Source organism: Mustela erminea, chromosome 3, assembly GCF_009829155.1.
Source record: "Mustela erminea isolate mMusErm1 chromosome 3, mMusErm1.Pri, whole genome shotgun sequence".
NCBI classification, from domain to species: Eukaryota; Metazoa; Chordata; class Mammalia; order Carnivora; family Mustelidae; genus Mustela; species Mustela erminea.
In genome coordinates, this window is record NC_045616.1 from 42580903 (window position 1) to 42652991 (window position 72089).

At 35.6% G+C, this 72089-nt stretch overlaps 1 long non-coding RNA gene across 2 annotated transcripts; it reads left to right on the forward strand.

Annotated features, from left to right (window-relative positions):
- The first annotated feature begins 30320 nt into the window (after positions 1-30320).
- LOC116586094 lies at positions 30321-56138 on the forward strand. 2 transcript variants are annotated; one of them, XR_004283889.1, is made up of 4 exons: positions 30321-30481; positions 45488-45578; positions 53945-54098; positions 55741-56138. It is a non-coding gene; the product is annotated as an uncharacterized LOC116586094 (long non-coding RNA). The 2 variants fall into 2 exon arrangements; XR_004283890.1 differs by having other exon boundaries at positions 30321-30439.
- Positions 56139-72089: the final 15951 nt, after the last annotated feature.

Consider the following 72089-nt stretch of genomic DNA (forward strand, 5'->3'; position numbering starts at 1 on the left):
TTCTCATAAAGATTAACAGGCAAGACTTAATTTAAATATTTGTGCTCAGAGAGGATACAACCTGCCTCCATAGGAATCTGAAGTTTAGGCAGTGAGGGACTCCTTGTGAATTACTTTTTTACTCCCATTACATTTTGTAAAACAAAGACGTTCACTTGGAACCAGAATATCTGAAGTTTAAGTTGGGCTTTCCTATTTACTAACTAATGGGATATTAAGTTCATGTCACTAATTTCTATAAGCTTTACTTTCTTGATCTGCAAAATAGGTATAATAATACCCTAAAGGAATGAATTAATTTAATTACATGAAAATGCTTTAAAGTGATGCAAAGTGCTTTATAATGTAAAATGTTGCTCTCTGATGAATTCAAGCTATTACACTAATGCTTACTCAATGTCTTACCATTTCCAGAAAATACATGCATATCATAGGAGGCTTCAATGCTTTAACACAAAATACAGACAGACACTGATAATTTTAGACCCTCTGAGACAGTGGGATAGGAACATAGAGCGTTTCAGGATAAGGAGGATCTTTTTGGCATTTCTGACAGAGAAATGTAATTTTCAAAACAACAGAGAAGAAATGGTGAGATGAGACTCTAAAAATTTTAAAATCAAATTATTAAAGCAATGTTTTTGAAAAATAATTAACATAATGATTTAAAAGAAACCCAGTGTCATAATAACAAGCACTGTAAATTCAGAGACATTCATTGCAAATTAGCCCAATATCCTTTTCCTTTCCTTTTTTTAGAGCAAGAACAGAATGAATAAGACCTGCTTTAGTGTCATCTTATATGATAGATGTTTACTTCAGTTTAAGCTAATTAAAAACCAACAATGAATATGCGATATGTATTTATGTACAAATCTATTCCTGAGTAAAATAATACAAATATAAGGTCCAGATTTCATCTCATTCTACTCTTTTCTTAATTAATTCTGGTCTGCCCAGAGTGGTTTTATTGTCCAATGGCCATGACTAGAGTACTCCCACTTCCTGGTCTTTGCATTGCTTCTTCCTTCTGTTTGGAATGATATTCCTTAAATACCCATGTGACATACTTCCTCATCTCTACCAAGTCTTCATTCAAGCACTATCTTATTAGAGAGATTCACAAGGGCTAGCCCATTTAAACTGCCACTCCCTCCCACCATATTCTCAGTTTCCCTAATACTGCTCATTTTTCCCCATCACACTAAACGCTTTGAAATATTTTATATAACTTACTTCTTAAATTTTGTCCTGTCCAATTGGAATGTAGATTCTATGACAAAAGAAATGTTTTGTCTCTTTTGTGCATTGATCTAGCCTCAGAATCAGTGCCTTGCCTGTAACATACTAGGTGCTCAATATTTTTCGCTGAATGAATCAATCATGGAAACTTTTGTATGTTATGATTTAAGATGATACTTCCTGTTCTTATTCTCTTGTCATTAACACTCCAGCTAGTGAAGATAGCTTCTTTTTCTCTGACTACAAAATATCTTTAATTAGGTTATAATAATAAAAGTCTATGAGATACAAAATGTTCACAATTAGTAAAGGCACAGAAGAATTCAATTCTATTTAACCTGGAGTCCTGATAGCCTTCTCCCTCTGACTGCTCTAGATTAAGTGTTATTATATATTAATAATTATCTCATTCCCCACTATATTGAATTCTATAAATTAACTAAAATGTTCTATGGGCTATATGGATATTGTTCTCTAATTAATTTCCAAATCCACTACCACCTACTGTGGCATCATTTAAGAAAAAATTAAGTTTTTTGAAGTTTTTCTGAAGTATTTTTCCTTACTACACATCATACATAATAATGAGACACTGATGGAAGAATGAAAGGCAGGACTCATCTCTCTGAACAGAGGAGGGAAAATACTATGAACTGAGATAGGAAAAAAACTTCAGTAAATGATTTTTTAAGAGTCTGATTATCTTAAAGACCAAAGCAAAAACTCCAGCCAATAAAGATAGTTTCCTCGAGCAGAAATACCTCCCAGACTACTGTAGAGCTTTATAAAAAGTCACTAGAGGTAATGCAGTTTTTTAAGGCATTTCTTTTGTCATCCTTTTTTCTTTACCTGACGAATAATTATTCTTTATTACAGAACGATGTTTCAGATTACAGAAAATTTTGGAAATATATTTACTTTTACTTTCGTTTGGGAATAAGTTTTATCTTTTTTATCAACAGAGTAATCACTCTTGAGTAAATCTGAAACATTTATTGATGGTTGGTGTAAGTTATACATCTTTGCTAATGAAGGCAATTAATCTATTACCACAGATGGGTTCACACTATCTTTCCTGCACAGACAGCACCTTCTTCTTTCTTGCCATATTGAAATCTTCATGACCTCATTTTTCATCCAGGATGATAATTTGTTAGCTAGTGACTGCTTTAAGAACCAATCTACCATCCACCCTCTCTATTAGGATTTATGTGTAAGTCTCCTCACTGCACAGAGAACTGGCACACACACTATAGAGTGGTTGGAGCTACCCGTCGGACGAGTGACAGCCTTGACTCCGTATCAACATTTAAGAGGAGCTGAATTAACAACCTGATACTTTACCCTTCTGAGCATCATCAGGCTGAAGGAAAATGATTTTCCCTGCTTTGTTCATTGAACTTTCTAATTAAAGAAACTTCTCTAATCCTTGTCCTCAAACTGACAGAGCTTGACTTTTCCAAGGAAAATTGCCGCTGATTTCTCAAGAGATGGCCACTTTATACATTCTTTTCTCTGCTTGGTTTTATCTGTCTCTGGCAATTGCAATTCTGATCTATCAGTTCCTGTGCCCAAGCTATTAGCTGACTGAGTCCAACTCTCAGTGAAGTATATGGGGCTAAGTGAAGTCACGGTCATTTCTTGAATGAAAAATAAAATGTGTTGAAGCACACTGAATATGTATGCCCCATGTGTACAACTTGCCAAAATCGTTCCTAGTTAATACTTCAATACATGTGAGGTTTGCCATTTCATTATCAAGCCTAAAAATGTTTAGCATTTCAATGAATGCTACCCACTAATAAGTCTTGAAAATAATTAAAATGAAAGCGTTCTTAAGAAAAATTTGAGGTTTAATAAAAAAAAAGAGTAATGAATGAAGACTTACTATTTCAATTACATAGAACACATGTGATCTTGCTTATATATTACAGAATTAAAGTAGAGATTCATGCCTAAGAGCATGGGCTCTCAAAAGAGTATTTGGAATCACACTCTGACTTTGTGACTCACTAGTTAGATGGCCATGAACAAGCCTATTAATCATCCTGTGCCTTGTTTTTCTCAAATGTCAGATGGGTATGGTGGAGGACAGCTGAAAACTGTCCATGTTCAGAGGCAGACAGGTACCCTGGAAACCACATGATTGTTCGCCCTGAGCCATAGCATTAACCTCCAACCCCTGCATGAGTCATACATTGAGGTAGATAAAGAATGCTTAGTGCATGTCCTTTGAGGGTGGGTCATAAAACTGAGTTGGAAATAAGAGGCTGTGAGTTTCTGCTTACGTACACAAGCAGGGCATAATTCCTTGCATCCAGAAATGAGAGAAAGATATTTGGCTGGTTATAGAGAAATTTTAAAAATATATTGTCAATAAAGCCTATTGCCCAACTTACTAAGGGAATAAAGATGCCTACTTGTTATCAACTAAAGGCAAAGACAGATGGAACAGGTTTTTAGAAATCGAGCATTTATCAGTGATAGTAAGTACCAGACTAGTTTACCACAAAATCACGCAGGATCCCAACAACTGATCCAGGCTGTCTGACACACGGAAAACCTGGCCTTCCAGGTTATGAATCATATTCCTTTTCTTCTATTTTCTACCAGTGTGAGGCACTGTTAGTGCTGTGAGTGTAGCAACCAACCTCCGTATTGCTCAGGCTTATTTCTCCCAGTTTTTTTGTAGTAACATCTCTTCCAGTCATCTGAAATGGACTGGGAGCTAATGCAGGTATCGTTTATATAACGGAATCTGATTCTAAAGTCATGGGATTAACACTTGTACTTGACTCTAGCCATCATCATGTGAGTTACATAGGATCATAAGGACAACATGTTTAGGCCTGGTTTTTTGTGAGTAATCAACAAGTTACCCATCATCACCATGTTCCAGACACAGTTCATACACCAGGGGACATAAAATGAGAAAGACTGGGCATTGCCCTTAGGGAGTCTGCATCTAATTGCAGAAGACAAACAGCAAACATGTTAAAAACAAATACAGGTTGAAACTATACAGATCAAAAAACTCAGAAGGTGATAAATACAGTAAAGAAAATGAACAGAACAGGGAGCTACAGCAGAGTTAGAGGTCACTAATTCATGGAAGATGCTTAGCTAAGACCTGTGAGGCAGTGTTACTAAAACCTGGACTGTGAATGTTCAAAAGCAAGCCAGACATTCAAAAACACCAGGACAAGGGCATTGGGCAAATTTGAAGACACAAAGGGAAAAGAACTGAGGCTGGAAAGAGCATGGCTTACATAAAATTATCCCAGCATATACGGAGTACGGCAAATGAAGAAGGAGAGTCTAACAGGAGGCTGCCCAGGGAGGCCGAGCCAAGAGTTAAGATGAAACACCAGTAAGGAAAAGAGTTAGCATGTCATCTGGTACAAATGGAAAGCAACTTAGTAATTTTAAATAAAGATAATGTTATCCTTTATTTTTTTAAGTGACCAAGACCACTCTGGGCAGTAGGGGTCAAAGGCGAGAAACAAAACAATGCAGACCCCTGAGAGGGCTATAGCTGAGATCATTTGCAATTCTGAAATGAATTACTGTTTGAGAACGCAAGACGCTGTGCTAGAGGCCTGGCAAGAAAACGGGAGGCAGGACTACCTACTGAGTGTGCTTTAGCCGGCTTCAGTCGGTGAGAGGTAACAGCCACCAAAGCAAAAGCAGCAGAGACAAAGAGAAATGGATGAGTTTGGGAGCTCCTAGAGTAGAGAAACAAGGAATATTTTACTATTAAAAGTCAGAGGTTTTAATTTGAATCTCCCTGATGGCTAGTGATGATGAACATTTTTTCATGTGTCTGATAGCCATTTGTATGTCTTTATTAGAGAAGTGTCTGTCCATATCTCCTGCCCATTTTTTGATATGATTGTCTGCTTTGTGTGTGTTGAGTTTGAGGAGTTCATTATAGATCCTGGATATCAACCTTTTGTCTGTACTGCCATTTGCAAATATCTTCTCCCATTCCGTGGGATGCCTCTTTGTTTTCTTAACTGTTTCCTTTGCTGTGCAGAAGCTTTTGATTTTGATGAAGTCCCAAAAGTTCATCTTCGCTTTTGTTTCCTTTGCCTTTGGAGACATATCTTGAAAGAAGTTACTGTGGCTGATATCGAAGAGATTACTGCCTATGGTCTCCTCTAGGATTCTGATGGATTCCTGTCTCACATTGAGGTCTTTTATCCATTTTGAGTTTATCTTTGTGTACGGTGTAAGAAAATGGTTGAGTTTCATTCTTCTACATATAGCTGCCCAGTTTTCCCAGCACCATTTATTGAAGAGACTGTCTTTTTTCCACTGTATATTTTTTCCTGCTTTCTCGAAGATTATTTGACCATAGAGTTGAGAGTCCATATCTGGGCTCTCTACTCTGTTCCACTGGTCTATGTGTCTGTTTTTATGACAGTACCATGCTGTCTTGGTGATCACAGCTTTGTAATAAAGCTTGAAATCAGGTAACGTGATGCCCCCAGTTTTATTTTTGTTTTTTAACATTTCCTTAGCGATTCGGGATCTCTTCTGATTCCATACAAATTTTAGGATTATTTGCTCCAGCTCTTTGAAGAATACCAGTAGAATTTTGATCGGAATAGCATTAAAAGTATAGATTGCTCTAGGCAGTATAGACATTTTAACAATGTTTATTCTTCTGATCCTAGAGCATGGAATGGTCTTCCATCTTTTTGTGTCTTCTTCAATTCCTTTCATGAGTGTTCTGTAGTTCCTCGAGTACAGATCCTTTACCTCTTTGGTTAGGTTTATTCCCAGGTATCTTATGGTTCTTGGTGCTATAGTAAATGGAATCGATTCTCTCATTTCCCTTTCTGTATTTTCATTGTTAGTTTATAAGAAAGCCACTGATTTCTGTACATTGACTTTGTATCCTGCCACGTTGCTGAATTGCTGTATGAGTTCTAGTAGTTTGGTGGTGGAGTCTTTTGGGTTTTCCATATAAAGAATCATGTCATCTGCAAAGAGAGAGAGTTTGACTTCTTCATTATCAATTTGGATACCTTTTATTTCCCTTTGTTGTCTGATTGCTGTTGCTAGGACTTCTAATACTATGTTGAACAAGAGCAGTGAGAGTGAGCATCCTTGTCATGTTCCTGATCTCAACGGGAAGAATGCAAGCTTTTTCCCATTGAGGATGATATTTGCTGTGGGTCTTTCATAGACAGATTTGATGAAGTTCAGGAATGTTCCCTCTATCCCTATACTTTGAAGCATTTTAATCAGGAATGGATGCAGGATTTTGTCAAATACTTTTTCTGCATCAATTGAGAGGATGATGTGGTTCTTCTCTCTTCTCTTATTAATTTGTTCTATCACATTGATTGATTTGCGAATGTTGAACCATCCTTGTAGCCCACAGATGAATCCCACCTGGTCATGGTGGATAATCTTTTTAATGTGCTGTTGGATCCTGTTTGCTAGGATCTTGTTGAGAATTTTAGCCTTACACCAGTTAGAATGGCCAAAATTAGCAAGACAGGAAACAACATGTGTTGGAGAGGATGTGGAGAAAGAGGAACCCTTTTCCACTGTTGGTGGGAATGCAAGTTGGTGCAGCCACTTTGGAGAACAGTGTGGAGATTCCTCAAGAAATTAAAAATAGAACTTCCCTATGACCCTGCCATTGCACTCCTGGGTATTTACCCCAAAGATACAGATGTAGTGAAAAGAAGGGCCATCTGTACCCCAATGTTTATAGCAGCAATGGCCACGGTCACCAAACTGTGGAAAGAACCAAGATGCCCTTCAACGGATGAATGGATCAGGAAGATGTGGTCCATATACACTATGGAGTATTATGCCTCCATCAGAAATGACAAATACCCAACTTTTGTAGCAACATGGACGGGACTGGAATAGATTATGCTGAGTGAAATAAGTCAAGCAGAGAGAGTCAATTATCATATGATTTCACTTAGTTGTGGAGCATAACAAATAGCATGGAGGACATGGGGAGTTAGAGAGAAGGGGGTTGGGGTAAATTGGAAGGGGAGGTGAATCACGAGAGACTATGGACTCTGAAAAACAATCTGAGGGGTTTGAAGTGGCGGGGGGGTGGGAGGTCGGGGTACCAGGTGGTGGGTATTATAGAGGGCACGGATTGCATGGAGCACTAGGGGTGGTGAAAAAATAATGATACTGTTATGCTGAAAATAAATAAATTTTTAAAAAAGTCAGAGGTGAAGAAGAAAGAGTCAAAGGTGGTTTTCAAGTTCTAGCTTAGGCAACAAACTATATTTCAAGGCCATCCATTGGTACCTTGTACCTTATATACGATATGACAAACTGGCTTTATTGAAAGATTGTGTATGTTTGTAACACACTGAATAATCAAATGGATATATCCAGTAGGCAGCTGGATAAATGGACCCGAACCTGCAGAGACAAGTTTATATATATAGATAGAAAACTATATATTTATCTCAAACTACATATATAAATATTATATATAAATATATAAATATAAATAAAGTTCAAACTATATATGTATATAGCATATATATAGTATAGTATAGATATATATTTATTGTACCATATAGTTTCACTTATAGGAGGAATTTAGGAAACAAAACAGATGAACATGTGGGAGTGGAAAAAAAGAAAAGCAGGAGAAACAAACCATAAGTGACTCTTTTTTTTTTTTTTTTAAGATTTTATTTATTTATGACAGACAGAGATCACAAGGAGGCAGAGAGGCAAGTAGAGAGAGAGAGGGGAAAGCAGGCTCCCTGCTGCGCAGAGAGCCCGATGTGGGGCTCAATCCCAGGATGCTGGGATATGACATGAGCCAAAGGCAGAGGCTTTAACCCACTGAGCCACCCAGGCACCCCCATAAGTGACTCTTAATGACAGAGAACAAACTGAGGGTTGATGGAGGGAGCTGGGTGGGTGGAATGAGCTAGATGGGTGATGGATATAAAGGAGGGCACTTGTTATGATGAGCACTGGATGTTGTACGTAAGGATGAATTCCTGAATTCTACTCCTGAAACTAATATTGCACTGCATGCTAATTAATAAGAATTTAAATAAAAATTTGAAGGAAAAAAAATGAAAATAAATGCCATACACTCACTTTCTTCAACATTACCATTATGAATACAGAATTATTTATATTAAAATTTATATGGAATGTATAAGTATATATAAATATATTTATATTGCGTGTGTGTGTGTGTGTGTGTGTGTGTGTATCCCACTACCCAATCAGAGCATATCCTGATCACACACTTTAACAGGGTCCCAGAGGTTACCCTCTGTTTTAAAATCACCCTTTAAAAAATTCATAGTGCGAGTTCCATGAGGGTCCTTGAGATAGGTCAAGGCAGCAAACACAGTGGTGGACAGTTGAGTGAGAACAGACCTTAGGGACTATTTAGCAACCAATAAAAGAAAATTTTGATAATTTCCTAACTTGTTCATTCTTATTGGAACACATCACCTGAATGTTATTCCCATTAATTATGTTAAGAACATTAGCATAAAAATGGCAAGCTAAGCCACAGATGTGTTTGGGACCTATTGGCATAAAAAAAGAGATTTCTCTTATGCTTTAGCACCAGTCTTCCATGGCATAGGGGAGAATTTCTGTACCTACTGTTTTCATTAGCTGCTGATGAGCAGAGGACATAGAAAGTCTCAGACCCAAGCTATTACAATCAGAATGAAAAGTTGCCCTATATCAGAGCTTCAAAAGACACCATACAAGGGACAGGAATAAATTGATGTTATAAAAATTTAGTTTATCTTCAGTACAATCAAAAACACCTTAGAGATATTAATGGACACAAATGGTTAAAAAAAAAAAAAAAAAGCCCCAAGAAAAGTTGGGTCTATGGAACCAAAGAACCAGGAAACAGGCAGCCTGGGCTGAAAACTTTGAGATAATAACTGCTCTACTCTAGCCAAATACCACGGAGAAAAAACGAAGCCCCACCTCCAACCCCATCAACAAAAACTGAGTAGAGAACCGGAACCTCCACCCCTGCCGCTCTCTAACTAGACACCCCAGTGTCCCTGCTGCTGTGGTACTGGAGAAGACTTTTCCCTTCCAACATACCTATTTCCTCCACACAGACCCACCCTGGTCACTGGAAACCACAGACTGAACACAGACTTTCAAGCCCACCCAGAACACAACGCTATGCCACCCTTCACAGTAGTGGTCTCAGAACAACCCTATCAGGGCTTTCTCCAGTGCTCAGCAGTAAGGAAGCCATGCCTCCCATACAGGCATCCACATTGTGAGCACTTTTCCTCCACCTCCCAACCCCCAGCCTGGGCATATCAGCAGAGGCATGGCAGAAATCCCCACCATCATCCTTGCCTAAGTTGGTAAAGAGCTCTGCCCACCCCCCACTTGTCAGGATCTGGACCTTCATCCCTACCTGGCAATAACAAGGCAACACCTTCTTCCTACCAGAGCAGCGTCAGATTTAATTTAAATAAGGTCCAAATTCTCATCATATAATTCCCCAAATGTTCCAGGTTTCAGCTGAAAATCACTCATCACACCAAGAACCACAAATATCTCAAGTTAAATGAGAAAAGACAACCAACAAATGCCTCTAAGTTGACACCAATGTTACAATTACTTGACAAACACTTTAAATCAACCATAAGAAAAATTAAAATGCTTCAATAAGCAACTGCAAAAAGATTTGATTAAAACAAATGAATAAAAAAAAATAAAACTCAGTAGAAGCTAGAAGACATAAAGAAGAACCAAATGGAATTTTTAGAACTGAAAAACGTAATCTTCAAAATAAAAATCTCAGCACATGGGCGGGACAGCAAAATGGATAACAGAAGGGGAGAATAATCAGGAAGTTTGAATAACAGTACCACAGAAACAGCCAACGTGAACAATGAAGAAACTATAAGCAAAAAATTTAAAAGAAACTCAAAAACCAATATATTCATAGATATAAATATGAAGAGGTAACTTAAGAGATATTTTTAGCTCAACACCCAAAGAACAAATAATCCAATCAAGAAATGGGCAGAGGACATGAACAGACATTTCTGCAAAGAAGATATCCAGATGGCCAACAGACACATGAAAAAGTGCTCCATATCACTCGGCATCAGGGAAATACAAATCAAAACCACAATGAGATATCACCTCACACCAGTCAGAATGGCTAAAATCAACAAGTCAGGAAATGACAGATGCTGGCGAGGATGCGGAGAAAGGGGAACTCTCCTACACTGTTGGTGGGAATGCAAGCTGGTGCAGCCACTCTGGAAAACAGCATGGAGGTTCCTCAAAATGTTGAAAATAGAACTGCCCTATGACCCAGCAATTGCACTATTGGGTATTTACCCTAAAGATACAAACGTAGTGATCCAAAGGGGCACGTGTACCCAAATGTTTATAGCAGCAATGTCCACAATAGCCAAACTATGGAAAGAACCTAGATGTCCATCAACAGATGAATGGATCAAGAAGATGTGGTATATATACACAATGGAATACTATGCAGCCATCAAAAGAAATGAAATCTTGCCATTTGCGACAACATGGATGGAACTAGAGCGTATCATGCTTAGCGAAATAAGTCAAGCAGAGAAAGACAACTATCATATGATCTCCCTGATATGAGGAAGTGGTGATGCAACATGGGGGCTTAAGTGGGTAGGAAAAGAATAAATGAAACAAGATGGGATTGGGAGGGAGACAAACCATAAGTGACTCTTAATCTCACAAAACAAACTGAGGATTGCTGGGGGGAGGGGGTTTGGGAGAAGGGGGTGGGATTATGGACATTGGGGAGAGTATGTGCTTTGGTGAGTGCTGTGAAGTGTGTAAACCTGGTGATTCACAGACCTGTACCCCTGGGGATAAAAACATATGTTTATAAAAAGATAAAAAATTTAAAAAAAAGAGATATTTTTGTGGTTACAGAATAGTCTTTTATTTCAATTGAACCTATGAGTCTGAATGTAAATCTATAATTATTTCTAAATAAAAGTTTGTAAAGAGAGAGAAAAATACTAGTCAGACATTTTCTAGCTTTTTTAAAGGAAAAATTGAAGTGATTATTGATATAATTTATTTCTAAAACTGTAGTTTCAGCTGTCTCCTTGTCCTTTTTTTCTGTTTCTCTCCCTCCTGTCTTTAAGCTTTTCACTCATTTCTTATTATTTCTCTATTATTTCCAAATTATAATATTTAAACATTCTGCTAACAGTTATATTTTCTATTTACATAAGCCTGTTTAACTGAACAAAGTTATAAACTTATTAAGACTTACATAATTTCCCCAAAATATTAAAGAGCCTCTGAGTAATTTCTTCCTGATGCATAAGGCTACTTTGTCCAATGGTTTAATTCTAGCCCTTTTTATTTCACAAATTAGTTATTATTTTTTTCCCAGGAAATGTTGATCTACACTATTTATTCCTATTTATCAAGAGCTCACTTCACCCTTTCTTCCATTATGGGCCATCTACTTGATGTGATATTTTTTTTCCGGGTATGTTTTTCTTTAGAAATCTCTTTTAGTCAGTGTTTGTTGATAATAAACTCTAGGTTTCTGTTTTCCTGAAAATATTTTTATTTCCACTCTAGGAAAACATTCTACGTATTGAATTCTAGGTAGACAGTTACATTATCTCAGCACATAGAAGTAATTATTCCAGTATCTTCTGTCTCCTATTACTGTTGTTGAATATAAACTGGTTTTCAATTACTGCTGTTTTATAATTGATCTGTTTGTCTTCCTTGGCAGCTTTAAAAATGTTTCTCATTGTATTCGGTATTCTGAAGTTCAACTATGATATACCGAGTTAGAGATTTATTTTTATGTATCCTATTTAGATTTCCCTGGATTTCTAGAATAGCAAGGTTATTATTGATCAAAAGTTTTGGAAAATTCTAAGCAACTTTGTTTTTTTTTTTTTTTTTTTCCATCCTGTTTCCTTCTACTCAAAACCAAGATCAAAGAAGCCAAGTTTCCTGTTCTTTTTCCACTCATGCCTTTAGGGCCAAAATCCAGCCGTGATACTCATTTACCTTGGATGGTTTGCTTCATTAGGAATTCTGAAAAGTCCTTACAGTTATAGGAGTTGGTAATATGTTTAGACTTTTTTTCTGTATTTTAACTAATATTTTTTAATTCAATGAAATATACTGAATTGTCATACGGCCAGAATTCAAATCTATTTAAAGTGTTTTTTCCACCTGTTTTATGCAATAAGTTAAGTACTATAATTGAGACATTGAATAAGGATTTAGTAAGGGATTCAGAGACAGTGTGACAGCCTTCTGCCGGAAGAAGATGGTATGTACTTAGTTTATGAAAGGAAAATTTTAAAATGTTGAGCAGGAAAATATTGATAGGCAAAATTTCTTTCTTAAATTTCAAATAATTTTTTAAAGATATTTATTTATTTTACAGAAAGACAGAGAGAGAAAGAGTGGAAGGAAGAGGCAGACGAAGGTGAAGATAGAGTCTTAAGTGGACTTCTTGCTGAGCGCAGAGCCTAAGGCAGGCTAGATCCCAGGACCCTGAGACCACAATCTGAGCCAAAACAAAGATTAGGATGCTCAACCAACTTTGCCACCCAGGCATCCCAAATTCCAAATAATTTTATCAAATAATTTGATTCAACAGTTAATTCAATTCTGACTTGAAGTATTTTTACTTAACTTTTAACCTGTTTTACAAACTGGTTATAAAGGGAAATGTTTTAAACATTATTTGTCCTTCTTCATCCCTAGTTATAATTTTTCTTTAAAGCTTATGTGATTCTAACGATTCTGTTACAAGTAAAGGATTTACATAGCCCACCCTTGAGGGGATTTCACAGAGGCATGATCATGGGGCCACCTTCCAGTCTGTCTGCCACAACGATAATTGTACATTAATTATTATTATTATTTAAATCTCTGAAAGAAATAGACAGAGGCTATACTGATTTTTTTTAATAGAATTTTTTAAAAAATTTTATTGATTTTATTGACAGACAGAGATCACAAGCCGGCAGAATCAGGCAGAGAGAGAGAGAGGGAAGCAGGCTCCCCGCTGAGCAGAGAGCCCGATGCAGGGCTCGATCTCAGGACCCTGGGATCACGACCCAAGCTGAAGACAGAGGCTTTAACCCACTGAGCCACCCAGGCGCCCCGACAGAGGCTATACCTTTATGTAAAAAATCCACACAGGTAGATCAAGTCAAATCTGTGGTTTCCAGGATAATACCATCTACCATATAGGAACTATATAATACCATATATATACATACATATATATACATATATATATATATAAAATACATATATATATAACTATATAATACCATATATAGGAACTATATAATACCATCTACCTTATAGGAACTATAGGAATCCATCTGAATTCTCTTTTTATGCCAATAGTATGGCTTGATTGAAAGTTAGTTATGAGTAAGAATCATGACAGAGGGAACAATTCTATAATAATTTATTTTTAATATAAAAATAAATTGAAAAATGAAAATTCATTGGCAAATCAGCTTTTCATACTGTAAAACAGCTGGCATTAAAATATTTCTGTCTGTGGGGTTCAAATTGCTCCCTGTTGATTTGAGTAACGAGTGCTATTAAGTGATTAATGCCCCTAGTACCCTATAGGTGGTATTCCTGTATATATCAGAGGTGGATAGTAACTCACCAGGACTTTCTTACTATAAGTATGTTGAAAAAAAGAACAACAAATAGAGTTAAGGAACCCTATAGTGAAAAAATATCCAATATATTAACAAAAACAAAGTGCCTTCTGAAAACCCATTTTAACTGAATAAATCTAAAAATTTTTCATTCATGCAAATGGATGTGTGAAGATTATAATTACCCTATTACTCCAAATAGAAAGGCAAGAAATGTACAAATTAGAAAATTTGTCTTTGAATCATTAACTAATTATTGATTTAACCTGAGCAAATAGGATCCTCATGTAACCATTCTTTTTCTAATGAATATAAACATAGAAATATGGCTAAACATACAATTTATTTCATGTCTTTTAATTTTTCTCTTTACATAGTATGGCCTACTATTTTACTTAATTTTCCCCAAATATTTTTGTAATTTTTCTAAATTTAAACTTTAATAGGAAATTATACTCTCAAAAACATTTAACAATTCCCACTTGATCCACACCCTCAACACAGGGTTGACTAGAGTTAGTACTTGGTTTTGTCAGACTTCTTAATTTTTGTCAATTATGAAAACTGAGACTTAATTTTCATTACAGAAAACAATTCCCAGTCAAAACCATTGATATATTTGAAACTGTAGTTCATGTTAGTAATGATTCAAAGATGAAATATTTGTTTGAGGCATTATATCTTGTCAGATTCTCCCATATCCTTTATTAAAAAAAATATTATGTCTTTCTGTGTCAAAATAAAAAAGAGTATAAAGAGGAAAGTCAATATGTTCAACTAATTAGCACAAGTGACAGAAAATAGAGTGCCTAAATATGACATGACATAAGACTGTGCTGAAAACAAGACTAATTAGAAATGACTTTAAATCAAGTGAGTTAGGTCTGCATAAAAGGAAAATATGACAAGCAAATGTGGAAAAGAACATAGAACCAGAGACTCATACTCCATAGGTTCTTTTCCCACTTTTCTTATGCTTGTGTTTCATCAGTGTCTTTTGCTGGTTTTTTTTTTTTTTTTTTTTTTTTTTTTTTTTAATTTATACTCTAAATGTGAATCTTTGCAATTCTGCTTGTAGCACTTTTTTCTTTCACAATCCACCTACATTTCACCTTGCCATTTTACTCATGCCCATTGTTTCCTGCATATATTTACCTCAGAAATAATTTTCAATGTTAATTTATCTTCTCCCTCACTGCTACCAGCTAAATATATACCCTCCTCATCATATGCATGGACTATTGCTTCCTGACTCCAAGCTTTCTCTCCCTCATCCACCCCACATTGCTATTAAAGTAATTTTGCCACAATGTAAATGTTAAGACATCATCATCCTGCTTCAAAACAATTAGTGGTTTGCCATTAATTATAGGACAAAGCCTAACTTCCTTAGCAAGGCATAAGCACCCTTTATAAACTGGTAACTTCCTGCATCTCTGGCCTCAAGTCCGACCATTTTTTTTTTTTCTTCATAGGTTCCCAATCCAACCCTGCTGAATGACTTTTAGTTGCCCATAACTGTGGTGCCCCTACAGGAATGGAGTGCAGGGGCAATATGCAGTGGTAGAAATGTTTCCTTTCCTTCCATTTCAACTCCAATTTTTGAAATTTTGTTCACATGCTTCCTCCTCTACAACGCCTTCCATTCCCTCCTACGAATACAGAACATAACAAGCTCTTCATTAATTCTACAACTTGTACATCTCTCACTCTCGGTATATATTAAACAATTATAACTGTTCACACATTTGGTTTTTTCTGTAACACTATTAAGGAAAACCTACATATGTCATCTTAATATCTTCAACCCATAGCAGAGTGCTTTAAAGAGAATAACGCATAATGGCCAGTTTATATATGGAATAGAGGAACTGATGTATGCATTTCCAAAAATGGATTTAAAATGAACAGCAATTTTCCAATGTGAGAACCATTCTTGAGAAGAGGTTCAAAGCCTATTTTTTTTTCCCCTTGGGGAAAAACTTACAAAGTCTGATGGAGAAAATATATTAGCAGCCAAACCATTCATTTTAAAAGAGTGTCAAGTTTTCATGGAGTATAAAAATACCCCTAAGAAAGACAAACCTCCTCTACTGTGGAATATAGTCAGTTAGTTTCTCCCTGCTAATCAGCATCAATACAGTTAAGGATATGTCAGCATTTCTGTAATGAGGCAGCTGTTCGTAAATAGTTACAACACGATTATATTAGCTCACATCGGAGAAATGTTCAAAACAACTATGCTGTGAGAATCAGCTATTATTAACTTAAAACACAGCATTAAATTAAGCATATATGTGCACAGTTAACACCATCACACACGGTCTGGATATCCATACCTGAGTTAACTTTTGCGAGATATAAGATGTGGTTATATTAAAGCATTCCTGCTCCAAGTAATAGCTCTTACATTTTTGCAACCCACAGACTCGTGCAGTTATACAGCAACAGCTTAAGTATGCAAAAGGAAAGTAAGGGACTCCCAACTTCTCCGCAGCACACACCCAGATGAAGACTTAGAGATGGTTTGTATTTGGAATGACTGCTATAATCCATAGCCTGGCCCCTTTTATGGTCTGGCATTTCAGTTTGCTATCTATATCCATTTCTAGTAAGTTCTCAAGATTACCAAAGAACAGGGGCACCTGGGTGGCTTAGTTAGGTCTCTGCCTTTGTCTCAGGTCATCATCTCGGGGTGCTGTGAGCTAGCCCCCGCATGGAGCTCCCTGCTCAGGGGGGAATCTGCTTCTCCCGCTGCCTCTGCTTCTCACCCACCATCGTCCCTGCTCATTATTTCTCTCAAATAAATAAATAATATCTTTAAAATAATTGGACATGATAAAAAAAATTTTTAAAACAAATAGAAAATGGAAAGAAAAAGATTACCAAAGAACAGTATATAACCAAGAATGCAAATTTACTGTGTCTGTAGCTTTCTAGTGGTTTGAATTCTCATTTCTTCTCAATACAGAGCCTTCCTGAGCCATGCGTCTGGTATGTTCAGTTAGAAACCCTAAATTTACTTGGTAAATTCCTTCTCCATCCAGAGAGCAAAGAGAAGATTCCAAAACAAAACTCTTGAGCCACATTCTCCCACATCTAAAAGTTAAATTGTAATTCTATCTCCCACTCTGTATTTCAAACTTCCGCTTTCTTTTCTCATACCGTCTTTTCACCTCCATCCTAGATCCACCCTCTCTACTTGACTCCTCCAACACAGTCATTCTGTGTCCTTCCAAAACTCCAATAGTTCCAGACACAGCAGCTTGCCTGAAATTAACCATCACCACCTTCTTCCCCACACCTCTCCCTAACATTAAATACTCTTCTGCCAGCAACTATGAATCTGCCTTCCTTGTCTAGGAGTGCTAATGTGGTACAAAGTTTAGACTAAGGACTAAGAATGGTGCAAATTATGTAAAAAAATTTTATGACACTTTCTATTGAAAGTATTAATAACTCTTTAACTATTAATGTAAATATGTCCTGAGATCCAATGTCTTTTTCTTCCAAATTTCATCAAATTTCTAATTCTAAGCCCTTTTGGTCATTTATTTGAGATTGAATAGACTATCTCCCCTCTCTTGATAAGCCTTTTACTTTGCTAGGTTACAATACAATTTGGGTTTTTCACTGATCAGAAACAATGAGTTATGATTCCCCAAGATTTAGATTTTACTCTCCTTTTTTAATTTATATGGAACATTTTCTATGTTTTTTCAACCTCACATTTAAAATAATTATTTCTCCATCTCAGGGATTAATCTCATCCATGTTGTATTCCTGATAAATGTCTCCTATAAGACAAAGGAAAGACTGGGACCCTGGGCCCAGTCTGGGAGAGAGTTCCGGGCAATTTGGCACAACCCTGAACCTGTCCAGGAGCAGCTGTTAATATAGAATGTGAGTGAAGAGGCATCTGGTGGAGAAAGTGAAATAATAAATCTAGCAGACTGTCCAACTATAGCATCATTTCAAAGACTTGAGAAAGATGAAAGCAGTTGTGCTTTGTTTTGTCTTAAATGATATAAAAGTTGATTTTCCAGCAGGTCATATTATCTAGCCAGAGAAATGTTTTGAGTTCTCTTTCTAAAAAAAGAGCTCATCATTCCCTAAAACATGCCAGTGTCTTATTAGGAGATAAATATTTTTATTTGTTATTATTGTATACCTCTGTATACCATGATGGGAAAGATGGTAACAAATAAAACCAAGCCATGATTCAGAGCCAGATTACAGTCAGAAACATTATTCCATAAGGAATTGTGTCCTGAATTATCATGATCTTCCAGGACCTAAAGCAGAGAACTAATCAGAATATCACTTCTGGTCTTTTTTTTTTTTTAATTAAATGCTGCAACTGAATAGTTGAATTTTTTTTTGTTTTTAAGGACACGTTAATAAAGAATACTGAATTTACTGAAATGTGCATGTGGATTAGGAATTATTGCAACAGGCAGTCAGTCTATAAATAATTGCCAGGATTTATCCTTTAAACTTCCTATATTAGATCTAACATATTTTGGCTTAACTATATACTAAATTTGATAAAGGTACTTATACTCTTGTATTACCAGTGTTCAAACCACACTACTACTTTCCTTAACTCCTAAATTTTCTCCTTTTCTAGATAACTGAGTTAACTTATTCACTTTGTTTTAGTAGCTTCCATAGCATAGAATGAGTGTATAAACAATATAAATACATGTTTTATAACATGTTTATAGATGTTATATAGAACACGTTTATAGGCTATATATGTTACAATATAAACACAAATAATATAAATATAGAGGTTATTTGGTTTATATAAATTGAATTTTTATACTCTGACTAGCATTGTACAGAGTACTAGTTTTGAAAGACAAATACAAATCAACAGTGACCAGTTTTTTAAATGACTAATTTTTCTATTGTGTGGTTTGTCTTTCACATATACAAGGTATACAAGCATCTATACTATAAATTTTAGTATATATAAAATATATTCATAATTTAACGGCTTAAAGGTAAATCTTAAAATGCTACTATCAATTCTCCATTTAAAATGCTAGTCCAAAAAATAAAATAAAATCCTAGTCCAAAGAAACTGGTTTAAGCACATTTTGCAGAAATCTGAAATATTTGAAAGTATTTTCCCTACTCTTATGATTATTGATCTTCTATTTTCTTTGTACAAACATACTGCTCACCTTTGAAAGAAAAAGAAATGAAAAAAAATTATTTTCAAATGAATACTAGTGAAACATATCATAACTCAACTCCCAGACAAGATCCATAATACGTAACATTTTAAAAGACAAAAGCAAACACTAGAGACAGACTAAAAATAAACTACAAATAATAGCTGACTTTCAAGGACCAGTTTTAAAAAAATGCATAAAGAAGACAAGAAAAAGGCAGAAAAGTCAATCCAAAAAATGGGCAAAAGAGTTCAACAGATAATTCTAAAGGGATATCATAATGGCCAATGAGCAAATAGAAATGTGCACAGTTTCATTAGTTATCAAGGAAATACCAATTATAACTTCAGGGCAAACCATTACACATCCGTCAGAATGGGTCAATGAAAAGATGAAAAATTATCAAGAGTTGCTGAGAATATGAATCAATTTATGCCCTGCTATTGGATTCTAACTTGGTAAGCCCGTTTTTGGAAAATGGTTTAGCAACATTTACTACAACTAAATATATGTAAAGCTAAGTAAATGGCCTAGATCATCTATTCTAAATTGTACTCAAGTGAAATGTGTACTTTTGTTCATCAAAAGATATCTACTAGAATACCCATTATAAATATGTTTTCAGTAACAAAAAACAGAAAACAATAGAATGGAGAGCTTGTTTTATATTCACTCAATGGTATACTATATAGAGATAAGAATAAACAATCTACAACTACACAGAACAACATGCATGAAATCCAACAAACAAATGTTACATGAAAACATAATAAAGAGGCATATTATGTTAATTGTACAACAGCAGGCAAAACTGTTATTTTTTCCCATTTTTTGCTTTAAGTTTTTATTGAAATTCTAGTTAGCTAAAATATAGGTCATAAATTATGTTGTCGTAAGTGAAGTTAGGGTTTATCTTTGGCCAGATGTGGTGAGGAAGGAACAACAGATCTAGAAGATGATACAAGATGGACATCTGGGATGTGGGTCATGATCAGTTATTTGGTCTGTGGGCTTGGTTATAGGATTGTTCTCAGTGTGAGAAAACTCATCAAGGATTAATTGAGGATCAGTGACTTTTGTAATAAGCATTAATTAACAAGTTTTTAAAATGTGCATCAATTTTTTAGGGCTTCTATAACAAAATACTGTAAGCTGGGTGTCTTAAACTTAATTATTTCACAATTTTGGAGGTTAGAAGTCCAAGATGATGGTGCCGGGAGGCTAATTTTTTCTGAGGCCTCCCTCCATGTCTTGTAGATCGCCACTTTCTCCCTGTGTCCTCACACGGTATTTCTTCTATGTATGTCAGAAACCAAATTTTCTCCTTTCTTTCCCCTCTTCCCACCCCATGTCTTTTCTTGTCTAATGATCTAAGTCAAATCGGTGTGGACCTAGGACCTCATGACCTCATTTGGCCTTAATTACCTCGTTAGAGAGTCTATTTCCAAATACAGGAACATGAGGTACTAGGCGGTTAGGACTAGGGGGTTAAGACTTAAACATGAATTTGGGGGTGACACAATTCAGCTCACAATAATGTACAATAAGAAAAGCTCAAGAAAGAAAATAAAAAAGATGAGAGAAATGTTTAAAATGCATTAGACAACAGAAATTGTGGGTTTTTTTATGATTAAAAACAAAAGCTGATTCTTTCAGAAAACTTAAAAAGAAAACTGGTCAAACCAGTGAAAGAAAATAGAGAAAATAAGTAAAATACAGAAGAGAAAAAGGGACACATAAATAAGGATATAACAGATTTTAAAGATACTACCAGCAATATTTTTCCAATGTCTTTGCTAATTTAGAGAGTGAACAGTTTTTTTTGGAATATATATTTCAATGGTAAAACATATAGAATGTTGCATTAATTAATTAACATGCTAATTAGTGTTGCATGGGTATTCATTACATTTTTTTCTTACTTTTCTGTATGTCTAAGACAACTTCTAGAAAACCTTAGGTATTTCAAATTATAGCAATATTTGCTATGGAACCAAAGAAAATTCCTAAGAATGAGTTACAGCAGCCATGATTAGTATCCTTACTTGTAGTACACCAACAGAGAATAAAGAATAAGAGTCCTATGCTTTTTGTTTTCTTTTTTTTTTTTTAAGATTTTATTTATTTATTTGACAGAGATCACAAGACGTAGAGGCGGGCAAAGAGAGAGAGAGAGAGAAAGAGGTAGAGAGAAGCAGGCAGAAAGCCCGATGTGGGACAGAATCCCAGGATCCTGAGATCATGACCTGAGCCGAAGGCAGCGACTTAACCCACTGAGCCACCCAGGCGCCCTGCTTTTTGTTTTCTATTGTAGTAAAGCAAAAAGGACTCCAAAATGATGTTAGCTTTAGGTCTCAAACCAAAGTAGAAAAACAAAGGAAAGTTTATGCTTTTTGCATCCTTTCTTCTAGTTACCAAGGAAATTTTTGCTCCCTCAGCAGTGCAACGCTTCTAAGGACTTCAGATTTGCCTCAAGAAATTCTCTAGGGTCCTTTCATTCTTAACTAGCAATACATTTCGGTATTTTGTTTATTTAAGCATATATTTATCAATTACCATATTTTAAATGTTTAACTAGGCTCTACTTTTTATTTCTAGTGATCCCTAATTTGATGCCTTTATTTATTTATTAACTCATTTAGCAAGCTTTTACTGAATCTTTGCTATACATCATGCACCAAGCTGGACACTATGCCCCTGGTAAGCAAAATCCACCTGCCACTGAGCCGTAGGTCATTCAGTGATTCTCACACATTAGCACTCTTCCTGGAGTCTTTTTAAAGACTGTGCTCACACTCCAGCACTCTTCCTGGAGTCTTTTTAAAACATGGATTGTTAGGCTGCATCTTCACAATTTCTCATGCGGTAAGTCTGTGGTCCTGAAATCTGTATTTCAAACAAGTGGCCAGATGATTTACACTGTTTTTATATTTAAATCTCATCTTTTAAATGTTAGTTGTAATAGCTCTTTTATCTTTTTTAAATCCTCTATTATTTAAGTCATTTCTTTTTCTCCTCCTTAAACTCAGTGTTTATTTTGTTTTTAAATTTCTTTCATCATAAGACAGGTCTCATTTTGAAACACATTGTTTTTTGGTTGCTTTTGTGTACTTGAAATGATTTCTTCTATGTCATTCTAATCATGGTGAATAATTCATTTGGTGTACTGTTGGATTCAATTTGCTGGTGTCTTTTTTTTTTAAGTCTGAAAAATGTTTATTATGCTTAATTTATAGATTCAACACATTCTGAACAAAAATGCCAGTAGGCATTTTTATAAAAATTAGAAAACTTATTCTAAAATTAATTTATATTTTGCAAGAGAGCAAGAATAATCTTGAAACAGAAGCAAAGTTGGAAGACTTTCATTATCTCATTAATCTCATTAATTAATTAATCTCATTAATATAAAGGTATATTAAAATCTGTGGTACTGAAATAAGTATAGATAATTAATCTTTTTTTTTTCTTTTCAGCATAACAGAATTCATTGTTTATGCACCATACCCAATGCTCCATGCAATACGTGCCCACCATAATACCCACCACCTGGCTTCCCCAACCTCCCAACCCCCGCCCCTTCAAAACCCTCAGATTGTTTTTCAGAGTCCATAGTCTCTCATGGTTCACCTCCCCTTCCAATTTCCCTCAACTCCCTTCTCCTCTCCATCTCCCCATGTCCTCCATGTTATTTATTATGCTCCACAAATAAGTGAAACCATAGGATAATGGACACTCTCTGCTTGACTTATTTCACTCAGCATAATCTCCTCTAGTCCCATCCATGTTAATACAAAAGTTGGGTATTCATCCTTTCTGATGGAGGCATAATACTCCATAGTGTTTATGGACCACATCTTCCTTATCCATTCATCTATTGAAGGGCTTCTTGATTCTTTCCACAGTTTGGCGACCGTGGCCATTGCTGCTATAAACATTTGGGTAGAGATGGCCCTTCTTTTCACTACATCTGAATCTTTGGGGTAAATACCCAGTAGTGCAATTGCAGGGTCATAGGGTATCTCTATTTTTAATTTCTTGAGGAATCTCCACACTGTTCTCCAAAGTGGCTGTACCAACTTGCATTCCCACCAACAGTGTAAGAGGGTTCCCCTTCTCTCCACATCCTCTCCAACACACGTTGTTTCCTGTCTTGCTAATTTCGACCATTCTAACTGGTGTAAGGTGATATCTCAATGTGGTTTTAATTTGAAACTCCCTGATGGCTAGTGATGATGAACATTTTTTCATGTGTCTGATTCAATTTGCTGGTGTCTTACTGAGAATTATTCACCACTATCAAGTGGGATTTAATCCAGGGCTGAAAGAGTTGTTCGATAGTCACAAACTAATCAATATGATACACCATTAATAAAAGAAAGGATAAAAACTGTACGAGCCTCTCAATAGATGCAGAAAAAGCATTCAACAAAGTATAGCATCCATTCTTCTTTTTAAATTTTAAATTTTTATTTTTTTAAATTTATTTTCAGTGTTCCAAAATATAGCATCCATTCTTAATAAAAACCCCTAGTGAAGTAGGGATACAAGGAACACACTTCAATATCATAAAGGCCATATACGAAAGACCCAAAACTAATATCATCCTCAGTGGGGACAAACTGAGAGCTTTTCCTCTGAGGTCAGGAATAAGACACAGATGTCTGCTCTCATCACTATTAGTTAACATAGTACTGGAAGGCCTAGTCTCAGCAATCAGACAAGAAAAATAAGTAAAAGGCATCCTAATCAGCAAAGAAGTAAAGCTATCACTGTTCACAGATGACATTATACTCTTTGTAGAAAACCTGAAAGACTCTAACAAAAAATCACTAGAACTCATACATGAATTCAGCAAAGTCACAGGATACAAAATCCACACACAGAAATCTGTAGCATTTCTATACATCAATAATGTAGCAGCAGAAAGAGAAATCAAGGAATTGATCCCATTTACGTGTGTACTCAAAACCCTAAGATTCCTAGGAATAAACCTAACTAAAAAGGTAAAAGATCTATGTCCTCCCAATATCCTTTATTTTATATTAATTTCTGCTTTTAAACTTGCCAAAATTATAAAGCCTTTGTCCCCACACATTTTTAACTCCCTACTTTTATAAAAATCTCCAAGTGTGAGAGGTACAGGAGCCAGCCTAGCTTTAAAGAGAAGAATATGCAGGCCTTGTCTGGATGGCCTCCTCACCCCTCCCTATAATTACCCTTACAGACCTGCTTCCCATCACAGTTCCCATATTCTCATTACAGGTGGATCTCCAAAGAACAGACTCCAAGGATCAGTAACAATCAGTGACATAAACCCCGCCATCCCAAAGAACTATTTGATTTGCTGGACCAATATGGCTTTCTGTATCATCCTGTTTTGACATCCTGTGACTTACATGTCCTAATATCCATTATCATCTGATGAGGCAATTACAGAATTAGAAAAAAAAATACGCAAACTACATGACAAGGATCAAATTATGCCAGTCGTAGAAGCTCAGCTCCAGAGGGTTTAGCAGAATATTCTGATTTAACTCTAATGAGAAATACTCTCATGTTGAAATTCACAAGAGACGATAACCCAACTTTTTCTAATCTAACCTAATAGCAGCCTGTTTCACACCAATAAAAATATAGCTAAATAAACTATAATTTAACATATTATGAGATTACCACTTTGATTTCTGACCTCTAAACTAAGCAGTTTTGGAAAAGTTTACTATGCTGCCAGTAAGTTTACCCCCACATTGCAATACTTCTCTGGCTTACGCCAACCATGGTGGTCATTTCCTAGTGGATGTCAAGGAAACAGACTGGAAGTGTGTTTATAAAGTGCTTTATGTAGATTGGTATGCAATCACTTTAAAAGAACATTTTAAGGTCTATACTGTAAATAGCCCAACTCAAAGCAATTGTAACTATTTTTATGCTGGCTATTTCTTTTTATAGTTGGTTAATTAAAACCTTCTGCTGAAGATGGCTATGAACTACTCATGAAAATCTTTTTCTGGGCTCAAAACAGAAAGGAACATCTGAGCAAAAGCCCTAAATTACTCATTCTTCAAGGACAAGCTATACTTGCTTCTTATAAACGATTTTGCCATGTGTTTCTTTTTCTTGTCAATCCCATCCATTAAGCATTTTACTGAATTTTATGATATAATCCAATTTAGCAAGATGGCAATGCCCAAAATTTTACTCCAAATCTTTTTCTTCACTCATAACCTGGACTGGAAAATAAAAAACAAAAACTCATACAATAACAACAACAACAACAACAACAACAACAAAACCCTTAGTGTAAATATCCCTTTTCTTCCATTCCTCTCTCCAGTCTATCCCACTTTCTTTCTTTTCATCCAGCGTAAGTCTGAAAGATCATAAATACTAAACATAAACTTGAAATTATAAAATTTAAAAACCAACTTGATAAATTTTTGTCTATTCACTCTACGCACTTAGTCAAAAGCTTTTCTTCTATTCCAGTTGTGCAGAAAAACCCACATCACATAAACTTACCTTTTCAATATTTTAAAGGGTTAAGTTCAGTAATGTTAACTAGATTCACATTGTTGTACAACAAATAACTAGAACTTTCTCTTCTTGCCAATCTGAAAATCTATACCCATTAAGCAACAACACCCCATTCTTCCTTCCCAAGCCTCTTGAAACAACCATCCTATTTTTTCTATGAATTTGATGACTTTACTTATATAAGTGGAAACATACAAATACTATACTTGTCTTTTTTTAACTGGCTCATTTCACTTAGGATAATGTCTTTAAGGTTCATCTACATTGAGGCAAATGATAGGATTTCTTCCTTTTTAAAGCCTGAATAATATTCCACCAAATGAATAAAACACTTTTTTGATCCATTCATCTGGCAATGGACATTTGGGTTGCTTCCAGTTTTTGGCCATTATGAATAATGTTGCAATAATAATAGGTGTGCAAATATCTCTTCAAGACCCTGCTTCCAGTTCTTTTGTATATTTACCCAGAGTTGAAATTGCTGGATTACATGGTAATTCTGTTTTTAATAATTTGAGTAACTAACTTGCTGTTTTTAAAAGAGGCTACACCATTTTATATTCTCATCAAGGGTGCATCTTGATTTTTTCCACATCTTCACCAACACTTAATTTTTGCTCTTTTGATAATGATCATCTTAATAGATGTGAAGTGATTTCTCATTGTGGTTTTGATTTGCATTTCTCTAGGGAACAGTAATGTTGAGCATCCTTTCACATTTTTACTGACCATTTGTATATAGAGAAATGTCTATTTGAGTCCCTATGTCTATTTTTAACTGGGTTTTTTTGTTGTTGTTATTGTTGAGTTGTAGTTCTTTATATATTCTGGATATTAATAACTAAACAGATACATAACTTGCCAACATTTTCTTCCATGCCATGTGATGCTTCATCACTCTGTTATTTTCTCTAATGTACAGAAGTTTTATGTAATCTCATTTGTCTATTTTTACTTTTGTTGCTTGTGCCCTTAGTGTCATATTCAAGAAATCATTGCCAAATCCAGTATCATTCCCATGTCGTCTTCTGAGAGTTGTATATTTTAATGCCATACATATGTATCTCTAGCCCATTTTGAATTAATTGCTGTTTATTCTGTAAGAGTCCAATTCATTCTTTTCAATATGGGTATATCCAGTTTTCCCAACACCATTTGTTGAAGAAATGTTATTTCCCCATTGTGTGATTTTAGCACCCTTGTTAGGTATCATTTGACAATATGCACAAAGGTTTGTTTCTAGACTTTCTATTTCACTTGAATATCTATATAGATATATATATAGATAGATATACCTATATATCTATATATATATCTTTATGTCAGTACCGCACTTTTAAAATTACTCTATTTTTAATTTTTTTTAATTTTTTATTAACATATAATGTATTATTAGCCCCAGGGGTACAGGTCTGTGAATCGCCAGGTTTACACACTTCATAGCACTCACCATAGCACATACCCTCCCCAATGTCCATATCCCCATCACCCTCTCCCTACCCCCCTCCCATTGGCAACCCTCAGCTTGTTTTGTGAGATTAAGAGTCTCTTATGGTCTGTCTCCCTCCCGATCCCATCTTGTTTCATTTATTTATTTCCTACATGTTGCCTCTCAACTTCCTCGTATCAGGGAGATCTTACGATAATTGTCTTTCTCTGATTGACTTATTTCGCTAAGCATAATAATACCCTATAGTTAAATTACTCTATTTTTATAATCTGTTTTAAAATCAGGAAGCATGAGGGCTCCTTTTTTTTTTTTTTTCCCCTTTACCCAGATTGTTTTGGCTCTTCAAGGCCTCAAGTCTTAATCCCTACATGTCTAGAGATGCCCCTGTTCTCCCTTGGGTCCAAGAAGAAAAGACATTCAATCTTGTTTGTTGTCATCAAGTTTATTTCTAAGTCTACAACAATATTATAGAGAACTTGTCACTGCAATGTAATGTCTGAAGCACAGTGTTTGGTACAAACTAGGTAACCTCGGCACCTACTATGGATGATTCGTTCAAGTCTTGCCTCCTGTGTAGCAATTCTTTGGAGCTGGATGGTTTACTTCCCAATGGTTATTTTAAAAAGGTCCCCAGCAAACCATGAAGGAGATTTGGGGTCAAAAGTTTTTGCATTCTCTCTCATAGATCTTTTCTACCTCATGACCAACTTCCCTAAAAGTGAGAGTCTCATGATAAGATCCAGCTCCTCACAAGATGGTTGATGAGGAAGAGATACCGGCTACAAGGCTTCCACATGCTTAAATTATATTCTTCCTGTAAGACAAGGCACTGCCTGATTGGCAGGGGCAGGCACACTGCTTCTGACAGAAAACAAGGATCCTCTATCAAGGAATAGAAAGCCTCTATCAAGACCCATTTCACTACTGACTGCTGCACAGCCATCAACCCAGTATTTTCTTCTCTTTTCTTCCCTCCTGATTCAGGGCTAGGGACAGATTATTGGTCCATTAAAAAAATTTTTTAATTGTAAGTTTATTTCAAAACCTTATTACCTTTCTCTAACAGTCACCTTGATTAGAGCTTCCATAATGATTCTGATAGAATTTTTAACTCTGAATCTTGCCAGGAAACTATCAGGGACCAGGAGCATAAATTGATCATTAGTCCTGTTGTCACAGAAAAGTTCTCAAACTCTGGACCTTGAATTCTCTCTTTCCAGAACTCAGAGCAATATTATCTTTATTATCAACTGTATAGTAAAACTTGTAAGCAAGTTTATTTTTAAAATATACACCCATTATGTTCTATCTAATAAATATTCAAGCTTATTTTGGATGATATTAAATACTTGTCAGCATTACAACACCATATTAAAATACATTTTGAAATCAGTATCTTTGCCAATTCAGAAGGGTGCACAGCTCTCCCTCACTCTGAGTTTTTACTATCATCTTCAAAACTATAAATACATTTCTTCGTGCTAATTTACCCTACTTTGAATATAAAAGTAACAATTACACTGAGACTACATTAAGCAAATGAAATGTGTTACTGATAAATAAAAAAATATGTGCACAGAATTTTTGTCTACTTTTGAAATGAATTGTTTGATCTATTTTCTCATAGCAAACTGGCTTACTTTTACCACCAACATAACTATGACCTCAGCAACGATGTTAACTCAATAACTGTGGCACAGAAATTCAACTTTAGGTAAAGTATGATTGTGGAGTTTTATTAAATTATTTCTTGATAGCAAAAGAATTGCCCCCTATGAATTATCAACTTACATAATTTTTGCCATAAAATGTGAGTAGGTAACACTGTTCTTAGAAAATCTTCACAGAGTCAGCAGCTAAACCCGTATCCTCTCTCATTTACCAGACTGTGCATGGCAGGTTTCACACGGCAATGAAAACACATTATAGATGCTTTTTGCCAAATGTTACTAAGCTTTCATCAAAGTGAAGTTCTATGCTCAAAGAAAAGCTTTTCAGCTGCTCACATATGGTATGAATTCAGAGTCTCCACCAAATCCAAAATGGCCCTGGAAGGAGATAGAAGACTAAATGTCAAAGATCCCTGGGTTCCTGCCAAGCTTGGTTCTCCTCCTTGAGCTTTGAAGTTTGGAATCAGTTTGAATTCTAAGGGGAAATTTTTTTTTTTTTTTATAATATCATCCTTTTCAACTTGGCCTAAGCTGAGAAAAGGGATTATTACTTCCTTGAAGACAAAAAACTTTTGCCAGCTGCCAACACTAGCTTGTTACAATCTTTGAGTAGAAAGTCAGAAAAGCTGCTGTCAAATTCAGGAGAAGGGATGCTATTTCCTGCTTATCTTCCAAGAACAAAGGTGTCCAACTACACATGGTAATGACTGAAAAAGAAAAGGATGGCTGCTCTTCATATATTTAAACAGATAATTTAAAAAGTTTCAGAAAAAAAGGGAAGCCACTGTCTTCCTATTCATTGACCCCTAAATTGTTCAGCCTATCAGACATCTCCTTTCAGAGAGGCCTCTCAGGGGTGAGGGAAATGTACCATTATGTCCTATGAAGTTTGTATATTCACATAATTTAAATACCATAACAACCACGAAAAATAGATCTTTTATTATGCTTATTTTGGAGATATGGACACTAAGACATAAGGGGGCTAGGGAAGGCAGGTAGCTGCTGTTCTATCAGTTAACAGCAGCTAGACCAATATCTGGACCCTGCTCTATATATTGCTAAAAACATGCTTTTCTGACTCTAACAGAGATCTTAATTTGATACTCTGAGGGCCAGAAATGATCCACAGACTGTTTTTTTGGCCTGCATCATGATTTGGAGCTCTTCAGAATTATATGCCAAACTTTTAAAAAAGATTTTACATAAAAAACTGAACAAGCTGGCATTTCTCTTTGTGGGGACAACTGATCGGAGCTCAACAATGACTGTATTCCTTAGTTGAGGCATGGCTTCACCACAGATACCCTAATTACTTTTACATCCCTCTCCCTGGTTTTTAGAGATTTATATTACAGTGCTTTTTTATTTATTGTTATGGACTGAATTGTGCCCCCTTCAGAAGTCTTGTATTGAATCCTTAATCTCCAAGGTGACTATATTTGTAGACAGGACCTTTAATGAGGTAATTATGGTTAAATGAGGTCACAGAGTGGGGTTCTAAATTGATAAGACTAGTAGTCCTTATAAAAAGAGGAGAAGACCCCAAGACCTGCGCTGTACAGAGAAGCCAGGTAAACACCAGCAGGAAGAAGTCTGCTGCAAGCCAGAAAGAAAAGCCTCACCAGAAACCATGTCTACTTGTACCTTGACCTTGAACTTCTAGCCTCCTCAACAGTAAGAAAATAAATGTTTGCTACTTCAGCCACCTGTACTGTGGTATGTTGTTAAGACATGCTGATCAAACTACTCACTCATATTCCGCTATCTTCATTTATTTACTTTCTGTTATGTGTCTGGTCCCTTTACCTGCATTGGCTATATGATGGTTTTTTACCTTGCCAAAGAGAAAATACCTTGAGTTATACTAATTTTAATATTCTCCCTTTAACCTGGTGTGCATCAGATTATTATGAAATTTTGGAGGGTCAAGATATAGATTTATTAGAAATATGATATTGTGTAAGATTTTTGATGTGAAATATCCTGTTAAGCAAAACTTAGGCAGTATATTCAAAGACTTACTCCCAAAGGAGAGCAGTGTTGACAAAATAGTAAGATTGTATTTACAGAAAAGTGTGCACAAAATATTTAAAGGATGTTCACCATAGTAATTAAGCAGAGAAGGCAGCTTAAACTTTTCTATAAATTATGAATTATTTACAAAGGGCAAGCACCATTTTTACATGATCACAAATTATTTATGATCTGTTTACCACTGTAACCCCAGGACCTTTGCGAGTAGGTGCTCCACAAATACTTCTGAAGAGAAGGAGTGGATATTCCAGACCCAGCATAGCTCAAAGGGAGTAGACTAAATCCAAGGGGCCTGGTTTCATTCCCAAGTCCTTGAGTAACTCTGCAATGTTACATAACTCCCTAAACTTAGCCCAGACTTATTTTTACCTTAAGTTAGTCAAGTGAAAGGATTAAAATCCCATTTGCCTATGGACGTGAACACTCTTAAGATCCCAGAACAGACACTAATTTAAAAACTTATAAATGGGATTGTTCTAATTAATAGAAAACTTGTCCTTCAAACATTGGGTAATGGTCCTCTGAGCCAAGTAATGTATTCTATCACCTGTCCTTTAAATATATGTAATGGCAAAGGATGAAATGGAATGGATGTAACATGGGTTTCTATATGGGAAACATTCATCCCAATAAATCAGTGAAAAACAATTTTTACTATGCTATCATTTAAAAAAATCTCTTAGAAATTTCACCCATAACTGTCTAAGGAAAATGTACAAATAAATGAATGTATTGTTCCTGGACTCTGATTTTGAAACATATGTTGATGGAATGAATAAAGGTTATTTTTTAATACCAGATGAACATTGATGAATAATTGCTCCAGTGCATTCTATGTAATCTGAAAGAGTTAGTGTAGTTGTAGAAGCATCTAATTTATTCTCTGGGAGCAATTATGTGGTAGAGCAATTAAATTTGTTTAAATGGTTGACCAACATGTTTTTTGATAATATTATACCAAATTAATCACAGTGATGTCTTTTTTGATAAGTTAATGTATTTGCCATTATTTCAAATTCTATAATTGCAGAGAAATTACCCATCTTCCTTTATTCATACCCGATCCTTTTTTTCACATGCTGCTCTTTGACAGAAATAGTCTTTTTAAACAATTATACTAACTAATGATGCTAATAACCATACTTAAGAAAATAAAATGAAAAGCAAACTCACTTTATGAACCTCTTGACATTCAAAGAATTCTGTCATGTCTAAAATAAATGTTTGGTAAGAGATGGGACTTTCAAAATTTAGAGGTCATCATAAAATTCTGGAGATTTTTTTAAGAACACAAAACACAGGCATCTCCAAAAATGTAAATCTATATAAAACATTCAAATCACACTCCATGAATTTACACTATGTCTGACATATGAGCTATACTGTTCTTGGAAATAAGGTACACCATATATTTTAATCATAATTGTAGGAAAGTAGATTATTTTTAGCCTCCTCTCCACCAACAAACACCACACTTAGCCCACTTCCAAATTTTACTGAATAGCCAGAAGAGTGATATAACTCCCAGCTAGACATTGAAAGAAGATGTGTTTGTGTGAGTTTTTCTTTTTATGTGTATATCCACAGGCTAGTGTGTACTTGCTTGTATTATATTATACTAAAAATACGACAAGTTTTTTTTTTTTCCCCACTGTCTGTCAGTCTTCTTCTAGGATGAAACTCCTCTTATCATCATTAAAAGTCATACAATAAATGTTCAATAACTTTTGACTTATTACCAACTATGTGCCAGATCATTTTGCTTCACACTCAAAATTAGCAAATAAGACAGAATCCCTGCCCTGTGAAACTTGCCATCTAGTAGAGAAAAACAAAACTAAGGTGTTATCAGTATGATGAGTATTACAAATAAAGGAGCAGAAGAGAGCAGTGGAGAGCTATGGGAATGGATACCAGGTCAATTTAACTTACTTTACAGAGTCAAGGAGGACCTCAAGGAGGAACATGTTTAAGATGAGACTCAAAGAATTAGTAACACTGAACCAGAAAATGTTGGGGAAATGGACAGAGTGAGAAACCCAGCTCTGTATGAAGTCCTGTATGAAGTCTACAGATAATGGTGAGACGAAAACAGAGTCCTTGAGCAAAAGGAAGACAAAAATTTGACAAGACATAAGAATAACTTTGCAATACATAAAAGATAAGAGGATCCCTTCCCAAAAGTAATTTACAATCTATGTATGAGAACATATCACACATGTGAAGCATTAAAAAATGACATTTGTAGGTCCAGATGATAAAAACTAAAATTCATAGAACTGCATAATACAAACTGGATATAGCCTAACCAAAATATTCAGAAGAGTTTGGTAATATTTTCTATTTTAAAACCTTTACAATAATGAAGTTATCTTTAATAAATGGCTTTTATCTCTTTTACTTTACATTTAATGGGAATAGAAAGTATATTAGGTAAAAGGATCTGAAGAAGTTGAAAAATAAAGGAAAAAATACAAAATTATGACAGAAAAATTAAAATAAAAATACTCCATGAGTAAGTATAAATTAAGGGGTTATCATCAAAAATAAAAGACTACAGACCTAAAATTTCAATTTTTCAAATAATTAAATATTTAAAAAGAAAAATTCAAAAACTTATTTGTGTTCACAGAAGACTGTTGAGGAAACAGCCATTTTAGGTCATAAGTAGTTCCCTGAGAATGGATCATGTTATATTTATCTATAAATTTTTTCTTCTTAATGGCTGAACTCAAATTAATACAACACATTATTAATGCAACTGAATGTAGAGTGTAACATACGTTCTTATTTTCCTGAGGTGCTCAATTCTGTTAACTGTATGTCAGATACATGCATATATACACACATACAAACACACACAAACACACCTCTTAATCATGTCAAATTCCATTGTAGTAAGAATGTATGCTACATTGTGAGAATATTTTATGCTACTGTGATTTCTGGAGAAGGAGTAATTGGATATTTTGAAATGTTTGAACAATTCAGGCTCTTTCTTCATCAGAGATAAAACAAGTAAGCCAAGTGGTCAGTGGGGGGTTTATCAGAATGCCAATTTCTGGTGGATAGCTAATTTTAGTTCAATAGTAATCAGATATTTTCTTTTACATATTGCTACAGACCTACAAATGATAGAAGTTTGGATACTTTCCCAGAAATGACTTTGAGAGCAAAGGCAAAAGAAGCAGACTATAGTTTTGTTCTGCTTAAGCATGACCCCATCTCAGCTATTGTAAATAATGAAATGATGAGCCAAATCAGAAAATTGTGTGCTATTTAAAGTTGGCCAATGACTCACAAATGCCTGATAAGGGATTTTTTCCTACCATACCTGGCCACTATCCAGAACCCAGAGGAAAATGTTAGAGAGGCTGTGCTTCCTATGTCTAGCAACAAAAGTTGAAAAGGTAAGGAGAGGGGTGCCGGGTGGCTCAGTCATTTAGGCGTCTGACTCTTGACTTTGGCTCAGGTCATGATCTCAAGGTTCTGAGATGGAGCCCCAAGTCAGGGTCTGAACTGGGCATGAAGCCTGCTTAAGATTCTCTCTCTTTCTCTGCTCTCCCCCCCCCAAACACATGTATATTCTCTCTCTCTCTCTCTCTCTCTCTCTCTCTCTAAAAGGTGGGGAAAGAAAAGAAAAGGTAAAGAGAGTTTCAGGCATGTTTTAATGTGTTAAGAATCAAGTAACCTAGCAGGTATACTGCAACTACAAAGATGGTTTTCCCGTAGTTAGGTCCAAATCTTCCCCTCTGGCTGTAGCAATATCACTAAACAGATTTGAAAAAAGAAGAAATATCTATTGTTTATAAGTACTCCCAAATACTGCATAAACATTGATTCTAAGGTTAGAAATAGTAACAGTAAACTGTCTAGACCCTTTCTTTGGCAGTATTTCAATAAAATCTTTTAGGTCTTGTCAGTTGGTACTGATCATTGCTTGAATATTGAAAAAGAGATGTCTCAAAGCACTTTCTATAATGGGCATCCCACTAAAAGAGCAACTTTTCTAGTACTTTTTCCTCTGGAAATGGACAGTGAAACACAGCTTTGCAAAATGCAACATTACAATAGACAGAAAGTACTTTGATACATCCACTAAACTGATTTTAAGGTGGGCATTTGTTGAAAAGAAAAAGGTTTCATTTGGTCTGATTTTAAAAGATTCTAAGTTTTTGTTTTCCAAGGAAGACAAGGGAGGACCAGATATATAATCAATTTTTTGATGACATCCTGCTCATATCTCAATATCTCTATTGCTACTACATGTCACAAAAAGCGCATATCTTATATGGATTCAGTAACATTCTTGCCCACAAAACAGGTCAAACATGACAAAAAGTTGCGTCCCAAACTTGCCCTCACAGTGAGAGAGGTAAATCTTGAATATAAATTAATCAATCATCCCTAAGTGAAATGAGATGTCTTTCACACTCCTGTCAGACTTCAGAGAAGATTGACAGTCAGCTGCCCACTCACTAACACTCTTCATTAGCTTTCCCAGCACTCTCTACCAGTGCTTCCTGAGAACCCCTCCCAGTAAGTGACTCACAACCAGACTGTTCCACTGGGGTCTGAGGAATCCAAACCAATACACTCCCAAGATTATTAAAGATAGCTCATTGGGCGCCTGGGTGGCTCAGTGGGGTAAGCCGCTGTCTTCGGCTCAGGTCATGATCTCGGGGTCCTGGGATCGAGACCCACATCGGGCTCTCTGCTCGGTGGGGAGCCTGCTTCCCTCTCTCTCTCTCTCTCTCTCTGCCGGCCTCTCCATCTACTTGTGATTTCTCTCTGTCAAATAAATAAATAAAATCTTAAAAAAAAAAAAAGATAGCTCATAATCTCAAGGTATTTCCAAGGTAATATTCTAGGGCAGCATTACTAATATTAAGAAATCTGTGGGAAATTTCTTTTTAAATCTTAATTATTCCAACAACAACTTAATTTAGATACACTGTGTTGTCTTCATTGGGTCTGGTTTAACTAAGGACAAGATTTACTTTGAAGAAAAATTTTGTGTGCAAGGAAAACAACATACAACAAACAGTCTATCACCTCCTCTTGTAAGTCCCCAAACTCGTTCTGTTGTTTTTCTCTTTGTTCTAGTTTTGTCTTGAATTACGCTTTGCATATTGATAGAAAAGTACAGAAAAAGAAATGTCAGGAATGAGAGTCTGAGCAGACAGGAAAGGTCCAATGATAACTGAAAATATGAGTAATATAAAATCAATAGCAGTGAAGATGTGAGGTATTACACATACAATTAGTAAGCACCCTTCACCTGTAAGAAAAAAGAGAAGTCCAATATAAGGAGTAGCAGTTCAAATACAACTGAAAAGGTAGCTAAAAAGAAAAAAGCAACCTGAGAATCATCAGTGCAAATTCCCATAAATTCTGAGTCCATTTGATAAAATTTGGCCCTCCTGCTTCAATGCCATAATTACACTATGTATCTCTGAAGCTTGACATTAAGGAGACCTTGCTAAAGTTTAATTTTTGAGTGTAGATCAGCAATTAGAGGGTGCAGAAATTAGACCAGAACCTAAAAGGATGGTTTGTATCTTTGAAGCTGTTGGGGAAATTATTTCATGTTACATCAGACCGAACGGAGTAACAGTTGATCTCAAAACTTGATCTGATCACCTGCCTTGCCAAATGCATTTATGTATGTATGAATGTATGTATATATTTGCATTCTAGAAAATGGGTCTGCAGAGAAGGAACAATGTAACCATAAAAGGCAAAAACTGAAACATTTTAAAATCTAAAAATGAAAAACACTTGATAATTCCCCAAATCAATATCCCACTTGGCAAAATTCCACTTTTCTGAGATCGTACACTGAACACATCCCATCACTGTAATTAAGTGACAAGGCACCTGCTAATACTGTACTTGCCATAACATGCCCAGGAAGAAAAAGCTAAAAAGACTATCAGTGGTTTCAGTAATTGTTGAACCACCTGTGCTGCCAAATTATGTAAAAATTCAGATCTGTTCATTACCCAGAAAGTTGCTTCATTTCAGAAAAAGCTGTTTCTCAAGGGAAATTCTTGCTTTTCACTTCCACCTACTGGAAATTCTTTAAAACCCTAACAATAGAAATACTGAAAGTTAAGAATTACAGGGGATAATCTCTTAAAATAAAGGCAATGCACCACTTATGATGTTATTTCATATTTCCTCATACATCAAGCCTCTAATTAGGCAGTCGAGGACTGTGTTATTTCATAAAATGAATTACAGCAGTTCACAGAGTATGGAAATCATCTGTTTACCAGTGATTGGAAGAGTCCCCTTCCCCTACTTTGCATTCTCACCCATACCTGTGCCTATTTTAGCTTCCCTACCAATTTTGACAAGTTGTCTTACAAAATCTTTAAGGTGGTTAAGGTTGCAGAATGTAAACTTTCAATTTTCCCTCATGCCAGAATTTTTGATGTTTTAGTGATCCTCACTTCTATGTGTAAAATCATTCCTCAGTAGCTCGCATCCTTCCAGAATTCCAAGACACTGAAAACCTCTATTGTTTCATCCAAAATTGGAATAAGCTAATTGCACATGTCCCAGAGCAGAACTGAATTTACAATGACAGGAGTCAGATAATTCTGTTGATCCATCGTTCTGATCTGGCATATATGATTATCCCCCATCCCAGTTAGAATTGCATTTGTTCATCATTTTCCCCAGATAATGTTAACATTTTTTGACATGGCTCTTGTTAAGCTTCTTTGCTCTATCACCATGGGACTAACTGCTTCATCCTCCAGTAGTCAGCATAAATAGTTATTCCTACAAGTGTCTACAAATGTCTTCCTACGAGTGTCTTAGATATATTTAATATAGTGAACTCACCTTAGGATTCTCTATTTTCTTCCCTGCCTTCATATCCACATTTATTGTCCTTCTCACTCTAATTTAAAAATATATGCAAAACATATCCATCCATTAAATATATATGAATAAGATCAGAACATTTTGCTAAGTATCACACCACAATGGCCTCCTACAGGACTTGGTGGGGGCGGGGAGCAAGCCCCCTACTATCACCCACCCAGCCGTTATACATGATCTGTCCCCTACCTTTCAGGTGTAATTTCAAATGTCTCACACTTACTTTAATCATCTATTTCTATTTTAATCACCTTAATTCTTATTTTCTAAGCATTCTAAAGTCATTTTTCCAATAATTACTTTTTTTAAATATTCCTCCAACTCAAATGTTACTTCCCCAAATCTTTGGTTGTCTCCTTTATGTTATTCAGATCTTAGAAGAGTTTCTTCTCCAGGAAGAAGTTTCAATGTTAATTCTCCAGAAAAGTGTCAGATTTCACTATCTAATTCAGCTACTCAGTAACTTGACATATAGTATTTACATTATTTTACAATGGGTGATATTATAAAAAGTTATTCAGGGAGCGCCTGGGTGGCTCAGTGTGTTAAAGCCGCTGCCTTCGGCTCAGGTCATGATCCCAGGGTCCTGGGATTGAGCCCCGCATCGGGCTCTCTGCTCAAGAGGGAGCCTGCTTCCCTCTCTCTGCCTGCCTCTCTGCCTACTTGGGATCTCTGTCAAATAAATAAAATATTTTTTTAAAAATCAATATTTTTAGATTATAGTAAAGATTAAAAATACAGACAAACAAAAAAATACATAAAACTTAACAGTTAACCCCACTATCCAAAAATAATTCATACCTCCACTTGGAGTTAATTCCTTTACTATTTTTCTATGATTATGGACATGTAGATTTTTTACTTCCAAATGTGAAAACATAATATACTTACTAAATTTTAATCTTTTTTGTAGTAATAAATTAAGGTGTATTTTGTACAAAATTATTTTGTTTAGTCTTTTTTTTTTTAAATGCGATAAAATTTACAAATTTTATACAACACAAAGCTTAAGTATTTGATGGATTTTGACAATTACCTATGGTATAAAAAAGTAAGAAACATAGCATTTCTGTCTCTTCAGAAGGTTCTCTTATGCCTTTCTCCATTCAATCCCGACCTTACCAGAGGTAACCACTTACTTATTCCTACTACTAGATTAATTTTGCTTATAGTTGGACTTCAAATAAAAGAGATTACATTGTATGTAATCTTTTGTGCTAGAGATTCATACATGTTTCTTGAGTGTGTTGCTTTATTCCTCTATTTCATTGTATAAGATAATTTGCTCATTCATTTTCCTTTTAGTAGGTATCTAATTTCAATATCTCTAATATTGAAATTTTTATAAATTGTATAAGTATTCCTATACAAGTCACTTTGTGGACTTTGGTTTTTATATAACTTTTGTCATTAACTAGGAGTGGAACTTCTAGGTCATGGGATAGATACAAAATTAACTTTCTAAGAAACAAAAAGTATTTCAAATGGCTTGTGCCATTTTATATTCTCATATATTAAAATTTATTTTAATAAATTTTGTATTAAAATTTTCAGTTGTTCCAAAATATTACCAATAATTAGTATTGTCAATGAATCATATCTGGTATTTTCAGTTTTTCCTTATTCACTTTACTTAGTATAAAATTAGATCTTATTACAGTTCCAATTTGCATTACTCTGATGACTAAGAATGTTGAACACACTGTGACTTACTGACTGTTTTTATTTTTTTGTGTGAAGTGTCCAATTTTTTTTCACCCACTTTTTAATGGTTTTATTTTTCTTTTGATTTGTCCACCACTGGATATAACTCCTTTGTGAAATATATGTATTGCAAAAACATGTTCTAGCCTAGGGCTTGCCTATTTATTTTTTTAATGTTTTCTTTAATGGGAAGAATTTTACATTCAGATGAAATTCAATTTATGTATTCTTTATGGTTAGTGCATATTTTTTTCCTGTCTAAAGATATTTACTACAAGTTGCAAAAGGATTCTCAAATGCTGTCTTCTAGAAGTTATGGTTCTAGCTTTTATGTTTGGGTCTAAAATAATCTTTAATTTTTGTTGACTTTTTCTTGCTTATTTTTTATTATTTTTGTGAATATGTTGTTGCTTGGACATGATTTGTTAAAAAAAAAAAATTCCCACTGAATTAACTTGGCACCTTTGTCAAAAATATTTTAATAATATTGTATCTGTCAAGATTCTTCACTATATTTAATTAATATAATCACCTATATTTATACATTATATAAATTTATACTCACCTATATTCATACATATTTATACACATTGTCCTGATTACTATTGATGTATATTTCAAAGTCAAAAAGGTTGCTATAATAGAATCCCACAGACTGGGTGACCAAAACAATACCATTTATTTCTCCCAGTTCGGGTGGCTCAGAGTTTGAGATTAGGGTGCCAGGATGGTCAAGTCCTGGTTTACAGGTGGCTGCCTCCTCACTGTGTCCCCCCATGGCATAGAGATCTCATGCTTCTTCCTTTTTTTTTTTTTTTCCTTAGGATTTACTTGAGAGAGAGGAAGAATGGGGAAAGGGCAGAAGGAAAGGGAGAGAATCTCAAGCAAACTCTCCAGTGAGCATGAGCCCGATGTGGGGTTCAATCCCATGACCCTGAGATCATAACATAGGCCAAAATCAAGAGTCCCAACACTCAACCAACTGAGCCACAAAGACACGCCCCCTTCCTCTTTTTATAAAGATATTTATCTCATCATTGGGGCCTGATGCTAATTAACTAAGGCCCCACCTCCAAACACCATCACATCTGGGAGTACAATTTCACTGTAAGAATTTGGTGGTGAAGGGAGACACAAATGTTCAGTCTGTAGTAGTAGTCAGAATTGCTCTGGCTCCAATCTTCTGAATTTCTATGCAAATTTCACAAAGAGCTTATTGGTTTCTTCTAAAACCTTTTGTCATTAATTATTAATTGGTTAGGCTCTGTTATGAATTCAGATTTTTGACAAATCTATAGGTTTAGTAAGAAATGACATCAAGAAAATATTGAGTCAATCAATTAAAATTATTTCTGTACTTACTTAGATATTTAATTTTTCCTGCATTGTTTTGTCATTTTCAATGACAAATTGTCATTGTCTTAAACGATTTTCATTATATATCATACTCTTTGATACACTGATATTCTGATGTCATGTTAAAGGTATTTTTCTAGTTCAATGGTCTAATATGCCATTGATAGTAGAGAAAAATGTTTTTTATTTCTGCATACTGACCTCCTATTCTGCACCCTTGCTCAAGTTATTTACTAATTCTAGCAGTAATTTCTAGACATAAGGCCATTCACAGATAAACTGTGTTACTTCTTCCTTCATAATCATTTGTATTTGATTCTTATCTGTCTGCAATTAACATCATTTCCAATAGCTGTTGAAAAGAAGTGATGAGGGCGCCTGGGTGCCTCAGTGGGTTAAGCCGCTGCCTTCGGCTCAGGTCATGATCTCAGGGTCCTGGAATCGAGGCCCGCATCGGGCTCTCTGCTCAGCAGGGAGCCTGCTTCCGTCTCTCTCTCTCTGCCTGCCTCTCCATCTACTTGTGATTTCCCTCTGTCAAATAAATAAATAAAATCTTTAAAAAAAAAAAAAAGAAAAGAAAAGAAGTGATGAAATCATATATTAACTTTTTATTAATTTTAGAAGAAATAATTTAATCTTTCTTTATGTAAAGTAAGACACTATTTGTAGTTTTTTGGTAGGTATCCTTTATCAGATTAAGAAAATTATTCTGTTTGTTGAGAGCTTTTGTAATGAATGAGTGTTGAATTTTGAAAAATGTGTTTTCTACATCTATTGAGATAATAACAAGATTTGTAGGTTTTATTTTGTTGATTTACTATAGTAATTGCTTTTTTAAAATGTTAAAACAACCATGCATTCCTAGCATAGAAAGCATTCCATATTTTTTGGTATATATTACCTTTTCATATATTTTTTAGAATTTAATACATAAATGTTTTTATTAATTATTCTGGGATGTACATTCAAGAGAATTGCTTTTTCTATATTTTCTGACAAACTCTACATAAGATTGGTTTTATTTCTTTGCTAAATGTTCAACAGAATTCCTTGTTAAACTGATGTGTGTGTGTATGTGTGTGTGCATGTGTGAGAGCGACAACAAATACTCTTGCTACAGGGACTGAGCGAAGAATGACTTCTTTCAGAGAAGTGGAAAAAAAAAATATACACCTCTGGGGAAGGTATAGGGAAACTACTTGTGTCCCAGACATAGGTAATAATATATGATGCTGGTGGTAGGGTAAATGCAAAAACACTCTGCTCCCAGCACAGGGTCAGAAAAGTTTCCTGGGTATAGGATCTGATTGCAAGCAGAGGTTTGCAACTGTACCCTCAGGACAAGAATTAGTAAACTCTCCTGTTCCCAAGATACAAGACAGGGCAGGTTTCTGAGGAAGCCTCATCCTGATGTCCAAAACCACAAGGTTTGTCTAAGGTTTAGGTGAGCAAGTACAACAGAGATCTGCCCCACTTTACTATAAGCCTAGGAATAAGTGGCTAGCAGAAGTAAACTACCAGTGAAAGAGCAAAAAGAGCAGAGATAAGGACTCTCTAGAACAAGAGAGGAGGAATAGCAGAAAGCTTAGGGGGAATAAGAACACTGGAGAAAATCCCCTAGCTACCCAGGTCCTATATTAAAGCACAAAGTACCCAGAGCCCTCTTCTGGAGGAATATAAAGAATATGGTATCAAGAAGGCAATAATGGCAATAATAAAATACAAACTCAGTTCAACTCCTGAATAGATTAAATCAGTCACCTATACTCGGGCCAAGAGAGAAAGAAACATGACCATTCCTTGAGAAAGATAGAATTTATCTTATCTTCACTGTTATTCTACACATAATAACCATAGTTCAATTAAAAGTTATAAAGCACACATTTTAAAAATAGAAGAGGAAATAACCCATTTTTAAGAGATAAAACAATAAATGGAACCAGGCTCAGAAATAGTCTAGATATTTTTAGCTATCAAATGGAAAATGAAAGATTTGAGTGGAAAAGGTTAACATATATTAACATGTAGGGAATTTTAGTGGAAAGATATAATCTATAAGAAAGAATCAAAGGGGACTGTTAGAAATTAAAAAAAAAAAAATGTCAGTGATAAACAATTAGTTTGATGGACTTACCAGTTAGTAGATATCCAAATTCAGACATAAAGAGGAAAATGACTAAAAAAGAAAAATAGAAAAAAAAATTCAGGAACCATGGAATTAGTGAATAGTCTAAATTATATATAATTAAATTTCTGGAATAATAACATAGAGAAAAGAGGGCAGAACAAACATGTGAAGAAGTAATAGCTGACAAATTTTCCAAAAAAAGGACAAACAAAAAATGTAGATACAGCACATAGAAACTTCAGCAGGATAAGCAACGATAACAAAAGCACATAACATGATCAAAAAATTTTTTTAAACTAAAAGAGCAAAGTGTGTGGGCATCTAGGAAAAAAAAATACATAGAGAAGAACAAATGTAATTACAGCACAAATCTTCAGAGAAACATTTCATAATGCTAAAGGGACAAAATAAACCCAGAATTCTATACCCAATGAAATATATTTCAAAAACAAAACAAAATAACCATCATTTCAGAAAAACAAAAGCAGAGAATTTATTGCAAAAAGACTTGTTCTACAAGAAAAACTGTAGGCAGTTCTACAATAGAAATTTGTCATTTTATGAAAATTTGGATGGAGAAAAAGGAATGGAAAACACAGAAATTGCAAAAATCAATATAAAGACATTTATGTCTGATTTCATAACCCTGTATAACAACAACTTATTACCTAAGAAAAATACTAACATATGTTGAAATTTATAAGATATATTAGAATACACATATTTTTAAAATAGCACAAATGATGGGATCAGACTGTTTTCAGACTCATATATTTTATGTGAGTAGTATAATATTATTTGAAAGGAGACTATAAATTAAAGATGTATTTTATAAAACTTTGCTATTAAATAAAGAAAAAGTGAAATTAATTTACCAATATTAAAAAGGAAATTAAAAAATCCAAATGAAGGAAAAAGAAAGGAAAAGACAAAAACCATATGCGACATTGAGACAGTATCTAACAAGATGAGTATTTAAAACACATCACTTCAATAATTCATTAAATGCAAATTATAAAATTAAAAATTAGATGGTCACATTTTATGAAAAAAGTATGGCATATGTATAAGAAACCTTTAAATATAAATATATAGATAGTTTATATGTAAGAAATTGGGAAAAAAGTACCATGCAACATTAATCAAAGCTTTCATGACTGTAATACCAGAAACCGAAATATTACAGAATAAGAAACATTGTCAAGAGTACAGAGAATCATTGAGTAATATTAAAGTAGTCAGTTCATTAAAGAAACATAATCCTAAACATGTATCATCTACTAACAGCACTTAAAATTACACAAAGCAAATATTGTTAGACTAAAAGGAAAAATGAAAAAGACTACAAGTATTCTTAAAGATCTCTCACTTCTCCCTCACTAATCAATTTAAGAAAACAAAATCATTAAGGATTTAGAAGACATGAACTTCCAACCAACTTGGCCAGTCTGAAATTTATAGTAAGTTCTGCTCAACAACAGCATAAAATCCATTTTTTTTCCCACGTATACATGGTAGACTGACTAGACAAACCATATTCTGGGTTATAAAACAAACATCAACTAAGTAGAGATACCATACAATGTCTACTTTCACTATTAAAAAGGAAGAGGGGTGCCTGGGTGGTTCGATCAGGTGAGGGTCTAACTCATCAATTTCAGCTCAGGTCATGATCTCATGCGTTGTGAGATCAAGCCAGGAGTCAGGCTCCATGGTCAGGGAGGAGTCTGCTTGAGATTCTTTCTACTCTTCCTCTCACGCTTCCCCTCCCCCTGCTTCCTCTTTCTTTTTCTCTCTCTTAAATCATCTTTAAAAAAATTAAACAAAAAATAAATTAGTTATATATTTTGAAGGATATGTGGAATAATTATATTTTAGCACATTTCATGAATGAAGATGGATAGACAAAAGTTATATTGATTCCTGAAGAGTCATTTAAAATTTTGCATATTTTCTTATAAAAAATATACAATAAACAGTACTTGTCAAATTCCCAACTTCCAGAAGAGATTTATTTGTGGTAGTGTCTATTATCTCCTTTCATGTTCACTACTGTATTTTTGTATGTCTTGCATTCGACTACTAATTTTCTGATCTCCACTGTCAAATTTCAATAAAAGTTAAAAAAAATTGTCATATGATATCACCTGTTTAATTAAACGTAGTTATTTTAATAACAACAGGTGAAACTAGCTTTTCTGCCACAATATGTATGTAAAGCAGAGGTTTTCCAGCAAACTAATACATAGTTTAGTATACATAAGTCATCTGTGTACTCATCAAAAAGAGAAAAAATTGAAGAACCTTTTTCAATTCTTCTTTATCTAGTATATAATTTGAAAGCATTTCAAAAATTTTCTCTAATTCCAGCATTAGATAATAATTCTGAGCTCTCACAAGTATTACATGTAATCAGTCTTAAATTTGAGATGAGAGTGGCCACCATAACTATGTAATTCAGATATCCCTATTTTCTAAGAAAACAAATAAATACAATTCCACTTTCCTAACTTTAATTCTTCTTCCTCAATTATTTAAAACATATAGAGAGGGAGAAGTCCGATTATCTATTTTTCTTCTAAATGAAATTGTTCTTTCATTGGCAGCCGGCTATTTGGTTCTGAAGTTTATGAATCCTTTTTGGACATATGTATTCTGGAAATGAATTCTGCCCTAAGCAATATGATTCATCAGGAGGTAAGAAAACTTTGAAATAAATGTTCCTTTAGTCTCAGCTCATTTTTACTCTTGGACTTTTTTTTTTTTTAAATCCATGATAATTAAAAAGTGATATCTCATTCTAAATCTGCACCATTTGATAGTTAAATGTTTGAAGTTGTATATATCACGAAGCCTTAGTAAACTACAGGTTATGTGTTTATAAAATTTTTGAAATTGATGTTTAAATATAAAAGGCCCAAATGTACTTTATTTTTTATGTCTATTGATGGTAAGTAGTAATTAACTTTGAATAATCACCACACAGACAATGCAGCCTTAAAAATATACCACATGTGCCTTGAATGAAGATTAAACAAATAAAACTAGCTCTAATATTTTTTCTTTAATACTGATGAGCACAGAATACAGGATTCATATATTTAAATAATAAAACCTTAAAGATTACTTATTTCTAAAATATGTTCCAAAAATTCAGCTATCTAGGGTTTTCTTCTCAACTGTTAATCAAGAAAAGACTTTCTTTTTCCATGACTTCACATTCTTAGATGAATTACGTGATGTTAATTCCAGAGCAGGGCTGGAGAGTATGAGAGGGTAGTCTCTGCCACTTGGAAGAAATCTCTTCCAAGCTGTTCCACGAAGTCTCAGTTACCTCCAGGTAATATATCTACTCAGTATCCCCTAAAAAGGGTTTGTTTTATAGCCCATCTCACCCCGTCTTTATTTCTGGCTCTGACAATTATTTTCAACTATTAAATATATTCCCCCTGCCAAAACAAACAAACAAACAACAAACAAAAAACCCACTAATGAATGAAGAAACGGGTTTGGTAGTTAAAAGGAATTTAGTATGTAGTTGAATTCCCACATAGGATACAAAAAGCAAAGGTCATAAATAGTCCTTAACTTCCAAATTAGTGCTTGAGATAAGACAGGAACTTGTAACAGCCAATTCCCAGTTTAATGTGCATTGTATCATATCAAACTGAGGGCTCTTATAAACCCGCCCACATCGGGGATTTACTTATTTGCATCTTGTTTCTTTGCAAGACCAAATGTGTGCTCCTGAGAAAATGTTGGGCTACCACTACAGTATGAATGTTTGTGTTCCTCCCAAATTTGTATGCTGAAATCCTAATTCCCAAGCTGATAGTATTAGGATGTGGTACTTTGGGAGCTAATCAAGTAATGAGGAAGAAGTACTCATGATTGGGATGAGTGTCCTTTCAAAGAGGCTGCGCAGAGCTCCAGAGCCCAATCTATCCTGTGAGAACATACTGAGAAGTTGGCAGTCCACACCCCAGGGGAGAGCCTTTATCAGAATCCAGCCACAATGACACATTGATTGTGGACTTCCAACATCCAGAACTTTGAGAAATCAATTCCTGGTTTTTGTAAGTGACCCCTAGTTTGTGATATTTTGTTACAGCAGCTCGAATGGACTAAGAAGCTTATAACAGGGAAGTGGCCAAGAAAAGTATTAAGAAATAAACATGCGAGAGAAGGCATTATGAAGCAAATACTATGATGGTTAGAACAAAAATCACATTAACAAAGAAGTAGTTTACAAGATTGAGCCAGCAAATGCTACCAAGAATTGCACTTTTAATTGATACCCAGACATGACAGAACCCTGCTAGATGTCCTTCTTTCCCTTATTTCCTGAGCAATTTTTTAGGATTTTTACTTGTGAGAAGAATAAACAGACTGCAAATTAAAACTTTTTAAGAAGCTGCCATTCTGATGGGGTAATACTCCTGAGATCTAGAGAATTAGTAGAGTTTGTTAATTTAATGTAGTTTCTTAAATCAGTATAACACTTTTGACCAAAACATTGAATAATCACCTATTTCCTTGACATTAAGAAACATAATTGTATCCTCAGGTTGGAAAGATTTTTGTGAAATTTAGTAATACGTCAAATACTGTTATTCTCAATGTTGGTTTCTGGGAAATAAACATAGCTACTTAATCTTACCTAAGTAGGAAGACCTGTAAAATCCTCTCTTCTCATTTTAATAATATATAGAAATATTAGATACTTTATATGTACCAGTAGCCTAAGTAAAGACTTCACAAAAATAGTATATTTAATCCTCACAACTCTATGATATGGCAGCATTAGATAGGAAAAGAAACTGATGTGTTTAGAAGTTAGTAACTAATACTGGGTTAAGGACAAAATACTGGGTTTTATCCTTAACCCAGTAACAATACTGGGTTAAGGACAAAATGCAAACCCAGGGATTCTGACCGAACCCAGGGATTCGGTCTATGTGCCAATAGCCAAACTATGGAAAGAACCTAGATGTCCATGAATGGATAAATGCAAACCCAGGGATTCTGACCGAACCCAGGGATTCGGTCTATGTGCCAATAGCCAAACTATGGAAAGAACCTAGATGTCCATGAATGGATAAAGAAGAGGTGGTATATATACACAATGGAATACTATGCAGCCATCAAAAGAAATGAAATCTTGCCATTTGCAACATCATGGATGGAACTAGAGGGTATTACACTGAGCAAAATAAGTCAATCAGAGAAAGACAATTATCACATGATCTCTCTGATATAAGGAATTTGAGAGGCAGGGCAGGGGATTGTGGGGGTAGGGAAGTGAAAAATGAAACAAGATGGGATTGAGAGGAAGACAAACCATAAGAGACTCTTAATCTCACAAAACAAACTTAGGGTTGCTGGGGGTGGGGTGGGGTAGGGATAGGGTGGTTGGGTTATGGACATTGAGGTCAGACCTTATCTCCTTTGACTATAGAACTGAGGTCATTTTCTTCCTGGCTGTCATCTGGGGGCTCTCAGCCACTAGAGGCTGACTAGAACCTTACACTAACCAGTCCTCTTTTTGGCCAGCAAAAAGACAGCATTTTCAGTAACACAGAAGGAAAGACATGAATTCTGTCTCTGGCATGAATGAACTCCAAAGGCAATCATTCTTTAGTGAGCCTCTAGATAAGAGTGCAGCCCAAATGAAAAACTTCCTGCACCCTTGTGAGTCCATGAGTAGATTACCCAAGTAAACCATCCCCCTTCCATCCCTGCTGAGCTGACCCTTTAGCAGAGACTGCCATGCATAGGGTCATAAGGTGACCGTAAGGGGCAAGACCTTTGCCTCCATGCCATGTAAACAGGAGAAGAAGCTAGGGGGCAGATACCAGAGGGTCTAGGAGTGAGAGGTGGATGGATGATTAAGGTCTAGAATCTTGACCTACAGAAACTATGAGATAATAAAGGTTTGTTATTTTAAATTGTTAAGTTTGTTCTGAATTGTTAAAAATAGAAAATACAGATTTTGTTACAAGTGAGTGACAAAGTAATCAATTACTCTAATGTGGTAGTGTTTTGAAATCAAGAAGTGAGAAGAAAGTGAGATAATTTTGATGAGCATAAAAGAGCCAAAATAAAGTTGATCAGACTAGTAGTAGTTGAAGATGCTGCCAGTTAGGGCTCAGAAAGAAGGGAGGAATGTGTTACTGGAACATTAAGGTGATCCTAGTTGTGAAGTAGGAGAAAACTTCATAGAACTGTCTCCTTCAGTTGTATCAGCAAAATATCTTAGAGAACCTTAGAGAACTTGGAAGCAGATCTTTCCCCATTCAAGCCCCTGCTGAGACTGCAGCCCTAGCCAATACCTAGACAGCATGTTGTCCCCTAAAGTGGACAAACTAGCTTAACCCTTCCCAGGCTTCTGCCCTGTAGAAAGTGTGAGATAACAAACTTACGTTGCTTAAAGTAATTAACTTTGTGTAATTTGTTACACAGCATAGACAATTTATATAGTCATATAATAAAATTCAACCTTACCATGAGAGTATGGATATTGAATGTCTTACGCCTTTGTGCTATAATCACAATAATTACTAATAAGAACTAATTACAATGTCATAATTTGATTTACAAGGTAAAAATAAATTTGGAACATAGAAAGTTACTTTCAAACCTATAAGAACATTTAGTAGAAAAACAAGAAAAATAATTGTCTATTTTCTTTCAAATTTTACATGGATTGACAAAGTCTTTAAAAAACTTCTCCAATATTTCCACAAAGGGAATTAGCAAAAAAGGAAAGGCTCAGTGAACTCAAAGCCATACTTGATTTAATGGTAGAGGGGGGCTTCACTCTTTCTTCATTTCTGGTTCAACTAATATTTCACTGCATTACACTGGTTTTTCATCACTGTTCTCCCTAAATAGTTATCTGTTTACTCACTCATTTGCTTTCTCAATACAGATTTAATGCTAATTATGTGACGTTCTAAATAATATTCTTGGTTTTATAGGAAATTTAATGATAATCAAACATAAGATCAGCAGCAAAGCATGTAAGTAAAATAGTACAAGATGGGGTGTGAAGTGATTCACAGGAGACGTACAGATAAAAATGAACTGCAACTTAAGAAGACAAAGAATATTTTAGTTTGGAAAAATCAGCATTGAGAAAATATTTTAAGAATCATGTAGCATCCTACCAAACTTTAAAGAACCAATAAATTTAGAATCGAGGACATCAAGGTAAATGTTAGGATTAAATACTCCTTTCTCAGGAAGGAGATTTTATATAAGATGACCTGTTCTGCATCAAGTAGACTTCTCTAACTTTAAAATATACTTTTTAAGATATATTTATCTTGAGAGAGGTGCTTATATAACTTCATGTGTATGCATTTGGGTTGGGGATGTTCTTTGATTTTCTTCAAAGTACCTGTGCCATAGGCCAATATCCCAAGCCATTCAAAAACAACGGGGCCAGATCCTGTATTTGTTAGTCTCACAGATGATTCTGATGAACATCATGGATCGAAGACAGAAGCATGACTTTACAAGGATTAATGAAAAATTCTCTTGAAGCTCTACTTTTAGGACAGCACCTCTCAATCCTTAATATACTTACAAATTCCAAGAGACCTTGCCCCAGGGCAGATTATATTTCAGCAGGCCTGGGATGAGACCTAAGATTCCACATTTCTGGAGCTAGACTCAACTCTTCTGAGCCAGTCTTAATTTTTATTGTTTTCCTTAGCATCACCCTAGCAGGATTCTACTGATAAGATTCACCTACCCTTGATACTTCTCACCTGAAGCAACTTTGCTACCTCTCAACAAACCCTACTGCAGGTTAGAGTTCATGTGACTGGAACTGTCCTTGAGCAAAGTATGACACTAGAAGAGTTCCTGTTTTTTTTCCTGTGCTATTTCAATACATAAAATAAATTGGTGGTTAGGTTTCATATCTAAAAGAACAAAAAATGAAACAAAACAACCACCAAGAACAACCTTTAAAAATTAGTCCTGTTCCTTCAAAGCCATGGGATTCTGTTACACGCTTTTCAAAATAGTATGTACTATTGATGTGTTCCCAGTATTTAGTTTTGTTACTATTACACTTACGTGTACATGAAACTTTTCAATTATTTATTTAATTCAGAAGGAAAAGTGAATTCCTAACAAAACAAAACAAAAAATAGTGTGTGTACTAGGACGCTGACAAAAAAATCATCTCACTGGTGCCATCGGCATGAAATAGCACTTTGAATTTAAAAAAAAAAAAAAAAAAAAAAAAAGACAGTAGAGGGTAGAAATTAACAACCTGAGTTCTGAGGCCAGAGAGGTGTACACTTTACTTCTGACTTGAAATTAACTGCATGATCTCAAGGCAGTTGTTTATCTCTAAGAGACTACCTTTCCACAACTGCCGAAATGATATGGATATTGATATTCCTAACCAACGATGTGGTGCTGCCCCATAAACACTGTAAAACTCTCAGTATACCAAGGCCTACAGGACAGTTATTTTTGTTCTTCAAGTGGAAGAAACCTAAAGGTTCTTCCAACTCCCCTTCCTGGTTTACATCCATTCATAAACAAGGAAAAACATTTAGAGTTACTTTCTAAAGAGTGATGGAAATGAAAGCTCTAGAAGCCTCTCCACACAAGCTATGGAAACTTTCATAACCTTTCCGAGTAGCAGAATCCTGTCTCTTATTTCTTATTTCACTTAATAGGTCCTTGAAACGTATTGCCATTTTTCTCTCAATCGAAACAGTAAAAGCTAAGTTTCCTTCCTAAAATTGTAGCTGAAGGAAAATAAAACTTAAAATCATTTTTTTCAGAACTTTTTCATCTAAATAGGCCTGTCCTATAGTTTCTATGTAAATAATATTCTTGCCGTTATAACATTTCGTGTAAAACAATCTGAATCATAGGATAATTGTTACTTTAAGTAATGTATTACCCTAGAAATGTAATAGTTATAAAGAGTGAAGAATGCATTAGAAAGCCATTGAGTTTAATTGCATCCTTGGGAATGCTCTGTTGTGCTTGCAGCTGGTTTTTTTGTATGGAAAAAAAAAAAGTCAAGGTCTGAATGTAATTTTCAGTTGCCACTAAATTGTTGAATGATTCTATGACTAGCCTTCAAATACTAAGTAATATTTTAAAATGAACAGGCTTTGGAATGTATTCTTCGAAAACACTGAGGATTTTGTCTTGCAACAATGGCTCAAGGTTTAATTTTTGCTGTTTTTTTTTTTTTTTTTTTCCTCCCATCCTTCCCAATCCCAACTGTCCACCTCACTTAGGGGGGATATGAAATGCTATGTCTGGGTAGGGGTCATAGATATGTTGACCTTTCCAAATAATTTTGAAATCAGAAATATAAAAGAGAGACTATAAACAAACTATATTGAACTTCAGTGATGTATATAAAAGAACGGTGGAGGAGAGCAGAATATGTCACCCCAAAACATGTCATCCCAAAATACACATGCCAGTTCTCTTAGGCTGATTATTTTTAAGAAAGAGCACACACGGGAGGCCTGAAAACTAAGTAAAAGTTACCGTTTTGTAAGACATTTACAAGAGAAATCTTCATTTGTATGGGTGTCTCTCTCTGTATACCAGGAAAAGACCAATTGAGAAGTCATGGACTTAAATCTGCATAACCACCTTCCCCTTGTTTACTCTGCTTTGCTTGGAACCTCTCACAACTGGTTTCTCACTCCCCAGCATCTTCTCACATCTTTAGCTGGAGAGGTCTTTAATGTAGCAGCTTGGGCCATTTGGGACTCACTCCGTTTTCCCAGGGATCTCCCATGTATGCGGAAGGTACATGTGTTATTAAATTTCTGCTTGTTTTTCTCCTGTTAAGCTGTCTTTTGTTACAGGGAGATCTTAACCAAGAACTTAGAAAGATAAAAGGAAAATTATTTTTCCTTCCCCAACAGTAAATAAATAGGTCAATACAGCCTGAAAAGAACGAAGTCTCTGGATTTCCTTTGGTAATATGGCATTAATGGGGCATCTTTCTCCTAAAAGCCTGAGGCATTCTTTAATAACCAACTGCTGTTCAACATGCTACTGTGAGGAAAACAGAAAAGACTACTACGGCTAAGAGCCTTGGAAATGAGATTCTGAGCAGTTAAACATACCATCCCAGGTGACAGTAAACCAAAGGAAAAAACCTAGGTGAAGGCAGATCAAAACTGAACACTCTGCCCATCGGAATCCAAACCTATAACCTGGGCACACTGTGCTTCAAATTGTATTCACAGGGGAAATAAGCCAAATGGGTACCAGCTTTAAACATAGCAGAAAAATAACAACATCCCAAGTCACAAAAGCCAATGAAAAGTAACTTTCAAAAACTTGCCCCAGAATTTATGATTCTTAGGGAAAACAGGAAGAGCTTCTTCTAACTCACCCATTCATAAAACAGAAAAAGTGCTAATGAACAATTGTATTAGCTAGCTATATACTCGCCTTTTCCTTTTGTCGGATACTGTGCAAGGCATTATCAGGAATACATTAATGTCACTGTACCAGGGGAGTTTTTTTAATGGAAGTCTGGCCTAGTCTTGACCAAGACATGGCCTTAATGTTCCCCTAAAGTTCACTAAACATTAGACAGTTTTTTCCTGACTACAGGTCCATGATCACTTTTTTCTTAGAGAATGTACGTCAGAAAGCTTTTAATTGCAATGTTTTCTGCCCCTTTGAAATGCAGATAAAGCTCCACCCAGCTTTTTGCCAGTTTTTACAACCAAGGAATATCTTTTTCAAAGACCAGGGAGCCATCCCTTTGAAATGTAATCATCTACTAAAATAGAACCCCTATTTCCCAGTCTCTGGGAGAGCATCGGAGCCTTAGATAAGCACTACCTAGCAAATGCGGAGGGCTTAATCACACGGACAAATGGTGCCCATAACATCCTCTGGTACTTTCCACTGGCTCCCCCCAACTAATGGAAACTCTCCTACTTTTCCTCTGAGTGGAGTTGAGTTCATTCTCCCCAAAGCAAGGGTCTTGAATGAATTCTTCCTTGTTTGTTTAACTCTGGCCAACATATTTTTTTTTTCTTTAACAGCCTACGGGTTCAAGAGAAACTGGACAACAAGAAGAATTCCATATTTGGGAAAGACTGAGAGATCAACAACTGTGACAATGTCCAGGATGAGGACAGGTTAGGAATTAGGAGTCTCAATTTACAAGCTGCACCTGAATCTCTATTTGATATTAAGGTAGAGGTGACAGCCCTCGATTTCTATTCCGTGCCTTTCTTGGGGCCTGCACGGTGTATAAATAGAGTTGGATGTTACCCATTTAACCTGGGTTATTGTGGAATGGATCTTGGAGAAGAGTCCACAACTAACACTCAGAGAATGTTAGTAAAGATTAAGGAAAGAAGATTGGAGGCAGAAAGAAATGAAATGATGCCTCAGGAAATAGCAACCAAACTTACTTTATAATTAAATTTTTTAATAATTTGTATTATAAATTATAATTATATGTAAATTATATATAAATTATATAGAATTATATAATATATAAATTATATATAATTGTATCATTATAATTTTTATGATTTATATTATAAATTATAATTATATGTAAATATATATTATGATTATATATGATATATAAATCATATATCATATATAATTATAATTTTGTATTAATTATATATATAAATTGTATATTTTATAATTAAAAAAATTTTTTTTAATTATAAAGTAAGTTTGGTTGCTAAGTTTGGGGGAAATCATGATATAAAGGTGACTAGTTACAGAGATCTGTTATTGAAAAAGCTTAAGCACATTGTCTTGCTTAAAAGGTTTTTTGAAATGAAGTGATTCTTAATAATAAATTTGAAGACTGAAGTTCATATACCGACAGTCCAAACAATTTGCATTTTAAACCTCAGTTTTAGAGCAAGTCTCTTCATTTTTTCTTCTTAAAATAAAAAAAAAAACAATAGATAATCAAATGACTGAATTATTATTTTGAAACATTTTCATAGTACATTCCACACACTAAATTATATGATATAGATGTATTATCCAATACTTGATGTAAATATTTAAATCTATACTGTTATTCTGTATCTCTTCATAAAGACTTGCATAAATTTCTTAACATCTGCAAAAAGCAGCATATATTTTTACTTATACCATGATTTCTTCTACAGGTATGATATTATACACTCTGCTTATTAATCAGCTCTGTATTAATAAACTTAAGGACATTTTTTCAGTAGCATGGCATCCTTACAATATTGGACATGATTAACCTCTCTCCCTCATGACATTCTTTCATTTCTTTGCATTTAGACACTGAACAATTATCATTTTCATTCTAACACTCTCTCCCTCTGCCTCTAAAGTACATACATAATTTGCATTAATTTTCTTTCTAGGCTTTTTTTCCCCCTAGAAACCTCATCACTTCAATATTCATCTCTGCAACCCTATTATAGCAAGTGTGAGTTACATCGTTAGCATTCCTAAGACAAGTGTCTAGATAGGCCTATGGTTGTTTAGTAGAGACCCAATGGCAGCTAATAGAAATGTGTCAGAGTAAATCCTTGGGACATGGGAGTATCAAAATGTTGACTAGTATGCCATTTATTTACTCAACAAACATTTTGTAAAAAGCTACGGTGAATAGATAATGAGTATATACTAATAAATAAAACAGAGTACTCACATTTTAATAAGAAGAAAGCAAGAAAAGCAAGAGTGAACTAGTATTGCATTAAACCTACCATGTGTCAAAAACTCTGCATGGTGTGAAAATTATAATCTCTTCTATCATCTGAAACAAAATGCAAAGAAATCAAAGAACCCTCAAATTGTCCCATTTCTCATTCTTACTACTTTGCAGAATCAGGATAAGAATAGGTGTAACCATCATGAAGTCCAAATTATTTCTTCATTTTCTTGTGCAAAAGAAATTAATCGGAATGCTATAAGAAGCCAGAAGATGATGTCAACAAAATAAAGGAATAGGAAGCCTCAACCTTCATCCCTTACGACAACACTAATTTGGCAGTCATTTCTGATAAAAGTGCATTTGGGGGGAGCTGTGAGATCCACCTTAAAGGCTGCGTTATCCTGGTGGAGACCAAGAACAGCAGCTTTAAGAAGGCAAGATGCTCCCTGCTGGCAGACAAGCCGAACACAGATCTGAGTGCAGATGTGCTGTGGAAAGAGCTCTATGACTGTTTTAGTCCCACTCCATCATGTCCCAGAGAGTCTCTTCCACCCACGTACCTAGCCGGAGCCACACCATCCAAAAAAATGAACAAAATGAAAAGGCAAATTACTGAATGAGAGAAAATATTTGCAGTGCATCTATCTGATAGAGATTAATATCCAAAATACATAAAAGACTCCTATAACTCAACAGCAGAACAACCCAATTAAAAATGGGCAAAGGACCTGAACAGATATTTCTCCAAAGAAGAGGCACAAGTAACTAATTGGTATATGAAAAGGTGTTCAGCAGCACTAATCAAATCAAAACCACAGCACTAATCAAAGCCACAGTAAGACATTACCTTATACCTGTCAAGACAGAAATATGAGAAGACAAAACACACAAAACACTGGTGAGGGTGTGGATAAAAGAGAACCCTTCATGTTGTTGATGGGAATGTAAGTTAATAAAGTCTATATGGAAAAGAATATGAAACTTCCTCAAAAAATTAAAAATAGTATTACCATATATTCCAGCAATCTCACGTCTTGGGTATATATCTAAAGAAATTGAATTGAATTCTGGATCTCAGAATGGAATTTTTTTTAAAAAGAACACTGACTTTTTTTTTTTTTAATAGAAAAATACCACATGATCTCATATATGGAGTCTAAGTCAAACTCATAGAAGCAACGAGTAGAAAGATGGCTACCAGGGGCTGAGGCCAGGGGTAATGAGGTGATGGTCAGAGAGAACAAAATTCAGTTAAACAAGGTAAACAAGTTTTGGACATCTCCTATTCCACATAGGGTCTAGAATTAATAATACTGAATTGTATACTTAAAATTTGTTAAGCAGATGAATCTTATGCTGGGTTCTCTTATCATAAAGAGGGGGAATAAAACAAGGGTAGTGGGAGGACATTTGAGGAGGTTATGGATAATTTTATGGCATTGACCATGGAAATGCTTTCACAGGTGCAGATTTCCAAACCCATCATGTTGTATATATTAGTGACAACTTTTTATATATCCATCAGACCTCAATAAAGTGTTTTATTTAAAACACTTTTTAAAAAGTGCACAAGAATCCAGTCACTAGAGTATATTTGTCAGGAAGCAAAAAAACAACAACAACAAAAAATACATACAACAGAAATACATACCACAGAAAGCAAAGAAGAAATGAAATATGGTTGCATAGGTATCATGGCAAGTCATTCTCCTACCCAAATGTATCTCTTCATGTATTTTTCTCTTTGCTTCCAAGTGATATCAATCGTCTAAGGAAGTGTTTTAAAACATAAGAGAAAATCTGTTGAACTGTGGGTTGAAGGTAAATGATGTTGGGTAAGGAGAAAGTTCAGGTATTTTACTCAGACTCTATAATTTGAAAGATGGATACATTTTTAAAAATCAGTTTGGGACAAATGTGTATCTTCTATTTTCTTTACTTTAGAGTATTCAACAGAATGCTTAAAAATAATTTTATTTTGCCTTGATACTTTATGGATAAAAAAATTTTCAGTAAGGCGGCACCTGGGTGGCTCAGTTGGTTAAGTGACTGTCTTTGGCTCAGGTCATGATCCTGGAGTCCTGGGATTGAGTCCCACATAGGGCTCCCTGCTTGGCACGGAGTCTGCTTCTCCCTCTGACCCTCCCTCTTCTCATGCTTGCACTCTCTCTCTCTCAAATAAATAGAATCTTTTAAAAATTTTCAGTAAGACTATAATCTTAGTTTTTATAAATGTGACAAATATTTGGGGAAAAGCCAGAATGGCAACATTATAAATGTTAAAGCTTTGCTTTCATATTTCAGTTCCTCCTCATTTTGCAAAATAAGAAAAATCGGGAGACTACTTCCTTTTCTAAGCAGTTTAGAATAATATTATTTAGTATGGATAACACTATCATTTATTTAGCATCAATATTAATGATTTGGAATGGGAGTAAAATTACAGTAATGAAATTCATAGCTGATACTAAGTCTTCAGCTGTTAGAACTGCCAAAGAAAGATAAATATATAAAATGACTTGGATTGCTTAAAACTCTGGTTTATAAATTGCAATGGGAGTTTTAACAGGCACTTCGACTTTGGAGAACAAGCATTAGATATTTCTAGTGAGGAATGAAACTCTGAATTGGAAAATATCATTTATAAACCAATATCCCAACTAAAGGAAGATTAGCTTATTTCTCTTGAATAATATTTTGTTGCCTATACACTGTTTGTAAAGGAAAACTGTAATTTACCCTTTTGAATATAAGTTACTCATAGGTCAGTGTTCTGATCATGAAACTTCACCACCAAAACCAGTCCAGTCCCTTCAAATATATGAATTTTTCTTAATCATTCCTAATGATTTAAAGGTTAATGATTTCTCCTCCAAAGCAATTCGATCTACCTTCGGCTATACCTAATTCTAGCAATCATAGCTGTGGCATTGGCATCTAGGGGCTGTCTTCAAGAGGGTGTTAAATCAAGTTACATGTGAAATGCCATAGGAGCCATGTTTGCATATATATGGGATGCCCTACACCTCAGCTTCAACCAGGGGAAGACAGTCTTTTCAATAAAACCAGAGTAACACAATTTATCTTTCCCAGCTATTGAACCAAAAGGTTGATCAGATAAGGCAAAATAAATTACACCTTGGGTAATATGAGGTAGGCATTTGGCAGAGAACATTAAAACAAAGAAAAGTCCTTTAAAACAGTGGAGGAAGGGTTTTTTAAGACTTTCTTTTTTTATTTTTAAGTACTCTCTATACCCAATGTAGGGGGGCCGAACTCAAACCCAAGATTAAGCGTCTTATGTTCTACTGACTGAGCCAGCCAGGCGCCCCAAGGAAGATTTCCTTTTAAACCCTCAAATTTATGGAGAAAACTCTTTTCCGAGGTCAGGACTTAACTCAGAGGAGCTAATATATTAAAGATAAAAAGTTTTATATCATCATCACAACTCTGCCATAAGAGAAGCTACCATTCACTAAGAGCCACCTATGTGCTAGGCATTCCACTATGTATTTTATACATGTTGCATCATCTGATCTTATTTCTATATATCATATAAAGAAACTAAGACTCAGAAGGGGTGAACACTTACTTATTATTCTAACATAGAATAATAAGCAAGTATCAGAGTCCGTGCATAGTCAATGCCACCAGGTTACCTTGCCCCAAACTTGGGGATCTTTTATCCAATATAGTACCTACCTATAAAAGATCAGAAGGATTCAAACAAATGTAGAGAAAATGATCTTGAGACCAAACCATAGTAAAGTAAATTCCGAAGGATGAATTGGATATAAATTTTCGCCAGTGTGTACTGAGGAATTTAAAATTTGTATCAGAATTCCAATGACATATTTATAGTACCTTGTATATAAATGTCATTTGTTAACTTTATTAAAATGTCTATAAAATTTTTGTTCATTTTTTGTTGTTTTCATGTGTTTTCTTTCTTAAGTCATGAATAGAAGGACACTCCAAATACATCTAAGTTCCAGCAAGAGATGTATGATCAGGGTATTCATATGACTACTAAAGGGAAAATTTCTAAACCCCTATACAAAACTATAAAAACTACACAAACCAGCTCTCATTCCAGATCTGTGACTTATCAAGATATATGCCTTTTTGAGTGGTCTATGTGATACCAAAGTAGCTAAGAAGGTGTTTAAGCAATGGTAACACACTAAATATCATATAGTCATTCCTGCTCTCAATGAAGACCTTTTAGGAGGAATTATAATTATGTAAAACTAAACAGAAACTACATTTTCCTTCTAAAAATAAAATTGTGAACATTCACAAAGGTATAAAGAAAACATTCCAAGTGGAAAACATGTCTTAATGTCTTTAAAGTTCTGATAAATCACTTGTTTAAGCGACAATTCTCTAGCCATGGGAGATGGACAAAGTTAAGGAATGTCAAAATAGAATAGGGTACGAAAGAATGGTAGTTTTGTTGCTACGGAAGAGAAAATGCCTTATAGAGAAGGGGAGGAGAAAATTCACTCTTCTGTTGTGTTTGGAAGAAGAGGGAGGTATATGAGGAGAAAAGAAAAAAAAAAAACAAAACTTCTATTAACTATATTCAAAATTTAAAAGAAATGTCCATCTAGTATTATCTTCTTGCTGAAACAATGTTTCATTTCCACACAGCCTGACACCCGTGTGCAGTATCAAGAAGAACTAGTTATTTCTGAAGTTTCTTTTTGTTGCACAACACATTCCTATCACGAGTGGCCCTGATAACTCTTTTGCAAAGACTGTTTTGAATTTATAAAATAATACAATAGGACTAATAGCCAATTTCATTTCAAAATTGTAAAAAGGTCAAAATAAAGCATGGTATTATAGGAGACTAATGAATGTCTCCCACCGAATACGTGATGCACAATATTTGAAAGCCTCATATTTTCGACAAAAATTTCAGTGAAAACGTAAAACGATGCAATATGAATCCACCATCCAATGGTAATGTAAAGTAATAAGAAATAGGGATAACAATTCTAGTTTCAGTGAGGCTTTTATTGCCAGCAAATAATGCAATAAATCAATCTGCTGACATGGGCAAATAAAAAAAAAATCAAATTATCAGAAAGCACAGTAAGAAACAGTCTTAATCTTCCAGAGCTGCCATAACAAAATACCAATAGGCTGGGTGGCTTCAACAACAGACATTCATTTTCTCACAGTTCTGGAGGCTAGAAAGCCCAAGATCAAGGTCCCACAGAATTGGTTTTCTGGCGAGAGCTCTCTACCTGACTGGTAGAGCACTGACTCCTTGCTGTGTGTCCTCCCATGACCTTTCCTGAGTGATTGCACATGGAGGGAGCAAGTTCTAATATCTCCTCCTAAGGACCCTAATCCCATCATGGAGGTCCCACCATCATGACCTCATCGAAACCTAATTACCTCCCAAGGGCCTCACCTCTAAACACCATCGTATTAGATATGGAAACTTCAAAGTATGAATTTGGGGTGGGGGGGGGGACACAAATATCCAGTCCCTGACAGAAAAGAACTTCTTACTCTACAATTATATATTCCTGGGATCCACTGCAGAATAAGTAAATTCAATTTGTTGCTGCTAGGGTCTGGGACCATGGAATTTTAGTTAGTTCTCCTACATTTTTCTTAGGCATATTGAATCATAGCTTTAGAGGAGAGAAATAACTATCAAGTTCTATGAAAAGAGCTTTATTGTTTATGTATAAACTACTGACTCACCCCCACAACCCTCTCAAAATTAACTTCTTTAAAAAATAAAATGTCATGGGGCGCCTGGGTGGCTCAGTGGGTTAAAGCCTCTGCCTTCGGCTCAGGTCATAATCCCAGGGTCCTAGGGTCGAGCCCCGCATCGGGCTCCCTGCTCAGCAGGGAGCCTGCTTCCCTTTCTCTCTCTCTGCCTTCCTCTACCTACTTGTGACTGCTGTCTGTCAAATAAAATAAATAAAATCTTAAAAAAAAAAAAAAAAGGAGGTAGGGGGCTTTAAAAAAAAAAAAGTCATTATACCAGTGGCTGACGTCTTTTCTATAAAGCTTGAATGTCTGGTTATCGTATTCTTTATTCTAACTAGTAAATCACTTGAGTATTTAATTGGACATATAGTATGTGTTATATTTTCAGAATAACATATTTTAATAGTCTCTCACTTCAAAGAGACACAGGGAATCATTTATAAGATAGACACAGGGAATCATTTATAAGATATACAGACAATGAAATTCCTATACTGAATGAACTGACTGAAATATAACATGCTCTATGTAACATAATTTGGGGTAAGAACTTTCCATTATTATAAGAGAGATCATTTCACAAGGATAGGAAATCTCATTATCATGATTGGTCAGAACGCTTGTATGCTAGTACTAATTTGAATAGTCTAGGAAGTTTTAGCAAAACTAATTGAACTTCAGAAGCTATTAAAATTGCCTAAATAATGTTTTGCATGCCAGAATAGGAGGGCAGGTCAAAATACACAAAATGCTTTCACAAGAATGAAGATGTGACAGTTTAAATGAGACATACCCAAGAAGGCACATTTAAGGCAAGAAAAAGGGATTGGGAGCATGAGGATGGAAAAAGGAAAAAGCATTTGATCTTCCCAGTGAAAGTCTTTAAGAATGAGAATATTGCAGACGTGGTGTTCAATGCAATGGAAAATTGATGAAGGACTTCGGGTAGGCAAAGATGGGTCAGTGTGACAGATGAAGAAGCCAGCTTTGACAGTAATAGCTAGACAGATGAAAAGTACTCAATCCTGGAAATGGGAAATCAAGTGAAAATGAGGTACTAGCAGCCAAGCTGAAGATAATCAAGTCTATTTTATAGTGAGGAAAAAAATATAGAGGAAAGTACAGGAATGGGCTAGAAAGCAAGAAAGCACTTGTAACATTTTCTAGGATAACTGGCAAAAGGAAGTAATCAAAGGTATGGCTTCAATGAACTAATTAATAATTTATTGAGTGACAATATATTTAATTCAAAAAATGTGTATTTAGTACACACTATGCATCAAGTGAGTTTGTTGCTAAGGAAAACAGCAAAATGGTGTCAAAACTTCCTTATTTGCCACATTAGAGAGATGATATTACCAACTGTGAATAGAAATGTACATTTAATCCTCAAGCATTGAAATGTGGTTTTACTTTGACTTAATCCTAATGTCATCAACTACTTGGAAAATATTTATTGTTGACTGCCAAAAAGGAGGCATTTTCAAGTGCGATTTCAAACCTTTCAAGCTTGCTAGCAAATTGAATGTTAAAGTCAATAGAATTTGCATTTATGAAGATTCATACGCATAGAAGTGAATTTTTCAGAATGTTTCTATCTATTTCAACTCCTGGAAAATGAGAAAAATGAGACATTAAACTGACTCTTGCAGCTTACCTACTCTGTCATTTATGACACCTGATTCTGTATCTTGCAAAATTAGAGTATAATGTCAGAAAGCATTTTGTTGATGGTTGAAGAAAATATTAAATGATGCTCTTATTCACATACAAATGTCAGCACTGAATAATACAGCAATGCTTCGCTTCTAGATTTGTGTATTCCCTACCCAACAGCTTTATGAACCAGGAAAAAAAAAAAAAGAGGAATGAAAGATTTGTTGCATTGAGTTTTCAGGCATTGATTAAGGCCTGCTTACAATAAGGATTCCTTCTCCCTTGAAATATCATAAAGTATTTTCAGATCTCCAATGAGTTATTCAAGAGAAAGTGAATCCCTTGGAAATTAATTGAATTACCTGTGTAAAAAAGCTATTTCTAGTCCATAGTATTAAAAAAAATATGTATCAGTCTAAAGAGATGGCTTTTCCCACTTTCCTAGCTGAAATAGCAGTCCTTAAAATGGTATCCCATACTGGACCTTGTCAAAAGTAACAGGCAATAGCTTTAGTTACAATGTGTAAGTCCACACAATTCTGCCATAGGCCTAGGACAACAGATAATAAATTTTTTTCAGCAACAACACTGTGCCAATTCTAGGATGCACTCTTTCATGTTTTGAAATCTCTGAAACCTGAATTGGAAGGACGTTTACTTTCTTGGTCATTCACAAAATGAAGTTTGCCTTAGATTCTATGAAATACAGTAAACCTAATCATAATACCCAGCGGTAGATCTCCAACATATCTTGGAATTTGTGACCCAATGAAGAATCTGAAATAGAGTATGAAAAAGGAGAAGACATTATTGCAGGACCCGTGACATTATTATTTAGGATGTGTTAGCCATAGGATCAGTGGCACAATCTCTACTCACAGTGAGCTTTTTGCTTGACCAGTAACTTGTTTCAAGTGTCTATTTTCACCTTCACTTGGATGTAAACTTTAATTCCCAAGAGACAAGTATAGCTGGTCAGGCAATTAAACAGTTTGTTTCATTTGATGTTTGGGGGAAAAATAAATGCCTGACGATGTAAAGGTAGCAAATTTAATTACCATTTCTGGAGCCACTGAAAATCACTTGTGTGATCATTCTATCTTAATTATACAGCGGAGTGAAAATGTTACCACTGCTCAAGACAGAACAGGGGCTATAAAGCCTGCCAAAGGTGGAGAGAAAGTACTGAGGTGAGAACCACCTTAATGGATAAAACACTGGTGTGGGAATCCAAAAATGATTTCTGTTTAATCTCTCCATCATTTTCTCACATGGCAAACACTCCCTTGGTTATAAAATGGAAATGCTCGTGTTTTAAGGCTCTGGGAGGTAATATGCAACAAAAACAATTACAGTGTGTACCCGTTTTTGCTCCTTGGAAGGAAAAGATTAATTCAATACATATAAAAGGGGGGGGACAGTTTGATAGGTAGATCAGAATTGCTACTTAATAGGGTGAATAGAAAGTTTATTGAATTTCTCAAGCTATGAGTTAGAGTAAGTGAACTTTTGTTAAGCAAGAAATATTTGTGATTTTCGAGGCTTAATTTCCTACCATTGAGGGGGAGGGGTTGTTATGTTCCTACTAAAAAATCCTGCCTTTGCCACCGAGTGCACTTGGTGAGTTGCTCACAGACCCATAAAGCAGGTGGCCACCAGATGCAGCACACCTCTAGGAAAGAGAATCGATGCTTGGCAAATTTGTTCGGCAGGTGGTCTATGAATCCAGGTGGTCTCCAAAGCAAGTTTCCCTGTATTTTCAATCTCAGAAGAAAGAGGCAGAAAAACCACAGGGAAAATATTCAATATAGCTGTATTTCAGGGGAGGGAAAGTAGGATTGTTGCAAAAAAGAAATTATGATTAAAAAGAAGAAGAACTTAAATATGTACAAGGAGAGACAGCAGAGCAGTGTATGAGATTCACTGAACAGGAGCGAAGAGTCTTGGGTGTGGGTCCTGGCTTCATGACCCCAGCTCAGTCACAAACTTCCAAAGCATCTGTTCCCCATTGTCTCGGAATTGGAGAGAACTCCAGTAACTACTTAGTTCAACATTCTCATTTTCAAGATGGAGCAACAGATTCAGAGAGAATGAAAGCTTTTCCAACAGTCTCATAACCTGGCAAGGACATAGAGGCAGAAATTCAGTCGGAACTCTTACCACTACACCATGCTCCTCCACCTCATTTGAAAAAGAAATTAAGTGGAATTACTGTGGACCACTAGGTGATCTCTAGCATCCCAACTCTAAAATTGGCCTATTTCACATTGAAACAAAGCGAAGTCTTGAGAGCCCTGGGTGTTAGATGCCACTGATGAAATCCTGAAATCTGATAACATCTGAAAGTTGATAATGTTCTCTGTCTTGGCTAGTAGAATTTAAATAAAAAAATAAAATTGCCTATTCACATTAAAACATACTAAGATCTTGAAGTTTTAAGCATTTACATAGAAAACAAATTTAAGCTAGCTACACTAACAGACTTCAAGAAGAAAAGCTGAATGCAAACCAAAAAATAGAAAAGAAAGTACCAGGTGCTCTATCTTCTCAAATCTCACTGTCAATCTTTAACATCTATCCTCAAGCATTTACATTCAAGATGATATTTTTCTTTATTTACTATCTCCATTTACAAAAAATACTCTGTTTCAGACTTCCAGAAAACTGCAATAAAATCACATTAAGCTAAGTAATAAAATGCCATTATTAGAGTGACAAGAATCTTCACTACCTGAAGTTATAAAGCTTGCTCCCCTACCAACGGGGATGTTGTGAGGATTAATGAGATATTTAGAAAGCATTTTATGCATACGGAGAAAAGAGCCTCATAAATGCAAAGGAGAAATAATGGTAGTTTATGTCCCCCATCAACAGAGGAAAGCCTGTCTAAACAGATGGGCCTGGAATGGTATCTTGAAATGGAGAGAACGCTACCTGTGCTAAAGAAACCTTAGGAGAAAAGGCTTCTCGAGGAAATAAAAAGAAAAAATTACCTCTGAACCTAGAGGGGTTTTACCCCTTAAATTTCTCTCTGGGGTGTTGAGACTGTCTTGGCTAGCCTGAGACTGAGGTATTTGTTGGGATGCAGGGTACGCAGTGTGAAAACTAGGACAGTTCCAGAGCACCCTGTTTGTGGCAGTTTTTTTTTCAAATTATCGTCCTTTTTCCAAAGCACTGACAGCCTCAGTTTCCCCTATTGTCATTCAAATCCTGAATGACTGAATCCACCAGGATGAGGACATGTTTCAAAGAAATGTTCAGACAAAGCATTTCTGTAGACTTTAAAGTTTCTGTAAAACTTTAATGTATAAAAACATAACAAAAATCTCTGGCATGTAAGAAGGAAAGGAAATATTTTGTTTAAAACCTTATTTTAAAACACTGAATTTTCTTGCCATTACGAAGTGTATGATTCTGGGGACATTAGAGACAAGCTTTGGTAGGATAAAATAAAGGCTTTGCAAAAGCCAAAGTCATATAATGTAAAATTACTGTGGCAGCTTGCCTTACCAATTTCTTTTTCTTTCTTTCTTGTTTTCATTATACTACAATGTCAAAAAATGAAATGATCTCAGGCATTCTTACCCTCTGGCAGATGCTGGAACCAGAATGAGAATAAACAATAGAAACAATATGTATCTATTCTTTAGACTGTAGACAACATTCTTCTTACTCTGACACTGTAAATACACTTTCTTTTGTCTCTTATACATCTTTACTTGTCCAGTCAATTTAACAAATCACAATATCAGAAAAAGAGGAGAAATTAACTTTAAAGCTACACCCCAGGGTAATATTGTTCTGTACCACAATATATGTATATGTATATGTATATGTATACAGAGCAAGGAAAAAGGCATTTGCCCAGCTACTTGCTCTTCATTTTAGCATACTAATTGTCTAAATAGACTTATATGGCTGCTTTCCTGCCTGTAGCCTCTCATGGATTAATGCTTATTTGCCTACACTGCTGTTTTTCATTCTGCTTTGTAGCCTGAAAAACATCATCTAAAACCATCATATCAGGGCACGTGTGAAAGATATTCTGCTACATATCTTGTACATTTTCCTATATTTACATTGGTTTTCTTAGTCTCCTGTGCATGGAGAACTTTGTACTTTTTGTTTTTTTTTTAAGATTTTATTTATTTATTTGACAGAGAGAGAAGGATCACAAGTAGGCAGAGAGGTAGGCCTGAGAGAGAGGGAAGCAGGCTCCCCACTGAGTAGAGAGCCCATTGCGGGGCTCTATCCCAGGACCCTGAGATCATCATCTGAGCCAAAGGCAGAGGCTTAACCCACTGAGTCACCCAGGTGCCCCATACAACTTTGTACTCTTCCTGATTATGTGATCATATGGAAACTGGCTTTATTTTTTTTTCAGACTTTATTTCGTGGACAGAGAAAGAGAAAGCAGGAAGAGGGGCAAAGAGAGAGGCTTCCTGCCAAGCAGAGAGTTTGATGTGCAGCTCAATCCCAGGACCCCAGGATCGTGACCTAAGCCAAAGGCAGATGCTTAACCATCTGAGCCACCCTGGAGACTCTGGAAACTGGCTTTAACATCTTCCTGCAGCTCATGAATGAATCCAGAGGTTAAAATTGGAGCTAGATAGGAGACCTCCTTGAAAACTGATGTAGCAGTCCCATATTTTAATCATGAAAGACAAAGAAAAACATGTAGGATATTTATTTTCAAAATGTGAATAAACATTAAACTATACTTCTTTAGTGTGAGAAATTCTTAAATAAATAATAACAGTGCTTCAATTTTAGACATCAAAGGCATCGAAGGCATTGTACCTTTAGCTGTTATTGTTTGTAATTCTGTGTCCCTAAAAGTCTGAAACTAACAACAAATATGTGTGAGTACCTACCGCTTTCCAGGGGCAAAAGGATAAGAAAGATCTGAGCTTGAGAAGCTGGCTGTCCAGAAGGAAGATGGTAGGAGAATCTGACCCAGAAAAAGAGTCCTAATCCAGGCCAAAATAGAGTAAATAAGGGAAATGGGGAAAAAAAATAATATGGGAGTTTGAAAAGAGAATGGATTTCATCTGGGGAGAAGGAAGAAAATGTTCCTGCAAGGAGTATCATTTGACATGGAATTTGAAAGATAAGTAGAATTTTAATACACAGTATACAGGCCACTTCTTCCCCTTTCTCTTCATTATAGACACTAACACGAATATGACATTTTACTCTCCAGCCTGAATGGTAACCACAATGACATAATGAACATGTCCTCTCTCATATTTTTATCTATCCAACATATGTTTCTTAATTAGGTGCTGTTGCTGGTGAGGACTCTCTGGGGTAAGATTCTGGGGGCTCCAGTTATCAGCCATGCAGCCCTGAGCGCATTCCTTCTATGTTCTGTGTCTCGGTTCCCATAGCTATAAAATGAGTAGGATTTCAGTTTCTACCTCACAGGGTTACTCTGAAGATGATGTGAAATAAAACAAATAAAAAGCTTAGGGTAAACCCGGAACATAAGTAATCTTTGTGCGCAAGTCAGTTATTATGAACTGTGGCAGAAATAGCAACAAGAGGGGCACGTGGGTGGCTCAGTGGGTTAAAGCCTCTGCCTTTGGCTCAGGTTATGATCTCAGGGTCCTGGGATCGAGGCCCACATCAGGCTCTCTGCTTAGCGGGGAGCCTGCGACCCCCTCTCTCCCTGCCTTCTGCTCTGCCTACTTGTGATCTCTCTGTCAAATAAATAAAATCTTTAAATTAAAAAAAAAAATGGCAACAAGAGTAAAATCCACAGAAGTGGGGGATTTAAATCGTGCTTAAACAAGTGGGTGAGTTTCAATATGGGACAGGAAAATCCTAAGAGAACTAGTGAGGATCATCGGCCTGGACACATGGTGTGAGTTGTATTGTCAAAGACCACACATGCCAGAGCAGGGAATTCATTTTCAAGAACTGGGAGCAGTAGGGGCACCTGGGTGGCTCAGTGGGTTGAGGCCTCTGTCTTTGGCTCGGGTGATGGTCTTGGGGTCCTGGGATTGAGCCCCGCGTCCTCTCTGTTCAGCGGGGAGCCTGCTTCCTCCCTCTCTCTCTGCCTGCCTCTCCGTCTACTTGTGATCTCTGTCAAATAAATACACAAAATCTTTAAAAAAAATAGAACTGGGAGCAGCAAACCAGGGATGTACATTGCTGCATGGAGTCAAGCGGGAAAGCCATGGGATAATTACACAAACCTCATTTAAAAACCACGAAAGCCCAGTTCCAGCAAGAGAAGACCAATCAAGATCCAGTGGAGACGCCCACCCCTATCACTCTGCTACTGACTACAAAGAGGGACCAAGGAGATGGAGGATTCACAGAGAAATTGAAGTTTCATTAATAGAGTTGAGGACACCTTAAGCAGTAACAAGAAAGCGGGAGAAGAGATATCAGAGTTGGGAAGGAAAGGGCAGAGTTCCGACATCACAATTCCCCTTCTGCAACACACCTTAGGCCTATTTACTTATGCAAAATATTTAAGGAAAGAGAAGGTCATGTAATTCAATGGAGTCATCCATACACAGTGATTGTACAAAATATTGCCAAGCATAGAGAAAATAAAATATAAATTAAAAATACTGTTTTTAAAAACTGTAATATACAGTAAAGGCAACACACTTACAATAGGTAAACTTAATTTGATCACAGATAGCTGTGCAAGTGAAACTAACCTTAACGAGGTATTATGAACGTGAATTTTAATCACAGCCTTTGCTCTTATTAACATCAGAGCATTCCAAGAGAAACGCTACCGTGAGCACACATACGTGGCTTTCAATCCCTCATAGCGAAAAACCTACAGAAATGAAATATTTCAGTTCATTTCAAATAGTGTGCTTCAAATTCTTCCTCCCTTTGTAGCTGGGGATTTACGACTGAGGTCTGAATTCTCACAGCTAATGTGATGTTCTTTGACATTGATTTTCCTCTGTTCTGCTTTCCCTCCACCCAAGGCCTTTCACAATCGGTATGTCAATCAAGCTACACAAACAATTCTAATGTAAGAAGCAAATGTATCACATCAAGAATACCAGGCAAATCACAGAATGGAATAAACCCCCAGCGAATGGGCCCAGGAAATAAGTGGGAACAAAGAAGAGTGGTGACGAGGCAGCTGCAAACACCCCAGTTCTTACCAAAGGAGAAGTCAGACTAGAATCCTGGCCCTAGCATCATTCAGTCAGCCGCTCCCATGCTCCACAGCATGACCGCAGCAACCCACATCCTCAACAAAAATGTGTGCAAAGCCACGTGAGGGATGCCTGTTTCACCCTACCTGCCAGCATCCAAAAGGAGGTTGGACTTCTGTTTTGCTATCTGTATCACTTGGGCTAACCTCCATGTTAAAATGTTGGTCCTAGAACCTTTGTTCAATATCTAAGTAGGCATTCACTTCTTTCCTAGTTAAAAAAACAGTGTAGAGGCAGATCATGATCTCAGGGTCCTGGGATCGAGTCCTGCATCGGGATCTGTGCTAGGCAGGGAGCGTGCTTCCTCCTCTCTCTCTCTCTCTGCTTGCATCTCTGCGTACTTGTGATCTCTCTCTGTCAAATAAATAAAATCTTTATAAAAAAAAAAAAAAAAACAGTGTAGAGGGGCGCCTGGGTGGCTCAGTGGGTTAAGCCTCTGCCTTCAGCTCAGGTCATGATCTTGGGGTCCTGGGATCGAGCTCCACATCAGGCTCTCTGCTCAGCAGGGAGCCTGCTTCCCCCTACCCGTGCCTGCCTACTTGTGATCTCTGTCAAATAAATAAATAAAATCTTAAAAAAAAATCTTATAGTTCCCAGACTCAACTGAGGAATCAAAATGTTCTTTTGAACAACAGTAAAAAATGTTGCCGTATACTGTGAGGTTGAAAGTTTGAAAAACTGCAGGCCTTGGGAACTGTATGCAATTAACATGAACTTTCATAAGGTTTGGTTTTTTTTTTTTTAAGACTTTATTTATTTATTTTTCAGAGGGAGAGACAGAGAGAGAAAGAGCACAAGCACAGGGAGTGGCAGGCAGAGGAAGAAGCAGGCTCCCCACTGAGCAAGAAATCCCATGCAAGACTCAATCCCAGGACCCTGGGATTGTAACCTGAGCCAAAGGCAGAATTTACCTAAGTCACTCTGGTATCACAACACGTGAAGTTTCATAAAAGAAATCCCTATTTCCGAAGGAGCCGTATCAGGATTAAATGAAGATAGGCAAAGAAAGGCTGAAGAGGGGCACACGGGTGGCTCAGGTGACTGAGCAAACAATTTTGTTTCAGCCCAGGTCATGATCTCAGGGTCATGTGTGGGTCTCCACGCTCAGCAAGGAGTCTGCTTGAGATTCTCTCCCGCTACCCCTACCCTGCTTGCTCTTTCTCTTTCTCAAATAAATAAATAAATATTTTTTTAAAAAAAAAAGCTACAGGATCAGATTTGATGAAAGAGTCTCCCACTACCCATATAAAATGATGACATACGCTGATACGAAGTTCTCTAGCAAATAAGAATTAAAAGACAAAACATGCCATCCGAAGGTCTCTACACAGAAAGTGTAACTTGACCTCAGTGTGTCTGTATATATTTCCCTATATTGTAAACAAAATGTGGGATCTATAATAGTGTCTGCTTAGCTATTTTTTAAATTGAGTTAGCCCCTCTGCTTTTGCTTCACTTGACCACAAATGGATGTATCAACTAAAACTACTGAGTGAATTTTGAGTCATCAAAATGAAAATCCAAAGACTTTGGGCAAGAATTTTCATATTTTAACAAGAAGGATTTTTTAAGCAGAATATGTAAATACTGTTAAGTCAATCAAAAAATCATGTATCATGAAAAAGTCACTTCTTTCTTTCATCTTAACACAAAAAAGAAATGTCGTGCTTATGTTTGAGCATATTTTACCTTTTGCTCTGAGAATAATTATTCAAAAACAGGGGTATGTTTGAATTTCTTTGTAGCATGCAGAATACATTTTGATCAAGAAAGTTTGATTAACAGGTATTTAAAGATTATAAAATGGTTTCACCATTAAAAATAAGGCCACCTTGGGCGCCTGGGTGGCTCAGTGGGTTAAGCCGCTGCCTTCAGCTCAGGTCATGATCTCAGGGTCCTGGGATCGAGTCCCGCATCGGGCTCTCTGCTCAG